At 39.9% G+C, this 72,089-nt stretch overlaps 3 protein-coding genes across 4 annotated transcripts in view; all 3 read left to right on the top strand.

Moving 5' to 3' along the window:
* The first annotated feature begins 35,662 nt into the window (after nt 1-35,662).
* Nucleotides 35,663-45,832, top strand: mcm8 (minichromosome maintenance 8 homologous recombination repair factor). The gene is made up of 21 exons (XM_058652079.1): nt 35,663-35,796; nt 36,377-36,676; nt 36,811-36,876; nt 36,978-37,060; nt 37,181-37,330; nt 37,937-38,034; nt 38,132-38,327; nt 38,476-38,561; nt 38,735-38,880; nt 39,966-40,040; nt 40,136-40,271; nt 40,968-40,998; nt 41,103-41,240; nt 41,361-41,421; nt 41,509-41,589; nt 41,777-41,972; nt 42,482-42,695; nt 43,171-43,380; nt 43,545-43,621; nt 44,031-44,220; nt 44,700-45,832. Exons 2-21 carry the CDS (start codon nt 36,385-36,387, stop codon nt 44,790-44,792), a joined length of 2,619 nt encoding a protein of 872 aa, XP_058508062.1. The 5' UTR covers nt 35,663-35,796; nt 36,377-36,384; the 3' UTR covers nt 44,793-45,832.
* A 35-nt stretch (nt 45,833-45,867) lies between these two features.
* crls1 (cardiolipin synthase 1) lies at nt 45,868-55,651 on the top strand. Its single transcript, XM_058652080.1, has 7 exons — nt 45,868-46,448; nt 47,897-48,034; nt 49,922-50,051; nt 50,472-50,557; nt 50,737-50,805; nt 52,238-52,329; nt 54,105-55,651. The coding sequence occupies exons 1-7, from the start codon at nt 46,011-46,013 to the stop codon at nt 54,196-54,198; spliced, it is 1,047 nt and encodes a 348-aa protein (XP_058508063.1). The 5' UTR covers nt 45,868-46,010; the 3' UTR covers nt 54,199-55,651.
* Nucleotides 55,652-67,339: 11,688 nt separating this feature from the next.
* Nucleotides 67,340-72,089, top strand: part of LOC131473980 (1-phosphatidylinositol 4,5-bisphosphate phosphodiesterase beta-1-like) — a 36,627-nt gene continuing 31,877 nt past the window's right edge. The window contains exon 1 of one of the 2 annotated variants that reach the window (XM_058651655.1): nt 67,340-67,801. In XM_058651655.1, the coding sequence (XP_058507638.1) occupies nt 67,703-67,801 (99 nt within the window). In that variant the 5' untranslated portion in view covers nt 67,340-67,702. The remainder of the gene's footprint in view (nt 67,802-72,089) is intronic. The other variant, XM_058651656.1, reaches the window with a different exon arrangement.

Here is a 72,089-nt window from a genome sequence, read left to right as displayed (position 1 = left end):
TGGCCAAACATAGCTTGTGAAAATTTTCACTGTCAGAAATTTAGGATGACCCTCTCAGTGTCTGTTTGTGTGTGTGTGTGTGTGTGTGTGTGTGTGTGTGCGCCTCCATCATCTACGTCTCCTGACCAGCCGATGAAAATCCAACATGAAATGTCGTGTCGCTGCGACACAGACACACAAAAACAATGGAGGGAAACTGAATGCTGGTATATGAGTAATTGAGATGTACAGTCATACTTAGGCCTGTCCACATATGATTGTATCACTGAAGATGACTGTTAATAGCAGGTCTGAACAGGTTCCAAGATGTAACTTAAGTTACCACCTGCTCGAGTCAGCTGTGAGCCTTCAGCTTAACCAGTAGGAAGAGGTTAAGACATTGTGATGGAAGTAGGTCAGTCAGACTGACAGGTGTCAGAGAGAGGGAGTGCACATGCTTGCTGGCCACCTGATTGAAAAATAAGTAGAGTAAAAAGGGAATGACTGAAGTTGGAGGAGAGTTGCAGGATTCAGTGGAAGTGGGTCGTGGATTGACAGGAGAAGTGGGGAGGGTGCGATGGGGAAGGGGCAAATAAATGAGAGAGGGGAGGTAAAGTGACAGGCAGAGGTTTTTATGTAGCTATAGGAAGGATATAAGTGGACTAGAGGGGTGACAGCAGTGAGGGAGGAGGGGAGATAGAAAGGTGACAGAAATACTTGGGTTGACAGGAGTGGATGAGGGTGTAAGAGGAGGGGAAATGACAGAGAGGGGCTGCAGGGGATGGAGCTGCAAGTGAGAAAGAGGGGAGGAAGCTTAAGGGGGAGGCAGAGAGAGAAAGAGTAGCAGGTGGGAGGATTACAGGAGGTCAGGAGAAAAGGTCACAGGAAAAGGTCAAGGCGAAGGGAAAGGGCAGAAAGACACTGTAAGCAATGACACCAAGAGTGATGGAGAGAAAAAGACAGAGTGGAAGGAAGGATGTTCCAGCTCCAGCTGTGACACCACTCACCTCCTGTGATCTCTGTTTCTCCCTCAGCCAGAAGGAGCGTTTGTGTGCAGGTGTGTGTGTGTGTGTGCATTTTATTATAAATCTTTTTTGACTCAGCTCTCGGGTTGTGTTCAGGATCATCAGAGAGGAAGAAAGGCCTCCCAAGATGTTTGCCCTATTGTAACGCTGGTGGTTTTCAGGCGCTGTCGAGCTCGGAGGCCTCTCCCAGGGTGATGGGCCTCCAAAGCAACCTTTCCACCAGGCTGCCTGTCAGTCAACGTTATCTCTTCCAACTGCCGCCACGAGCTAGACTCACAGAAACAGCAAGCTCCTTTTATGGTGTGAGCATGATGCCTATAAAAAGCATTTTCCTTCCTTTCTTTTCTTATCTCTGGAGCCTCACCAAAGCAAACGGGATTATTTCAACAGTTTCAGAAGAGGCGCCAAATAATAGACAGATCTCGCTGAGATGTGGCTCAAAAGGTATATACCCAGCGTGTTAAGATGTGACAGTGAAGGCTCAATATTTCAAGGTTGATATCAGCAGGTGTGGTAGTTAGTGAGATTTCTTGTTTCTGTTTTTGCCAGAGCTACAGTCATACATTAGTGAGGCTCTGCAACTGAAAATCAACAGTGCAGAGACACAAACACATCCATCCATTGTTGCATCTGTCAAAACTACAAGACTCATATAAAGAAATCAAATATCAGCACAGTTCTTGCAAATAAATTGGTTCAGAACTGTTATGGTTAAAGCAGTAGGGTGTAACTTGTAAAAAAAATATTATTATACTTCTTATACGATGTTTGGTCTTCATGAACAGAAATTGTGTAACATATTTGATTATTTTTCCGACTGAGGAAGCATTTGTGTGTGTACACTGACAAGGCAGGTGGGGGTGTGGCGGGTGCAAGAAGCATTTATCCAAGAGCACTACTGTTTGCAGTCATCTCACTTTACTAGCACAATGTTGCTGTTGCCTCCATCTGTTTGGACGAAAAGAATCACCTCCTGGGGTGCAGCGTCGCCCGGGCAACACGAGATCTAACACAGAGCAACACTCAATCAGCATCATGTGAGCTCATTTGACAATGACAGATGTTTGTTTATATCCAAAAGTTTCACACTGCAGATTTTGTTTTTGCAGTGTCCTTACAAGAATACCTGCATAGACCCGTGTGTGTGTGTGTGTGTGTGTTTAGTACATGACCTATTACATCCACAGCTGTCTCTGTGAGCAGAGAGCAAACCACTGAATACAAGTGATGTCAAAGGGCACTGAACATGGCAAGCGGCGCTGATTAAAGCTGACGTTGGAGAGATAAGCTTGATTATTTCTTCCACCTACTGCAGTTTGACAGCTGAACAAAAAACTGCTGGCTCATTATGAAACGCTGCCAAGACGGACAACTCTCCACCACTGATTTGTGTTTCATTAATTCCTCTCAGAGAAAAATTGATGGATTCCTATCTTTTCTTTTTCATTACAAATAATGAAATTCATCATTTGAACCTGAACTTTGGCTGTGGCCCAAATAGCTCCCTAATAAGGAAGGACACAATAAATAAGGGCTGGACACACTGATTTCCCTGGTCATTTCAGGAGGAATCATATTTGGTTTTGTCCTAAAAGAAATTTATATAAATATGCACATTTTGAAATGCCCTATGATAGAATATTATATTCCCACACAGTTGAACTGAATTCTCAAATTATGTTTTGAAATAAGTGCCTTTTCTCACAGATTATGCATGTTTTTGACATAGTTCACAGAACTTTGTGCCCGTTTGTGTGTTTGTAATCGCTGCTATGAGGACATGTGATGGTGATTTAATCTGATTTATAAAAGCAACACTCGACGTGTATTTATCGAAAAGTATGTTCCTCATGATTTAGTTGTGGGGGAGTGCAGTGTGTTGCAGACTGTGTTAAACTTTGATGGCAGATGTCGGGGTTCACATCCTGTTTGTTGCTTGTGTTTGGGTTAAACAAACAGTTTCTTTATGGTTATGTTCTCTTTGTGAGCAGCATAACTCAAACATGTCAGAAAGAAATGAACATTTACAGGGACAGAGGTTATGGCCCAAGCAAGAAAAATCAGAACTATGACCACAAACTATAAATATTGAACTTTGTCTTTGGGTCCAGAAAGTGAAGCCAATGTTGAAATTCCTGAGAACTGTATTCTCCCGAATGGCCTTGAGGAGGCGACACCACTGATTATGAAAATAAGCCAGGTTGTAAGGCGATGATTCAAACGTGATACGTGTATTAAAGTTAGTAACCATTTCCTGAGGAGTTAATGGCTTAATAACTAGTTTAAGAGCTTTTTTCCATACAGTGCAACATCAATTTTTAGCCTGTTACTATTCCCCAGCTCCACCCTCTCCAGCTCCAAATATTATAGTCTCTACAAAACCAAGATGGTGCTGGTGCAACAACAAAACTTCAGGCTTCAGAACGTTACTTCACAAACCAGTTGGTGATGTCATGATGAGCTGGAACTAGATATAGACCCGTCTTTATTGCCACAAACAAATATTCTAGTAATAACCCGAGTGATTGTTTTGTATGTTAGATAACTTATGAGACAGGGACAGTGGCTTCTTATTATGTTGGACTTCCAGTGATTTGGCCACCTCTCTATGTCCAGTTATTGACCATGAGAATTAACAGATATAATAACAAAACTTCTTAAAGCCAGACTCGAGTTGTGATACTGGAATTTCCCTTCAATAACCTGAAACAGAAGTCATAAAAAGGCTTAAAGTGCCTCTGCAGCAGAGGCCCTGAGGACAAGCAGGTAATGAAAAGGCTCTCCTCTTAAAACCTATTTTTTTTTGGTTATTTTTCTCCTCTGAAAGGGATTCAAATTCACAACATGAATTGTGAACCAGAACTTGAAGTGAAATCCTTGGATTTTTCATAAAGTGCTACACCATAGACTTTGAACCCACAGTGCAGAGAGCCCACCTGCTTCATTACTGTCAAATTAAATTAAGTATTCTCATAGAGGTGCAGGTATCACAGGCCCATGGGTGCCCACCCACTCCAAGAACTCAAACCCATGGCCAGATGCACGGGGTGAACCTAAACCTGTTGAACCAATGGTCTCCTCCACAGCTGAATGTGTTTTTTCTTTTTCTTTTTTTTAATAAAGCAGCCTTATATCACCACAGGTACCAGAGGCCCTCAGGTAAACAGCTAATGAAATCCCTCACTCCCTCCTGGACTAAATCATCCAAATAGCAACGGGTACCTCAGGCACAGAGGCAGACTGATGGCAAAGAACCAGGCAGAGACAGAGAGAGGGAGGGGGAGCAAAGAGGAAGGGTGGATTGGTGGAGGGAAAGAGTAAGATGGAGGCGAAATTGAAAGATACGGTAGAGAAACTGTGTGCGTGTGTGTGCGTGCGTGTGCATGCGGATGTGCGCGCAGGCGTGTTTTACATTATAATGTATACCTTAAACATCTCAAGGGCTATAAATCAATGCCTTACCAAAGCTGACTCCTGAGAAAGCAGCAGGTGTCTGCGACCGCTGCTAAGCCTTTAAGGTGAAATGGGTTTTCTTCCCCTTGATGTTGTAACTATTACAACTTGAGCCACTGACTGCTGATTCTACTTTGTGTTCTCACAAATGCAAAGGCCTGCTGGTATTAAAAAGGGAAATGTCACCTGGTATTGATCAGGCTCGATGAGTCGATATCTTAGATTGTTGACTTTTTCAGAGTTTCACTTTTTTTTCCCCAAATTGGGTCTGAAGACGTGTGACATGAACTAAAGCTGCAATGTGTAACTTTTGGTGACTTTTGTTTCTGCTGATGTTTGCTGTTTTGGTCTTCGTGAAAGAGAAACGATGGAACATTATTTGTAAGCTGCATTCTTCATGAGAAAATTGGCTCTGTCAGGCAATACCATGTGACATCCTGATCAGTCTTGTGTTCTGTTTCCTGTTTTATTTTGAAATGATTACCATTGCCTCTCGTTTCCGTGTCTGCTTCCTGTGATGTGTCCGTCCTCTGTGATTACCTGCCCTCCCCTGATGTGTTTCACCTGTTTATCATTATCCCTCCACCTAGCATCTGCATCTGTTACCAGTTCGTCTTGTCTGCCGACCAGTAATGTCCTTGCCCGTATTCAAGATCAGTTACTCGGAGTCTTTTGACCTCTTTTGTATTTTTGTATGTTTTGTAGCCTTGTGCTTTTCGGGAGCCTGTTTTGTTGAAGACCAGTAAAAGGTGTTTTTCAGTTTAAACAGAGACTGTTGTCGAGTTGTGCTTTTGAGTCCACATCCAGTGTTTGTTCAGCCTGATATACTATCAGACCTGACAGAGGAAGCATTGTGTACACACAAGGGCAGGCGGGGACAAAAACCTTGGGCTTTTTTGAGTCCTAGAAATTCACTTCTGAAACTTTTAGTGGGTGTGCTTTGCATTTTCAGTCATACTCCCAGTCAGTCAACACTACACTGTTTGCAGCCGTTTCATTCGTGCAATGTTACTGTTGCCTCTGTCTCTCTTGACATGAATAAAATCACCTCAATCTTCCTGTGTGCGGCGCATGAATGTCACCGGGTGACACAAGATCTAAACACTGCTATACTGAGACAGAGAGTGTGGTGTGGTGCTGACCCAGGCTAAATCGGCATTCATTCCTTCACCCCATGGAGTGGCTCCGTGTGTCTGTCTGTCTGTCTGTTTGTTTTTCCGCATTTGCCAACATGACCAACAGAGGCCGACAGAGGGTGAAGTCTGCCATCTCTGATTGCCTTGTTTGATTATAGTTTGAATCTCATGGACGTTTGTTTATATTTAAAACTTACACACCTCACTTTTAACAATATACTGTTGAACCATATTTACTATCGATTATTACAGCATATATGTTTAGTGTTAAACATTACCATATGACTGCCTAAGCGTTGTGTTGGGTTTTTTTTGCATTTGAGTTTAAATATTCAAGGAAGACATATTGGTGGACATGTGTAAGTCCAACTTATTACCACATTGAAACATCCCAGCAATTCTTTTCAGCTGTTGTCAGTAGCTATGTTTACAAAATTGAAAGATGCGATTGTGGTGTGTGTACAAATGCTAAGTGTACAGTCAGAAATAACTATTTTGATTTTGGCCAGTGTTGTCTAATTCTCTGGATGTAGAAGAATAATTTTTCTCTGCGTCTGTGACTTTTGTGTCTGTACACTATTCTCTTTTTGGAATGAAAGTACAGCAGTAACAAAACGGAAATACGTAACATTTACATGGATCAAATATGTGATAGCAGAACCATTTATGATCAATTTGAGTCCAAATGACGGTGACATTCGGAATGAAATTTGTTTACGGACTGGCTTCATCAGATCAGAGTTTTTGGATTAGCAATGTTTACATGACATATTTGTATTCCCATCAGTCTTTTATTCCAAATAAAGGTGTCCATGGAAACATAGCTACTGACATTATCTTGCGGCTAACTCCACGTCCATTGCTGTTATTAGTATTCCGTTGCCTCTTCATTGCATCACCTCCCTGGTGAAGTAGACTTTCTTCAATGACAAACAGCCTAAAGTCTTGAGCAAAGATTAGTTCAGGCCCCATATTGAATAAAGAATCGAAACATTTCTCCTCGTTTTAACAGTCGGAGCCCTGAAATTGAGAGTCCCATGTTCCTGAGTATTTGAATATAGTGCTATTCAACACATATTTTAATGATAGAATTTCACTGACTGCAGATTTTTAACACAATTTTCTCAGAGTACTCCGGTTTCCTCCCCCAGTTCCCCTGTGACCCTCATGTGGAGGAGAAAGTGCTTGACAAAGAGTGAGTAATGTCACCAACAACAAAGTTGTCCTGCCATGGTGCCCAGAGGATTAATGCTAATATGGCCTTAAGTGATGAATCTTTTGTTTTTTTGTTCCTCAGTGGGTGCAACATGTTTACAACAGATGTCAGTTTAGTGACTGTGGTTTCCCTCTGCTGCTGAGAGACTCAAGTTCATAGTTCAATGGTTAAAGAATTAGTGAGGCCGAAAAAAAAACATGCTGGCAAGACTTTGAGTTCATGAAGCTAAACCTTGGAAATAATCCACAACACTTGACTGGTGAGGATTTATTTAATTTCTTTTTGCATAACAAATAATTGTCCCTGGTCTTGACCTTTTGTGCAAATATGTTAATTATGATTTTGTACTGCTGCTTATAGGTCAACTATAACAAAGTCCAAAAACTGGTAACTCATAAGCAACAAATACACACAATTGCACTTGATAGAAACACATGTCATTTTACTGAATCTCAGAAAATGTGGTTGAAATGTGTGATGCAGTTGAAAGGAGACGTACGGTAACTTCAGTCTCACATCAGTAGCTTTAAAACTCAGTATTTACTGTTTTTTGTTACTCAGGTAACAAAAGCATTTATTGGCCCACAAAGACATTTTGATTACTGACCCATAACATAAGAACCTTTCTATCAGAGAACAGAAGAAAAACAGGCAAGACCTTGGATTGTGGGAGCACAGCGTTGGCTGCAAACCAAGAATGACGGCTTGACTTTATGTCACGTTTTATTACATACTGTGTCTACTTTGTTGATCAGAGTGGCCGCCTCCTCAAAGTCTTTCAGCTCTTGACCAGGCCGGCACAACTTTATCCACTTGACTTTTATTTCAGTGCAAACAGATAATATCTGCAAGTATAAATCCACCAGTAAAGAGGAGAGAGCAAAAACCTTCAGTGGCCTTGTGGGCAGGATGCAGACAAAGACAGGAAATTGTCTTCTTGCTTCAGGAGTGCATTACTGATGCAGACTCTGAACTGTAAATACAAAACAAGGTTCGAAGAGATTAAGAAAACTTTTCAACTTCAGGAACTTTTTTTTGCAGCAAAATAATATTTTCTGAAAGATTCTCTTTCCGTGTTTGTGGGGGTTTTAGCCACAACTAAAAAAGGCTCAAATTACCTAATAACTGGTCACAGATGGACATGTTTTTTTTTTTCTTGATTCACTTTCTGTAGGTCACGTGAATGATTTTACTTTCTTTTTGACTAATCAGCTAATTGATGATGCAAATGCAGCTAGGAATATAAATCAAATGATCTGAGAGAGAACTAGAATGCCACACCTCCTCTACATTGCAACAAATAGCTGTAAAATGTGGGACATGTTGTACTATATTGTATTGTACTGTCAATACAGTAGAATGGTGTAAACATTGAGTAACAAACTCTCAGTAGAGACCCAGAGGCAGACTCAGACAGGATGAAATGGACAAAAAAAACAAGTCTTGTCTATAGGCAAAAATCACAGGTCGGTATACAGAAAAATCATCACAAATAACAAGAGCTACAGCATTAAATGGTCACATAATCAGAGTCAGAAATGGTAAAATGGACATTACACTAGAAAAAGACACAAGGGAAAATGCTGGAACGCTAATACAACTGATTAGATAGGGGATTATACATACTAAAAAGGGTTGAGATAACAAGCAACAGGTGCAAACAATAAGAAAAATTAGAAATCAGGATCTTGGAGGGAACAGCCAAGGGGGATGTGGACCACTGGCCGAAGACGACAACCACAATCAGCGTCAATTTAGGACGCGGCCTAGCCCACACCATCAGCCTATGATCCAAATCACCGAGCAAGGAAGATCCAGCGCCTCAGGGAAGAGCTCAAGGCACCCAAGAGGCAGCGTAAGAAGGCAGGTTATGTGGCGAAGGGAGGTCCATCAGACCTTCATGCAATCCTGAGGAAACTGCATTCAACTGCAGTCTGAATGACACAGATTCTATCAAGACAACCAGTGCCAAACTTGTTGCATCACCAAGTCTGCCTTGATACCAGACATCATCCTGTTCTCCAATGCTACATGACAGACGATCCTTCTGGAGCTGACAGTGCCCCGGGGAGGAGAGGATGTAGGAGGTGCAGGACAGAAAGACAGCTAAATAGCAGGAGCTGGTGGAGGACTGCCAAAGGAATGGGTGGAGGTCCAAGTGTATGCCAGTGGAGGTGTGCTGTCAGGGGTTTGTAAGCCATTCCCTCAGAAAGGCCTACAAAACCCATGGGCATCATGGGTCACAGCAGGAGGAGAGCCATCAGGACCAATGTGGCTAAAAAGGGAGGACAAGTGGGGGCCGTAGTAAGCCACTTGGACACAGACCAGGGCTTGGTCAACCATGGTCAGGTCACCTGGCAGAGGACTGAAACATCCAGTGAAGTCAATATCAACAGATTGATGCCTTTGAGCAAAAAACACAATATTAACATTAAGCATATATGGTAAAATATGTTATTTTTCCTATTTCAGTTAGTTCAAACTTGAGTCTGCCCATAACTCATCTGAGCAAAGTCCCATCAAGTCCCATCACCTCATTTAGCACACAGTATATCCAAGATAGAAGAAAGAATAACGAGAGGAATTGAAGAACTGAAGACAAATCACCATGATTGTGATCCTGCCAGCACCGGAGTAGATGGAACATTGTACCACCTGCTGCTTTTCTCCTCGCATTCAAACACACCATCATCAGTCATGCTCCTGTGGATTACTCAACAAAGTAACTGTGATCTGACTGAAATGAGCATTACACCCATTTTATGTATTGAATTTGCATTATATTCACTGTTGTTATGGAAATGACCTAAATGCATGTTGAAAACACGCTAATGTTTTCAGATAACGTTAGCGCACATAGTCCTTTTTATCTGCTTGGGCTCTCAAGTGTGGTGCATGTACCATGAAAATCAGAAATATTGTTCTGCTGTATATACCAGGGTATGTGATCGGAGTGGAGCGCCTCATCTCTTGCTCCATCGCCATCTAATTTTGCTAAACCAGTGTCTGAAGTATATATGAGGAAGAGGAGGATGATGAGTGGCAATAAATCTGCCTCCTGTGAAAAGTTTGTTGCTGACTGTGCTCGGCCTATTTACACCACTGTATTTTAATGTTGGTTGTAATGGTGTGACTTTGAGAGCTCAATATTTTCTCTTATTTCTGGCACTAAAATTGTTTGAGAACCGCTGTGCTAAGGGATAAACTTGTTATCTCATTGAAGTATCACTTTAGTTGTTTTTTAAAACCACATGACCAGATTTATTTAAGTGAATAAATAAACTAAGTAAGTTAGGTTGGTCATTACATTTTGCAACATTTGTTGTGAAATTATTTCCATCACAGACTAAAGGCTTTATTTTGCCATTTTTTGTGGGGCTGATGTTTTATGTATAATTTGCTCTTCCTTTTCCTCAAAATTAAGTTGAAATGACGATTACCTCATTTATTTCTGTTATTGCAGTTGCTTCATTGGTATTAACTGAGAGGGGATCAATGGTCAGGCAGGGGAAGGTGGTGTCCAAGAAGACAGAAGCTGGTCCAGAAAGAGCCAACAACTAACCTCATGGACTTCAGTCCATCACACAACTCCACACAGGATCTGACTTTCACAAAAGAAAAGCACAAACTTCAGATGTTCGTGCCTCAGTTTAATCAAGTTATCTTTATAAATATATTAGCAGAAACACAAGAGGCTGTGAATGGGTATGTAAGAAGTGTAATAGCACATAGATGTGCTGTGTGAATGGGTGTTAATGGCAGCCTTTCATGGTATGTAAGACCTAATCAAGCACTCTTCTAGTTTCAGTCGCAGGATGCCTGGGTTTTATTCAACAGTCAGGAGCAGGTGAACCGTGGCTGTTTAAAGTTACCACAGCACATTTAATATACTGTAGCTGAACTCTGGTATGTGTTCTGAGAGAAGAATGGTCACAGAGAAGTCAGAGGTGTCACCCAGTTTATTCCAATAGCTGCTGACAGCTGCCTTGCTTTGTTTCCACACCATGGCCAATCATTTAAGGCATGCAGATTCTGACCTCACTTGCTCAGTGTGTGGTTTTGTTCCTCTGTCAGTTTAACAGGCATTTCAGTTTGTGTACACAGAGAGAAAACTTTTTTTTCCTAAACATGGTCAGCTTCATGTTTATTTTTATTTTGATACATCAGTTTGATGATTATATTCAAGATTAGATCCGGACAGCGCCCCTCTACAGCCTAGCTCTTTAAAGACAATTGTTTTGTTTTTGCGGCACGTTCACCATATTCGTTTCAGTCTCACAGCTCTCAGCAGGCAGTTGTTTTCAGCAGCGAGCTCTGATAAACTCACTGTACACTGTGTTCATCCAAAATAAAACTATATTTGATGCAGCTGTGCGTTTGTGGGCTTGTTGTCTGTCTACTGCCTTATAGCATAGTGTGGAATTCCCCTCCAGAGGAATTCTGCAACACTGCCAGCGTCTCTACATGACGTATGCCTGTGTTCTCCCGTCCCACCTCCACTCACCCACTACACAGCTGCAATAAGCCTTTTTTATCAATATTGAGATCAAGTTTATTTATCAAGATTATTGACCAATTTAAGTGACAAACCAGTGGCAAGTATTCACCGCTCCTCTCTCTATCGCTTTTCTTATATATATATATATATATATATATATATATATATATATATATATATATATATATATATATATATATATATATATATATATATGTATATATATATGATATATTTTTGTTTCTATGGTCCTTTGGTAAATAATATGTCTTTTAGTGTAATGTCACTCATCCAGACTGCTTACCTGGAGCTGCATGGTGCAGGAACACCAGCAGTTATTGTTATTGACACGTGCAGGCACGTAGTCATGCAGCGGTTTAAGGTGCAGTGTTTGATTTGCTATGTGCTCTTTTGGTGGAGCGTGTATTTTCAGTAGTGGGCGATCATTTAATCTTAAGCCTAAATCGTCGTCATTGTCGAAAAACATTTCATGGGCACTTCTTGGCACTTTTCAGCAAACGTCCAAATGCAGCTGTCTCGCTTTCACTAGTGCCATGTAGCTGCAGTGCTTCCATCTTTCCTCCGTCAGTCACGTAAAACGCACTCATTCCTTTTTGCAGAACAAAACACCAGAGAGATACAGTACATGTGGAGCTGATCGGCCGGATCTGCATTGTGTGAACTCATTTGACAGTGGTCTGAATGAAGCAGACGTTAATTTATATTTAAATGTTACGCACTGCAGCTTTAAATAAATCAATGAATTAAAATATACCTAAGCAGTCAGAAAGCATCTGTACAGTAGCAGCTTGTACCGCAGGACTACAACACCTCATTAAGTACCTTATAAAGCAAAAGTAGTGATTTCACAGTAACATAATAGTAATAATCTGTCTAACATCCCACAAGTGTCTCTTACAACGCGTCAGGTGGCTTTGAATCACTTTGAAAATTAACCGTGACTAACACAGGAGAAGCTATGCGTGATTAACATGTTTCCTTCTCTTGTTGAAGGTGTATACATCTGACAATTCAGTCAGATGTGCTGCACCTTGAATTCTCTCAGGTCCAGGTGACATCATCGAGAGTGAGACAGCATAGAAAAGCACGCGGCAGCAAACAAACCTCCTTTCATGGCTATTTTAGCCAAGCAGTCAAAACAACACAGCAGCTACATTGCAGCCATCCCCTGCAGTAGATTCTTCTCAGCGTCGATCTACATCATTTGACAAATATCCAAAATGCAAACTGCGAAAACAGAGCCAGATTTGCTCTTTACCAGGCCAAAACAAGTAGTGTGTGGAAAAAAAAAGGCAGAAACTTGGCTTCCGGGGACAAAAAAAAACACTGCTTTGGTCAAAAACTTTGCCTGGAGTGAGGAAGGCAGAAAGCTTTGCGAAAGCTTTGCAAAAGCTGTCCTGCAGCGCTGTTTTCCAAATGCCAGCTAGTAATGGTGCCACCTGTTTAAAGCTGTGATTTCAGCATCCATAAACAGAGCACTCTGCTCCAGTCAGAGCCTTGATCCACAGGAAACCACAAGCTTATAGTGAACAAGACCGACTGCAATGGTTGGGCCTTAAAACGCAGCAGAAAACATGTTGCACTCCTCCTGGTCTCCTAGTTGTTTGTGTCCTACCATTGTATTTTTCTTTAATTGTACCCTGCACTTGCTTGTGCACAGCTGGTTGGTTAAAGGTTAAGGAGTTACCATGTCACCTTGCCAGGAGGAGTTCAGACGGCTGAGGGGAGAGAGCTGTTACATCTTTATACCCATCACCCTCCTTCTCTTGAAAACCTGTGATGTGATTTTAAATTAAGCTCTGCTATCTCTCTTCTCTTGACACGTTAAACTACTGTCACAGAAGTTACTGCATCTTCTATTCTCCTCCTGCTCTGATCTATTTTTAGAATTTTTACCTGCCGTTACTTTCTCTCCACTTTCATCTGCTCTCTCCTCCTCCATTACCTCCTTCACTTGTGCCTATTTTCTCAGCAGGATGTCTACTTGCAAATAAAGCATGGCAGTGTTAATTGTAATTCAATGTCTATTGTTGCCAGCACTGTGGGTGAGGAGTGGGGTAAAGGGGGGGAAAACAAAAAAGAGGAAAGGAGACGAGGTAGGGTGGTAGATATGCAGGAGAGGAGAGGAGTGATGAAGGAGAAAGGACTCTGACAAGCACCAAAAACAGACTACACCCTGCTGTCAGCAAGGATGTCCAGACTGTCTTTGCCCCTGACATTTCCCCCTTGTCTCAGCACAATCTCAGGCCTCCTGCTGAACAACAGTTCATCCTCCTCATCATACACATGCACACATTCCCACACATTCCAACAACAGTGCAAGGAGAGCTACACACCTGGGGTGAACCCATTGAAACATCCAAAACCTCTCAGTTCAGATCAAGATGTGCCATCATCTGCTTTAAAACGACACCAGCGTTTGTTGTTTTCTGTATAGATTTGATGTGCACAGCACATATAGATTTTTTTAAAGATATATACACTGTTTTATTACATGATCTAACGTGTCAAATACAGGTGAAAACAAATCCAACACATCAGAAATCCACCTTAACTGTTAAATCAGTCGTTTCTGCCTCTAATGAAAGCAGGAGATTGCATCAACATCCTCTCCATAAATAACCAACCACAGTGTTCAAACACACCGATGTTTACAACAGTACATCAGACACAGTGTTTGTTCTTGACCTGGTCTCGAACTATGCTTTGCTGCTTATCGAACGTCTCACTCACTTTGCCACATGCCACCACTCTCTTCCCTCTACTGACACAAGTTCACATCAGTTGATATGCATGTCTGTAGACATATAAATAAGTAATGTAGGTTTTGGTTCAGAAACCTGAGCTCACACTTGTCTGTGGTCTGCAGAAACATACAATGGCAATGTGATCCTGGCGCCTGGGTTTCATGGTGGTCCATGGCTGAAGTCTCTGCAACACGAGAGGGAGTTCACCTTGAATTGAGGTTGGTTTGTCAAATGCTTTTGCAAAGGAAAAGAAGAATGCACTCGTGAGGATTGCACGGTTTGTATTTCTGGATATGAATAGAAATCTTCTGTTGTTAAATCGCCGAAAAAAACGTATTTATGTGACATTAACCGGTTACATTACCAGACATTACCAGTGTGTGAAAGGTAGGATCATGTTCTAACTCGGTATATATAAAAAAATGTATGTAAATCGCATAATTCTATCACCCTTCCTCAGGAATCTCCCAATACAGCATACAGTAAGTGTGGAGCCCTGAAGTTAAATGCAGCCAGGAATCATGTGACAGCGCCTTAAATGTTGGTTTTGTAAGCAGGTCAGCAATGCTGACCATTGCTCTTCTGTTGCAATCAAGGAAAGCGTTCGCTGGTTGTGGCATCAGCTGGTGTTATCAGGAGCAAAATGTTCCCACCACATGCAGAGCCCTGCTGAGTAATGGCTGCTACCCAGACAGTACCCACCCCCACACACCCACCCACCCCGACAACCACCACGAAGTCCCCTTAAGATTAATGTGGATGTAAACTGCACCCGATGAGAGAATATAGGGGAAAAAGAAACAGTGTGCAGACAACTACTGGCTTTTCTACAAGCATAACACAAGTCCTAGATAATAAACAAAGTAAAGGCAAAGAAAGGATTAGTCTTTACATCTCTTGGTCTGTTTTGTGTTCAATGAAACACAAAGACGTAAACCTGTATGAGCTGGATGACCCGGCGAGTCCGGCTTACAACTGGTGAGAGAAGAAAAAAAAACGTCAGAAAATAACAGATCATACAACCTGAAGCTGGAGGAAACGTTGGCACAGTGCAGCCAACAGGGAGAGAAAAGACCAAACTCACACAAACCACTGTGTCAACAAAAAATAAACAACACATTTTGTTTCAAAATAAAAAAAGAAAAATCAATGGAGCAGGGGAAGCTGGACTGAGGACGCGGGGGAAAACAGCTCTTTCCTTTCAGAGTCACTGCGGAGCAGAGACCAAAACATGTGTGTTAGTGACTTTCTCAATACTCAAGGATCTTTACAGTTTAAAAAAAAAAAAAAAATGTGAATCTGTGGAAAATCTTCCTGCAAGGCATCAACATCACTGTATTACTCAAGTGGAAAACACAGAGAAACTGTGACTGAACACATAAGACGCTCACAGATTCATTGATAAAACAAAACCAAATCTCAACACTACTCTGACTAATCCTATAGCATACTGTTCACAAAAGGAATGATTATTTGTCATTGTGTTTTTTTAGTGACTAATAATGATTCTTAATAATACAATCCACAAAAAATCTTCCATTATTTGGCATCAAACTGGTCTCAAATTGTGCTCCGTAGCTTCGTGGACGTTTTCACATAACACGCCATCTGTTATCCCTCCACCAACGTTGCTTTAAGAACTATATTTTTATCATCATTTTGACATCTCGGAGAATTATGTTCCTTAAGAAACATTTTTCAAGAATGGGGGTTGCACAGTAAGACTATTCTGATTCCAATTCCAGTTTTTCTGTGCAGAATCTACATGCTGTCACCGTGCTTCCAAAAGTTTGCACTTCTGTCTGTCCTGTGAGACAGATCTCTCACCTGAGACTCTGTCGGCGGTTCTTGGTTTTTTTCATGCTGGGAGGTTTTTTCATAGTTTGTCCTTAAAACAGAGGATGTCGCACAAGAACAAATTGTGATTGGTCTAATAGAATTTATTTAATTAGGTCAATCACAAATTGAAACAATGCAGTTAGCATTGTCATAAAAGCTGCAATTTAATTCCTCTCTGTTCAGCTGTTGTCAAATTCAAAAAATATATTAGAAACAGTTCATATTTTTTTATTCTCATCCTTGCAGTAGAATACAAAGAGGTCACTGTTTTGATGGCGGCATGCACTCAATGCTCCATTACATTTTAAATCTATAACACAGTGAATAATGAACTGAACCTTGACTGGAGGAAAATGTACATCACAAATCAAATTGCAATTGTAATATCTGTCCAAAAAATAGTAGCTTCCCCATGACGCTTAAATGATAAATGGTATAAATCAGATTTTTTTATACTTTTGGGAGTGAGGGAACCAGCATCCATCTCCCCCCAAAGTTGTCCAAACTAATAGGTTTGCAGTGTCCTCGGCTACACAAAATTAACTGCAGTCACAGCTATGTTTAAAACAGAATTGAGATGTGGTTCCATGCTTTAGGATGCAAGCATTGCATTTTTCACAGCTAACTTGTGCTTCAGTCATGAAAGCATCCAGAAGTCTATACTGGATATTTTCTCGCCTGTTTTCCTGCTAAATAAGACATAATATTATTGTTTATTGTTAATAATTCCTCCCAACCTATAGGTTGTGGACACCTAGTAGTCCCCAGACTCCACTTTGAGAACCACTGCAATGGATGGATAGAGAAAGAAAAAACAACTCTTTACATGTTATAGCCCTTAAATGAGCCGGGATTGGATTATCATTATGTTAAATGAAATATTTGTTTTATTTTGTTTTGTTATGTTGTTATTCATAAAGTTTGCTCATAATTGATTGTTCAGTTCATGATGCGCAACATCACAAATGAGAGTATTGGTTGGAAAACGTGTTCCTTTCTCCTTAAGGCAACAGATTAAAATTGATTAAATCCACAGAGAAAAAGAAAGAGTGGAGATAAAAAGAAGAACAAGGTAAAACATGCTGTGAGAAAGAGGTAAGTAGAGAAAGAAGGGAACATTGATGAGCAGTGATAAGTGAGGAAATGGAGAAAAGAGAATGGATGTCGGAAAGATAGAAAAGGATAAGGTTAACAGATTCAAAGGCAGGGCGAGAAAGAGAAAGTTAAGGGCTAGAGAGAGTGATTAGAAAACAAAGGAGGGCCGTTCCAGGCCCGGCTGCGCGGGTATGCAGTTTGTTAAATAGCTTTCTAATGGAACTGGTAAAGCAGTGAAGCCTGTGACACTGTTAGCCGGCACACCACAGAGAGTAAAAGAAAGAGAGAGAGAACAATGGAGAGGTCAACTGCAAGAAAGAAAAAGGACAATAGAGGCAGGTCAATCATGAGTAATAAAAAAGAAAGAATCTGATAGAATAAAAGAGGAGGAGGAAATTACTCAAATGTAGATTTCATTGAGTATAACATGGAGTCATTCTGCCCTCAAGAGGTGATGAATGTAACTGTAGCTCTGCTGCAGCTGAGAAACAGTGTACATGCCCTATGCACATACTGCATCACTATCAAGACAAAGATCTGTATCATATAGAATAGTTTACTTTCCTGAATGGTTTGGAAGCCTGTACCCAAAATGTGGACACCCAGACAGGGGAATAATTAAGCTTCATTCAGTTCAGGCTTTGTGGACGGCATGGCACTGGCACCTCATAAGATGAGGTGAGAAGGCGTACAGGAGAATATTTGAAAAAAGTAAAAGGTCAGCCATGTGTGAGCACTCTAAATAAGCAGAACAACCTGGCACCAAGTGGAGGAAAAACCAGAGAGAGAGCTGCTGATGATGAGATGATAATATGCAAGTGTGCAGCCAAGGAGCCTCCAGCCAGTACCAGCCACACCTAGCCTCAGGAGAAGATCAGCACAGCAAATGGGAGGGGGAAAATTGAAATGTACAAAAATACAACAGATGGTTGGTGCCCTTTACCTGTCTTATTGATTTTTTTCATGGTAGAAGTCTCTCAATATATTCAAATCCAAAATGAAGGTTGTTAATGAGCTGGGACACACACACACACACATGTGAAAGCTGGGTTGGATCTGGGAGATGGTGGAAGCTTGAGGCACACAGCAGAAGGGTTATATAACAAAGAGACAGGGAGAGTCTCCATCCAGGGAGGATGAAGACTCAACGATGGTTGGAGCCTCACTGTAAGACAGCAGAGAGCTGACTGGCCTGCTCCATCTGCCCATTAGATTGGGGGTACTATCCCAAGGTTAAGCCGCACATTGCACCCAATGCCTCACAGAATGAAACAGTATCATAGGGGATACCAGGAAACCTGAAGACACAAGAAGATCAGCAGTTTCCAGAGCAGATGTCAGTTTAGGCAGAGGCACAAAGTGGACATTCTTGGAAAAATGGTCAACTATGTTCATAATAACTGTGTTACTATTGGAAGGTGAGGTCTGATGACAAAATCCACTACTATGCGAGACCATGGATGGCTGAAGATTGGTAGAGGGTGCAATAGATTAGCAGGGGGGGAAATGAGAGGATTTTTCATGGGCACAGATAGAAGAGGCAGCCACACAAACTCCAGGTTAATGTTGCAAGATCCAGGGTGATAAAAGAGGGTGGAATTGAATCGGCCTAGGATGAGGGAGCAACAAGCCGGGCGTGAGTTTAACCTTTTAGCAGTTTGCAGATATGACAGGTTTTTATGATGTGTTTAGACCACAAATTTAGCTCTGAGCCCGTTAACCCCCCCAGAGTGGATTAACACAGGAGCACTGTATTTTAACTGCTAAATGCTGAATCTACTTCTGGAGCTTGTTCTCCAGAAGGCATTGGAGAACAAGCCTCACGTGTTGGATGTGCTCCTCCATGTTTCTGGAAAAAATGTCATCCAGATGAACACAAAACATTTGAGCATGTCTCTGTCAACATCATAAACAAATGACTGGAAGACAGTGGGCATGTTTGTGAGTCCAAATGTCTTTACCAGATACTCTACCCCATTGATGCAAATAACATTAGCAATCCAGAGGTCCAGCTTGGAGAAGACTATGGCCTGGGCCTACGGTTAGAACAAGGCGTCAGTGAGTGGGGGGTATTTATTCTTAATGGTAATGTCATTCTGTGGTATAGTCAATGCATGGGTGAACATTACTGTCTTTCTTTGTCACAAAGAAGAAGCCTGTGCTGAGAGGAGAGGAGGAATGTCTGATAAGGCCAGCAGCCAAGGAGTTGCTGATTTACTTCTCTGTGTCCTGCCTCTCGGGATGAGACGGATTGTAAAGTCTACTCGAGAGGAGGTTAGCACGAGGAAGTAGAGCAGTCATATGGTCTGTGAGGAGGCAGAGAGTGAGTGAGTCTTGACTAAATCAGGGGGCTCAGGTAGTGAACTAAAAGGTTAGTTTGGTAAGGCTGAATGTAAACACTGAGAATAGCAGAACATGCTCCAGCTAACTATAGCCGTATCATATTAGCCATGGGAAACTAAACCTACAGTTGAGGTGGGAGTAGGGAAATACTGAATGTGTTCAGAATGATAAGAGTCAGAGGAATAGTCGATGAGTTACAACTGCTGTGTTGTCCATCACAAGCATTTGCTGTTTTTGGTGAGTCGATTCATTTAAGCAGTATCAACTAAACCACCATCGATGAAGTCTGCACCACAATCAATTAAGGTCTCAAGGGGAAAAGGATTGTGGGACCAAACAAGGGAAGAGGGAACATTGAGCCATTGTGCAGGACTGGTGGGAAATGTTGTTTGGCTCACCAGGACACTTTCCATCACTGACAAGCCCCGCCCCCTCCTTTAGGCATTGTGGGGCACTGGGCCAGTTAATGTCCAGCTTGTCCACAATAAATACAAAGGCCCTGTTTCACTTGCCGTTGGCGATCGGCTGGGTCCGTCCTAGCTGCACTGGCTCCTCCAGAGCAGCAGATGGTGCTCCAGGAGTCAGAAGTGAGGACAGAGACAGACTCAGGCTCAGGGGATGGAGGTGAGGGAAGACACTGGTTAGGAGGTGGAGAGGCTGTTCCCCAATGTTTCTTTCCCTTGTGCCGTTCTCTAATTATGTTATCAATACAAGAAGCAAACCTGAATCTGGTTCATCCCACGTATCAAAGTCATCCTTTAATTCATCACTTAACCCATGTTGGCTCATTCCACCCACTCTCTGGGGTAAGAAATCTACAGATTGAGAACACTGACACAAATACAGTAAACGCTTAGGTGACTTCTGGTGTAACGCACCTCTGACTTAAAAAGGATAAGAATTAAGCACAGGAGATCTAGACCCCTATAAACTAGTACCCCTTTACCGGTTCATTAGGTAAGCTCTTCTAAATCTATCATTAGGATTAGGAGTAAGGTTGTTGATGAAACACTAGTGAACACTGAAGAAGAAATTGGCTACATGCCCCTAACTCGCCAGAGTAATGCTGAGGAGGGTAAATGAATGGCTCATGGGAGGGAGAGGGCACTGTGGCCTGAACAGTGGAGAGCACATGGTCGTTACTCACAGGTGTAGATGAGGCAGAGGGGAAGGCATCTGGTCAAGAAATGAGTTGATTTAACTGTGAGGAGATTTGTTTTACACTGGCTGTAAGTCCATTAAGGGAATCCATAGCTAAGACTGAGCTGAGAGTGCGTATTGGAGAGTGTCTGGGTCCGTTGGGTCCATCTTTTGTCCACATTGTACTGTGGAGGCATGTGGTCTGCAAACAAATGCACAGATGAGGTTAGAAAGACTTCAGGAAAATATAACACCAGAAATCAATATTAGTTTTTGCATCCATGTGTTACCACTCTGAATACGCTGGATGATCTGGCACCAGGTGGAGGATAAACCAGACTCTATAAGCTGTTGACAATGAGATGATGAGATGCAGGTGTGTAGGAGCATCTAGCATCGACAGTCATCCAGTCTCAGCAGAAGATCAGTTCAGCAATAGGGAGGGAAGAGCAAAGTGGGAAAAAAAAAAACCATCAGAAATGCACATAATCACAGAAGGCCTATATCATAACATCATAATCAGAACAAATCAATTCCATTTGCTTAACAACAATTTATCACAACATACATTATCTCAGGGCAGTTAACATTGTCAGGCAAATAACTTACAATATCACAGAGGAAGGAAAAACACTATGCAGTTCACACACTAAGCAGGAATTTGACATTAGTGGAGAAAAATAAACACCCTTTTTCAAGAATAAATCTCTGAGATGTGACTCAGAGATGTGCAGCCATCTGCCTCAGCCAGATGGGGTGAATTCATCCAGATCTGCACTAAATTCAACCTAATATTAGTACAATATATGTGCCTGATTTAATATCTGATTAATCTCCATGATGTCTGCATTATTTCTTGAGAAATGTATTAAACAGTTGAAAGATGCAAAGTTAAAGACAATGAAGAAAAACACTCCTATCCTTCCTCATTATAGGATCCACTCCTGACATTAATGTGTTTTTCCTCAGCCCTAACTTTTCTGTAAAAAAACAAAACATTTTTTTTTGTTTAGTAGTTTTCACATAACTAATGCCAACAGATGTCCAAATTTCAACATTGGAGGAGGTATCACAGTTGTAGATATTTTATTAAAATGATATGTCACATCAGTAAAGTGTTCCTGGAGGTAAGATTGCCTTGAGCTGTTCTAGTTTCACAGATGATCACAGATGTAGCCAGACCTTGGGTGCCACAGAACATGCCACAGGGATACACACAGAATGAACGAGCATAATTACTGTCACACGTTACCATTTTCTCCGTGGCACCGAGGGATAAACATTCTTCACTGTGTGAGCTGTCAATCACGCTGACGGCTACAAAACTGCATACACAGTTTCTGACAGTTTTTATGATGCACACTCTGAAGTAAATAGTGAAACAGAGTTAATAGATTTGCTGTGTCCAAACAGTTTGTTTTGTTAAAATAAAACCATGTGTCACTATTGACAAAGAAGATGTCACTCATGCAAAGTAGTTTTACCTGCTTCAAGGGACTTTAGGTGGATTGACTTTAATCCTAACCCAATGCAAATAATTAGGGGAATGTGTCATTTCAGCCTTTCAGTTAAATGAAAATAAAAGCAAGATCATATTTTTCTAACCCCAAACTCCTTCTGTAGCAATGTCCAGTGTTTTAGCTTCAAAGGTCATTGTTTTTCAAATAATTTTTGCAAATTTATCATTGAATTTAACATTTGAAAGACAGGTTAACACATGAGTTAAATTGAACTTGCTGCAGATGATAATATCAAATATAACCCTTTAACGTCTAAGCCTCAAGTCAGTCCGTCTGGACTTTTTGGCTTATTTTAACCATAAAGGGCCAAAAGGTGTCCTGTGAGTAAGTGCTTTTGCCCATTTTTCCAGAATACCTTTTAATATCTGGCAGTTATTTATAATTTACCGCATGTTAAAACAGTGTATTACCAATTTAAAATGTAAAGTTTTATTGAGGAAAAAACATTTTAGTTGTGAATGAAGATTTTGTGTTAAATTTGAAATTTGAACAGTTATAAAACAAATGTTTTCTCTCAATGTCCAAAAAATGGAAAACTTATGTACAGGTGTTTTTCCAACTCTCTCCTCTCTGGTGACAAAGACGCTGACTCCCCAGCTTCCTGCAACAGCGTGAGTGAAATTACCGTAATGACCGCATGTTGGCTTTAGCGTGCAACTTCTGATCTTTCAGAAACCGTTGGAATGTTTCCGATAGCACAAACCGTCGTGAAATTACAGAAATGCAAAGCCCTTGCACAAACGTGTCGTCTGCGATACATTCGGTGTTAAAGGCATGAAGACATTAAGGATTTAAAAACAGTCATCAATTGCCTTTTTTCAAGTTAAACAGTTAAACTCTGCATGCAACATAATCACACAACCCACCATACAGAACAGCCAGGCCTCTGGGCCCCTCAAAGCCACAGGTTGAGGAGTGTTTCACAGACTTCTCAGTTCTAAGACTCTGGAACAATCTTTCCAATGCATTTGTGGAAGTTTTTTTTAAAACCCATTTTCATTCCCACCTCTGAAATGCATTGCAATATTTTTAAAATTGTAGTGTGTAAGCAAATATCCAGTATTTTCCATTTTTATTGTCACATGAATTCATGAAGCCTTTCAGCTCCACACGACCTTGTTTTTCAGAATACATTTATTTTGTTCATTTTTGGAGGAACTGCTATCGAAGTTAATTTGACCTTTATCTTTCTGAATATTCTACAGGTGGGTGGATGATTTCAAAGTAGATTTAAAATTTGTCAAGTGTCCCTGAACACAACACTCCAGCTATAACTAATGGCTTCCTTGTGCTGCCTTAAACATTCATACATACATAAGCCTTTGCTCTTTCAGCTCCGAAGGGTGAACTTTGATTTCAGTCTAAAAATGCTCCTGACAAAATAACACATCACGGCATCAAAACACTATAAAGAAAGTCTATTTGGTGATTTTTCCCGACCCCCCCCATTTTCCGTTCCCCTCTGTTCCAGATCAATTGGTCTCTTTGAAGACGGATCGTAAGAAGAAAACTGAGCGGCTCAATCCATCATTTTGTCTGCCTCAGGCCCTGCATCATAAACAATACAATATCTGAAAGTGCGTGTAGAAGCCTGGCGCAGTTCAAAGCTATAACCACAAACAAACAGAATGGAACCATGCCAGTTATTTCAGTATTACTGTTATACCCATTTCTTTTGCTTCACACCACTTAGGATCACACTGAAGAGGTGTTTATGTATATCGGACGCTCTTAATGCAGAACAAGAAGAGACTTAGTCAGCATACATGATTCACCACGCTGCCGAAACTGGATGCTGTGCCTTTCCATCACAGGAGGAACGAGCAAAGTCTGCAGAACACAACTGGGAGAGAAGAAGCGTGGAGGATTACAGCCTCACACATTTTAAAGCTGCGGTGTTGAGGAGAAGAATCCAAATCAAGAGACTTCTGATGTTTCTAGGGCTTTAAAATGCAGATAAAGTTTATTTTCTGCATTTTTGTGACATTATTTTGAAGAATCATATTCGGTGTGATAATCAGTATTTTCCAATCTCAAAAATCCTCCACTCAATCTGCACTTCAAGTTGTTGCTGTTAGAAAAAAACAAAAACAGTTCACTGGTCAAAGCAGTAACAATAGATAATTTTGCATTGGCAAAATAATTCACATTTGATGCTGGAGTGAGTATTTTAGGAGCACAACAGTGTGTAATGTCGGGACATGTCACCCAGTGCAGCGGTGTGACTCATTCTCATGGTTTTAACAACCCACCATTTCTGAAACGCTATTTCAAAGCCTCAATCTTAGTGTTTTGGCCAGCACCATCTTTGTTTTTTTAAAACCAGAAGTAACCATATTTGGAAGAGCAGGGGTCTAACTGAGAACACTTCACCACTTCACTTCACTTACACCTGCAGCTGCAGCCATGCACCTTGTTTCTATGCCCAAAACTCACTTTTATCTCCCCTTTGACTTTGAGTGTCACGATAATTTACAAAATGGACATCAAGCTGAATTAAAGTTCTGAACCTAAGATTGAGGCTATAAACTCCTCAGCAAAATGTTTAACGACACTATAACACAAGTGAGAGGTAGGTTTATTTTCTCATTGACTTTCATACACATTGATTCCTCAGTTAAACCAGAGGAGTTGCCCCCAATAGTAATTTCAAATACTTCTTTCTTTTCGTTCCTCCATGATCTATTGATGTCTAATGTTAAAAAAAATTTGATTATTGGCAAATATTGTTAAAGTCATCACGACAGGGATGTCAGCGCTCTAGTAGCTTCAGCATATTTGTGTATGACGATGCTGACTCACTGGGAGTCCATCACTGACTCCCGTCCAGTAAAGCGTTGTGCCGCCCCAATCCGACAAACCAATCAGATGCTCCCACTCCTGATGAATCTGGGTTCATCCGGTCTCTGCCTCCTCAGGCTGGTCCCTCCGTCCTCCGTGTATTGGTTCAGACATACACAGTGGAAATGTCCTTGTCATCATCTTGGAGGAAGGAAAATTTCCAACTTTAAACATTATTCGCTCAGAATTCAGACTCTCAACAAACAACCGTCTACAAAAAAAACTGCACAACAGATGTACTTGTTGCATCACTGTCCCTCCACTGCTCCGGATAAAGGCTGGGGATCTGTGCCTGTTCATCGGCTCATTAACCAGCATCTATCCTGCTCTATTAGCTGTAATGAAAAAGGTCCCTGAAGGTGGCAGTTCTGCTACACTTAAGTCCCAGAGACTTAAAGGCAACTATTTTTCCCACTGCTGACTCCCCGGCCTGGTTAGTGCACACAGTGTTTTTCAATGGATGCAGGGGTTACTTGTATCACAGACAGTCACCAAGTGTAATAGCGCCGGTCCTTACTATTCCACTTCAGACAAAAATAGCTCTTGTTTTCTGTCACCAGGCAAGAAAAATAACCTGCTGCTTTTAAGGCCCAGGACAGAGAAATCAGCTCCTCATCCAAAAACAAAAAAAAAACATTCCACTCACAGTGGGTTTACATTCAGCCGTATGGCTGCATAGTTTCCAGAGGCAGAAAGAGTTTGCAGATGGCGTTTGTTTTAAAAATGTCTTTCATCGCCAAAGTGCAGGAGCTGACAGTTTCAGACAACAAAAAACAAACAAACGAGAAAAAAAAAAAAAAGATGAGACGGCTTTTCAGAAGCGACAAACACAAATACACAGACCCTCACTCATACTGACGCAGAAGCATCTCCATGGAAACACAAGCAAGAGTATAACCTGTCTTCTGTCACTCACACACTCACAGTGCAAGCCAGGACTGATGATGATGATGATGCTGATGATTTATTTATGTTTTCCCTTTCCAGTGCAGCACAGTACAGTTTGGAAGGGTTTACCTTCATCTGGATTGCTTTTCTTCTGTGGGCTGTGTGAGCCGGATGATAAGAGCTGCATCAGCCTCGTAATTACCACATCATACCAGCACGACTCACTGCAGCCCATCAACAAATCCACCCTCATAAGAAGAGCATGATAAAGTTAACAAAGGATAACAATGAAACACAATCGTCACTAAAATAAACTACAAATGGCCTTTGATCCTCTCTCTCTGTCGAACGACAGGGTGTATGTAAAGATGGTGTGTTTTTTGTCTTTCCTTACACTGTCTCAAGGAAGCGAGACACTACAGACTGTAGTATCTGAAACACTGTGCTGAGTACCCAAACTGGGAGCGACCAAAACTGTACCTCTCATTGGAAACAGGGCTTTATTTTATGTTGGCAGATGATGGTGGTGATGGTGATGGTGTTTTAACACACGGTTAGCCCTAAGTCTAACCACTGTTTGCTGCAAAGAGGTCTTTATCAGTTTCTTTTAAGCATGGATGAAGAGAAACCGCCAACAATAGCAGTTGCCAGTTTACCTCTGAAGGTTACAGAAGTTGTGTTTATCAGTGTTTTCTGTCATCCAGGGTTTGGAAAAGACATTTGTCAGTTTCATCTGAAGGCTCACATTTGTCCTGTTTTTTAGAGGCTCTATTCATTTTTTTCTTTCCTATTTGTTTTATTTTTAGCGTAACGTAATCATGACAAAAGCATTTTGCCCCTGCCCTATTATTTCTATTGGTGAATTGTGAATCGCTGATGTTTGTATGACTACCGTTGCAGCACGTCTGGGATGTGTTTCTTGTCTGTTGTTTGCACCTTGGATCATGTGGCAAAATGTTTCCATCAGACAGATTTCTGTGGCATTTTCGGAAAGGATGGAGTAGAGAGAGACAGGAAAGACAGTGAGAGCGTTAGTGAAAGACATTCAGTAAATGGTCCACTCAGGAGTAACATTGGTGACCAGTTGCTGAAGGCTTTTTACTGCAAATACCCAAATATTGGCAGAAATTTTTAACATCCTTGTGTCTGTGAGTCTTCTTTGGAGGCACCGGGAACCTCTGGTTTCCTTGGTAACGGTTGTGTCAAGTGATGAGAAGCATCTGCAGGTTCCTTTCTTTGAGAGACTTGTTATTAGAGACACTTGTCATATAATATCTCTGGTATTGAACAAATCAAATTTCTGTTCCACCAGGAAGCTGGTGTTAAAGCTGCAACTCAGGTGTTGTGGGTGGAATACATAGCCACAATTTTGTTTTTATTTCTAAAAAGCAACAGCAGCGCATCTTCAGAGAGAAGCTCTCTGAAGATTTTTATTAAAACATTGATTCTCTTCTGCATCAAAGCAAACTTTTAAACCAACTGTGGAGACTAACGCTTTGAAAAGGCTGAGGCAGAGAGTTCTTTTTTAATGTTAATTCAATTCTAAATTCTATGACCAGAATTTAAAACAGTTTTATGAACAGTATCTTCACTTTTATATACATTTCTTGTGATGTGTATTTTCAGTTTCATTGCCACTTTCCGTCATATCAATCCTCCGTTATTCAGGCACGTAGTAGACAAATCAAGATTAATTTCTTTACTTTCTTGCTGAGAAGTAAGTAATTTATTCCAGTAAGTGAAAATTGCCTGAGCTCAATAACCCACTGCACCAAACAGGAGGAACTCATTTATTTTTGTCAGAGTTTCTGTTTCATCATTATTTCAATGTGCCCATGTTGAGCATTTTCATATCAGCGTGTGGATTAAGTAACACTCTGCTTAGTGTCAATCACCCGACACCCACACAAGGAAATGAAAAGAAATAATCCCTCAAAACTGTAGCTACAGACTCTGTCACGCTCTCACAGTATAAGCTCAGAGCGAGTGAGAGTGAGAGAGAGAGAGAGTACGACATGTGACAGTCTTGCCTTCTTCTCTATCCAGTTTATTTCCATCCTTGCATTCAGTTTTCCTCTTTTTACTTACCCAACTATTAAACAGTAACCACAGAAACTTTTTAAATTCAAACACCAAAAAGGTGATGGTGTCAGCTGGGATTGGCATCAGCAGTCCTGACCCTCATGTGGAGGATAGAGTGGTTGGATGACAGTTACCAAGAACCAGCCTGACACCAAAACACGGTTGCCAGAAGGGACGCAACAGAAAATCTGTTCATATCTGTTTAAAGCTGCAGTATATAACTTTTGATGTTATATGTACATTAATATTAATGCCCATTTATACTCTATGCAAGAGACAGATGGACGGAGCCGTTTGTCTATACATTCTGTCCGTCATTGTGCATGTCACTGGAGACTTTGGGATGACGGACGAAACAGAGCAATTGTGGGGAGCAGTATAGAGTCAATAGTCCAATGAGTCTGCCAGAGCTACTAATGGACACAGCATGTTTAAATTGAGGGCCTAGCTGTCGTTGTGGCAGACATGGAAATATTGCAAGTGCCGTTTATCATCAATCTCCCTCATCTGCAACACCAATGAGTAATATTTCACCGTTAATGGGGACGACTTACAGTACATTCAGTGATCTTGTTATCCACTGTGTTTCTGTCTACTTCAGATCAAGCACCAATAAAATAACATCTTCACTGGTCACCAGGGCAGTGAGAGGGATGACCTTTACAGAAGTTAAACAGATGAAAACAGATGAGTATAAATGCATGCTTCATGGACAGAAACGCGCAACATTATGAGTGTGTTGTGTCCTTCTTTCCATGTGTGCGTGTGTGAGTGTGTGAGGACGTATAAAACACAGGGAGCGTTGACATTTGACTGTTCCTCACCTTTTGACACCCCTTAGGGCTTGTTGAGGGTTAAGACTTGCTTTTAGGGTTAGGGGTAGAATTGGGTTAAGGTTAGGGTTTGACATTTAGTTGTCATAGTTAAGGTTTGAGTAAACGTGTGTTAATGATGAGACTGTGATGAAGGAGGGTGAAAGGAAAATGCTAAATAATGGAGGCAAGACAACTTGACAGAATTTCCTTTTTTTGTCTCTCACAGAAGAACTGAGCGAGCGAGAGAGAGAGGGGAGAGGGGAGAGGTGGGGCAGGGGCCACACAGGTCATTGATTGCTCTATTTCAGTGCTCAGAGTGAAAAGGCGAGATGACGGTGCTTCTCTGTCTTTAAACACAGACATTGAGGAGGAGGTGGAGGCACTGATGAGTAATTTTGTGCTCAAATTGCACAGAGATGGAGGAAAAGAAATAAAAAACAAACTAGCTTGATCCTTGACATTCTCGCCAGAGTGAAGGTTTCAGTTTCTGACTTTCACTGCTGGAGTCGCCGTGCATATGTTACTCTCAGATAACAGCTGAAATGCCTCCATCTGTAATTGTAGTCTGGTGGCCTGCAGACTAGATGGAAATGTCAGCAGGGCTCGGCAAATTGCCTCAACAGCTTTTTCCAAATTGTGTGTATGGGTTGTCATTTTTACATCTGTGTGTGTGTGTGTTTTTGTTGCTACTTTGGGAACTTTTTTTTAGTGCAGACATCACGGTCAGAAATTAGCAGGGATTTTGGGCAAAATGCCCTTGAGATATCTGAAATTTGCAAGGTGCTTTTTAATGCCCCTATAAAATAGACAGTTAACTTTTGCAAAGCCAGCTCTGCATCTGTAGCGCACACAACTCCAACTCCTTACTCCTACGCGCAACCTCAGCGTTGTTTGCCAGAGCAGCAAGCAAAGCTACACCATACTGGCTATTCGCAGAGCACAGAGCAGTTAAGATATAAAATATGGAAACTCATACTGAATGTATGGCCCAGATGCACCAGTCAACTTTACTGAAACAGTCACTGAAGCTGGCCCTCCCTCGGGAAGCTGTCAAACACTTTACTGTGCAGCTATTGACAGTATGGGACTAATAAAACATTTAATTTTCTTCATTGTTGTGGTAGTGCAGTTGGCATTCAAGTGGCATTAAAATGTCAATAAATATTATATATTATAGATTGATTTATGATTGAAAAAAATATGGTATTACACAACATTTGATAATATCCAGAATCTTCCAAAACATATTTCACAGGGGGCAAAAAAAATATCATGTCTGAGGCTTTGGTTAAAGTTACGGTTAAGGGCCTTTGGTGAGGTTGTCTAAATGAATGGAACTCACTAAAAATACTGTGTATGTGTGTGTGTGTGTGTGCGTGTGTGAGCCAACATTATTTTCATTTATTTCTATTGTATTTCAGTTGCCTTCAGCATCACCGATTACTTTGGTAAAATGTTACGGCCTCTGATAGGCAAATCAGAATAGGCTTGATAGGAGACCGAACAAATACGCCACAAGTTGAAACTAACTAGCAAAATTATGTCATCATTCAAGAACAAAGTGAACGAATGAAAAGAGTTGGAGATCCTGGTAAAAAGTAACAATAGGTGGGTAGCATCTGGACCAGCCCAGCAAGGGGTCATCGGAACCAGCGCGTCCCCAGAACTTAAACAAAAATAAATCTCCCACCAACTTATGTACTATATTAAGAATTGTGAAATCGGTGCCATCACTAATTGTTTAAATCAATAACTAAACAATCATGGGGGACTCGCGCTCACTACCCAGCCTCGTCTTACGGTTTCACTCTCCCTGCAAAGGTCGCACAGCTTACTTTTAAGACCACCCAACTCCTCCAGGATGACGCCATCTCCTTCTCCCCTCACAGTGCAGGGATGTAATCATTGGAATGAAGCACAGATTAGAGAGGAGAGGCGGAGAGGAGAGGAGGCGGAGAGAGACAGCAGCCACACGCAACACCCCACACAAGAGGGTAAATAACGGAAAAACAAAGTTATTCACACACACACAAAAACAATCAACAGCACGACAACATGTCAGCCAGGACATTGTCCATATCCTTGACATGCCTGACTTCAATGTTGAAGGCTTGTAAAAAGAGTGCCCATCTCATAAGTCTCTGGTTTGGTGTTCAGCGTCTGTTGAATAAATACCAAAAGATTGTGGTCTGTATAAACAACAGGGGGGGGGGGGGGGGGGGGGGGGGGCACCAACAGAGCTGACATGAACTTCAAAATGTGTCAAGACCAGGATCAAGGCAAGAGCTTCTTTTTCAATAGTAGAATATACCCATTGCTGGCCATTAAATGTCTTACAAAAAGAACAAAAGAAATTGGGCGGTCAATTCCAGCTCTCGCCCCCACATCACTAGTGTCAGCTGAAATTTTGAGCAGCCGAGCAAAAACAGACACCGCAAGAACTGGGGTAGTGTTCAGCAACACTTTAATGGACTCAAATGCATGTTGACAATTCAGAGACCATTAGAAATTACTTTTTGGACTTAGCAAGTCTGTGAGCGGGGCCACAACAGCAGGAATATGTTACGGTATCCCTCAGACAAATCAGAAAGGTTTTTACAATCACTCCTATAATATCCTGCCATCCCCAAGAAACAACACAGCTCTCATCTCAAAGTTGGAGCAGGAAACGAGAGAATGGCCTCCACTTTGGATTATCCACGCTTAACTTGCCAAATGGCACGTGTAAACGCAGAAACTTCCTTTGTCCAAGGAGTAAGCGGCACTTGGCAATAGCCCTTTATTTTCTTAATCGATTAATCTGTCGATTAGTTTCTCGATTCCTCGATTAATCGTTCAGTCTATAAAATATCAGAAAACCTTAAAAAATGTTGATCAGTGTTCGTCAAATCTGGAAATGATGAAGTTCTCAAATGTCTTTTGTTTTGTCAACAAACCAAAAACCAAACAACGTTTACTGATTTCTTTGTCATCCAGAGCAAAGAAATGAAGAAAATATTCACATTTAAGAAGCCTAAACAATCGGAAATCTTGTTTTAATCATGAAAAAAGCTTCAAACCGATGAATTGATTATCAAAATAGTTGTCGATTAATTTAGTAATCGATTAATTAATTGCTTCAGCTCTAATAATTAGCACTGCCGACTGTCTACACAATCCCCAACTCGAGGTAACAATTAACGAGTAACGTTCAGGTTTAGTGACATACAATGTAGACAAATGTAAAAAAACAACAACAAAAAAACAACCGCAGTAGAAAAAACAGAGACATCCTCATCATGAATGGTTGAAACGGCAGTCGCCCCAGAGTGTTCAGCACTGGACAGCGCCACATCAAACTGAGTGTCATTCATTTCAGCACTGGACAGCGCCATAACAGCCACCTCATCAGGAGCATCATCATTTTTATCAAACCAACGCTTCATTTTTCTTGGCCAGTTCACAAGCACAATGTACTATGAAATGGAAGTTGCATGTGTAATCAAACAGATTTTGTTGTTTTCTTTTTCTTTTCTTGATTCTTTTGTTGATTTTTCTTCAAGGAGTTTAAGAGGTCCATGCACAGTGAGCGCAAACACCTACTCTGCAGGACTGTTGGATGTTCACGAGTTGCAAGAAGAATGTGAACACAAAACAGAGTCTGAAGAAAGCTCCCGGACTCTCTGGATGGTACGCACTGGAATAGCAGTGAGCGACATTAATACAATTCTAACCCTGGTCTGTCTGTATAAGGTAGGCAGGTCGAAATGAGTAAGAAAATATTTGTCATGCTTTGTGGTTTATAGATGTATTGTGTTGAACTGTACACGGTGCACAATTATGATATTGAAAGTGTTTTGGGGGCAAATTTTGGGGCGACTTCAAAGCCTTTCAGCAATGTTGGGACTATTTTAGGGGCTATTTGAGTCAAAAGCTCACCATACACTGAGCTGACTTTAAAGAAATCCACAAAGTAAAAATACAAGAAAATACAAATAAACTCCTTAATTCCAGTAGTTTATAATAGATAATATAATTACTTAATATAGTATTTGTAATTTGTTACTTTCACCCCTGGTTTCAGATCCAGTGTGACCACTGTCAACGATGGTACCACAGCTACTGTGTTGGCCAACTGGGTGAGGAGAAATCATACACTTTGAGTCTGGTTCTGTCAGAGAGTTCTTCCACTGATGCACATTGTGAATTGTTGGGTTTCTCTGCTCTTGTTGTCTATGTACAGTGCCTTGAGATAATGTATGTTGTGAACCGGCACTATACATATGAAATTGAATTGAATTGAATTGAATTGAATCAATACCAGGGTGTTCTCCTAAGTCAAGTCAAGTCAATTTTATTTATATAGCCCAACATCACAAACAACTGTAACTTTGCCATAAATTGACCGATCTGCTCGAAAGTGACTGAAAACTAAGTCAAGGGCATAGCACCAAACTTGACCCAACAGGAAGTCAGCCAATTTGAATTTAGCCGCCGTTTTGCCACGAAGCAGGAAGTGGTCTCTATAATGTTACCATACATTGACCAATCTGCACAAAAGATACGTGAGACAGAACACTCGGTCAGAAAACATCAGCACGTGCAAACTAAGTCAAGGGCATAGCAGGGTGGCAGTTGCGAGGGCCCCTAAAGTTTATTACATTTTTGTAATTTAGTTCTCAGTGTTCAAATTCCAGTCCGTCGCCAAGGCTGAATGAAATCAGAGGTTCCAGTGCTCCACGTTTAAGTTTGACCTTCTCTCACACGTATACTTCATTTTTATATTGAATGCTTATAGCTCCTGTCAGAATCTGATGATGAGGTCAAACTCAGAGTGTCTCTTTAGGCGTCTGAGCACTTAATAAACAAGTGAGGATACACAGGCCAATCTGCATGTAGGTGTTAAGTTGAGTTATGGCCATCACAGGAACAGACGCAGGACATGAACAGGGGAACACACATGAATCCACTCCAGCATGAAATTGAATAATGGTATGGAAGTGATGTATAGCTTATACCAAATTATTTAAGAATTTCTATGATTTATTTGTCCTTTTTATGACTGTTATTTTCCACACCTGTTGCCATAACTTTTTTTATTACACAAAAAACAAGTACAAAATAAAGCTTTGCTTATGTTGCACCCAGCTGTGACTGACACTTCCACACTGATGTACTGCTGGTGCCTGCAAACAGAACCAGCGGGACATCTGGAACACAACAAAACTGAATATCTGGTGTAAATCATTACCCTCCTCTCAGTCAGTTGGGGGTTTTATACGGAGGCAAAAAAAAGAAACAAACACATTCATGGTCACTTTGTGGATCAGTGCTGTGGCACAGTGGAACTCCAGAGGAGAAACTGATTGAATCATTGAGAGGAGGCGTCTGTAAAAACAGCTCAGGAAGAGAAGCAGAGCGGTTGTAACAGAGGAGGACTGCTGGGAAAATAACTCTGTACACTCCCTGACACACACACACACACACACAAACAAATCGTTGACATGCTCGTCCTGTCAAAACCCGGCAGCAATGATTCATCCTCTACTTAACTTTGGGCATATATTAATCTCCTCTTGTTTGCTAACCCACCTTGAGTTGACACAGAGTCGGTGAGATACTTGCTGTCGAATGATCAAGTGGAGCTGAACGCCTCGCTGCGTCTCCTCTCATCGTGCGGCCTGTACATCCATCTCTCTGTGCGGTGATTATGGCGGCTTCTCGCACTTGAGTTCCTACAGCTCTCTCCACACTGCTGCTCCAGTTATCATCACAAAGATGGAATCAGTGAGAGTGTGAAGAAATGACTCAGAACACACTTTTCATTTCTCAGTGTTATGACGATAATGATTGGGCAGAATGGCAGTCATATTTCTTTATTTCTCACTCTATCTTTATATCTTAGTCTGCTGAGAACTGTTGACCTTACCAACATCCTGCTCCACTATCTATCTTCCTTTGTGTGTGGGGGCGTGTGTGTCTGTCCGTGTGTGTGTGTGATGCATTGGGGTTAAGAAGTCAGAGCCATTTTTCTTCATTTGCATAACAAACCTGTGCTTCGAAATGCAAAATGCATGCTCTGAGTGGTTTGCCCTTTTTTGGGCTGTTGTAGAAACACAGCAGTGCAAGATGGCATCCCTTGGAAACGCTTATAGTACGGATATAATACACTTAAACATAGACAGTAATATTTTCGTAGTATATTCAATTTCTGCCAATAAAACCTTCCAAATGGTTCCTCCTGGACCTTGAATAACCCATAAATTATAACAGGATCATCATATCATTGATTCTATCTATCTATCTATCTATCTATACATCCTGGCTCTTTTGTGTGTCTTTCAAGCTGTTTTGCATGACTCTGTTGTCCCTTTTTTGTCTCTTTGTGTTTTATTTCATTCATCCATTCATTCATTCATTCATTCATTCATTCATTCATTCATGTGTGTAAGAATACAGTGTCCCTAATCTCCTGGCCTGTCTGAGCATCAGAGCTCTTATCTGTACTTCTTCATTCTCTATTGTGCCAGTACATCAAATGTCCACAAGGTGGCAGCAGACGACTGTGTATAATGACTGAAATCAGCCTTCACGTGTCAAAGATTTATTTGCCACATACTCTCATAATTTCAGTATGTAAAAGTGTGTAGTTAAAATAGTACTGTGCAATGATTTAGTTAAAAAGAGTTTAGGAAAAAAATATACATATATACATGTGAATACAGCCACAGCGCACGGGCAAGTGTGATGAAGGTCATATATAATACATGCATAATATTATATATTATATCAAAAATTTATTTAATACAATTTATTTAAACGTTATTATTGTTACATTAAAAGTGTTGAACCAGAAAAAAACACAGGAGAATATGAACTAATGTGACTTTTATTGTAACTTTTATTTATTCATTTATGTATTTGCTCCTAGGCTAACAAGCTCCCATCAGTGCATGTGTAGTAGCGATGGTGACCACTGGGTGTCGGTAAATTGCCTAACGGTACAATGTGCTGCAAGTAAAAGCAGAAGAAGAAGCTTCGTCGCTAGTGGAGGGAACTTTTGACAGTGTGGCTGATGTAAACATCTGTGCCTTCAGTTTGTGCGACAGCTTTTCAAGTTTACTTATCAAACGTTTGTTTATCGTAAATTGACGGACTATTAAACTTCGGACGACGCAGGTTTGTACGCCGCCATTCATCTTGTAAGCTTTAACTTGAACAGTGTCGTGATATCGCTTCGATAGCTGGTTAGCTTAACTTATTCAGTTTAAATAGCATGTTAATATTTTACAGAAATAAACCTCTTCTTATGTAATTACTTTCATGCCGAAATAATTTAATACACTTCACATTGAGTCAATGCATTGCGGAAATTAGTTTAACTTGGTCAGGCCGTGTTTTCTAATAAATATGGTATTTAATTCCTGTTTCAACAATTGTGGAAAATGAGTGAAGCTGTGCATTTTACTTTGGCAGGAAGTGCATCTGAATGAGCAGTTACACTAATGAAAGTGAGCGAATGAAAACATGTACATGAACTGAATGAATAAAACATGTTGACTGACTGTTTATGTATGCTTGAGCCTGTTCCTGATGAGAGAAATTACTGTCCGACACCTAATACAGTGAGTAACAGGTAGTTTTTCGAGGTGAATGATAGAATAACTGCAACTAGTGAAAAACTAAGATAAAGGGTACTTTGCTGTTGTTGGTCACTTTCACTTCTTCTTACCTTTATGATCTTGCTTGCTTTGTCTAGGGGAAACTATGAGTGGAGAGGAATCCAGGAGAGGCTCATGGAGGGGTGGAAGTGGAGGATGGAGAGGCAGAGGAGGAGGAGGAAGTGGCAGTGGTGGATGGAGAGGAGGAGGCGGTAGTGGAGGATGGAGAGGAGGAGGAAGTGGAGGATGGAGAGGAGGAGGTAGAGGAGGATGGAGAGGAGGAGGTAATGGAGGATGGAGAGGAGGAGGAGGGGGTAGTGGTTGGAGAGGAGGCTCAGGAGGAGGAAGAGGTTCAGTTGGAGGAGGAGGATTGAACAATACCTCCGGCACTCAAAGAGGTATGTTCCATTTATGTATTATATACATTTGCTATTGTTGGGACAGAAAAGAAAAGTGTGAAGGGGGAAAAGTCTATTAAAATGATAAAATAAAAATGTCCTTTTCTCTCTGTATCTCTCTCACTCTCTTTCAGCTCTGTGTCAAACTACTCTCGATGCATTGTGTCCATACAAAGGATGGGCACTGTACTTCACTGAAGGTACACGTGTTGCTCTGTTTAACATGATGATACAGGTTGTTTGTAATGGCTGTGATGATTTAGCTGCTGTTGTGTCCTAATGTTTCTGTTTTTATCCACAGGCTTCATAGAGAGCTCACCTAGTGTGGAGAAGATAAAAGTCTTTGCAAAATATTTCACTTCCAAGATTCACCTGTATGACAAGGTCAGTCGGTCTGTCTGTTTCTCAGTTTCTCTAACTTTCAGTTTAATAAGTCAACTTTTTATTACTTTTCATATTTGCTAAATTTCACATGTCAGTTAAAAGAGTATTTTTTGTGTACAGGATGAGATTGAGCGTCACGGGAGTGTTTTGGTGGATTATGCAGACTTGATCAGAGACAAGATTGTGCATAAAGCCCTTCCTGACCTAATGACAGAGCTGAAGGAACAGCCAGAGTTGATACTTAACTGTTTGGGATTGGCTATTCACCAGGTAAACACACGCACACAGAATTACTGAAATGTTTTTTTTATTATTTTGTGCAATTCAGATCGTATACATACTGTTTATTGGTTGTTTCACACTCAGCAGGCATTTGCTAAAATATAATTAATTGTAAAAAAAAAAAGCACATACATGTAATAAACAACAGACAAAAAACAATCAATACACACAGCAACACAATGTAAAAAGCACAGCAAAACTACAAAATCAGAGGAATACGCTGCAAACACCTTGGTTTCAATACAGGCCCAAAAACCCAATCAGGTAACAATGTAATACAAATAAAAGCAAATTACATTTAGTTCAATTAAGGTTTTGTTCCCAAGGCCTCAGCAAACTTTAACCATGTATCAATATATTTTAAGTAAATAATAAAAATAATAACATTTGAAATTGATTAATATTCAGTGAATTCACATTCTCTGCTTTGAAAATGAAAAACATTCTGAACAAAATGATCAACTTGATAATGTTAGTAACTGTCGCTCTCGCATTTTCATTATATTGTATGTTCCTTTAACTTCTCTTCAAAAGGCATGAATTACATGAGAGAATGATACTTAAAGTTTGTGTGTGTGTGTCTGCGTGTGTCAGGTGTTGACTGTAGATTTGGAGAAACAGGCTGCTGAGTTGCAAGGGGAAGAGCTTCCTGTCGCTTCACCAATCATCAACATCCCTCATATTAGTGCTAGGTAATGCACACAGTGATGCAAAAATGCATTGTGTGACACCTCTTCAACTGTAGACTTTGAGTGTGTGATGATTATTGTCTGTGTTTATTATCCACAGGCTGTACAACTATGAACCGCTGACTCCATTGCGGACATTGCGTGCCAGTGTGTTTGGACGACTGGTGTGTGTGAAGGGAACGGTGGTCAGAGTGAGCAATATCAGACCTCTTTGTACCAGGATGGCTTTCAGATGCCAGAGCTCACACACAATGTCTCTGCCACTGCAGCATGGGAAATACGCTACACCTACCAAAGTATGCACTTGTTTCTATTATTATGATTCCACAATTCATTTTGTAGCCATACAGTCTCCTCTCAGACTACTATGTATATGATTATAATTTTATTTATTTATTTATTTATTTTAGCATTTCATTATTCATAAAATGTTTTATTGTGTAGTGTATCCAGCCGGACTGTCGCAGTCATTCCTTCATCCCCTGCCGCAGTTCTCCTCTTACACACACGGTCGATTTGCAGATTATCAAGTAAGTACATCATGTGCACATTTTTTAAGTGAACAACTAGCAGTGGAAACACTATGGTGGGATTTGGCACAAAGGTACATTGTGTGTTTGTCTTTTCTCAGGATATATTCTGATATGCAAAAGCACATTTACCATCCCCAGTCACCATATGGTGTTTGTTTTTTTTCCTACAGGGTTCAGGAGTTGATGGGCGGAGAGCAAAGAGAGACTGGACGAATCCCACGCACCGTCGAGTGTCAACTGACCTCCGACCTCTGTGACAGCTGCGTCCCTGGAGACACAGTTACTGTAACAGGAATAGTCAGAGTCACCAATGATGGTAAGCAAACTTTAGTGCATTACCTTTTGAATAAAAACAGACTACATTCCATTACATTTAAACTATTGTTAAAGGAATTCACACATTGCTGACCGAGTCTATTAGCTCCACATACAGTAACTCTCTGTGTGTTTATCAATAATGAGGTGGTTAGATCTCATGTCACCTGGCAACATTCCCGTGTTGCACACAGGAAGGCGACAGCAACATTGCGCTATTGTCGTGAGACAGCTACAAACAGGTTTTCATTTGAGTGAAAACACAGATAAGCACAGATCATACTTACCGTGTTGCATATCTGTTGAGAGCCGCTTCATGTGTGTCCCCTGACCTCAGACCTCTGTGACAGCTGTCTCACATAGTCTCCACAGTATTCCTGTCACAGACACTCTGACAGGAATAGTCAGATTCACCAATTATGGTAAACAAACAAATCTTTAGTGCGTACAAGACCACAGTTCTGTTCAGACTTAAATGAGGGTCAGCTTTAGTCTGGTGTTCCACGCATGCATACTCGATTTCATATTCCACTCCAACTGTGGCGATTGTTGTGTTATTTGAGTGCTGACTTGTATATGTGTGGGTACCGGCATATAACCTCCAGCAAGTTTCAATGGTTACCATCTGCTTTGTGGTGTCTTTTTCAATCAAACTGAAGGTTTATCCGCACACACACAGATCAACGTAAAAATGGGCAGATGACGGAATTTGTGTCATGTGGACACACACATGCAGAAAGCATGATCCAGACCTTCATCCCACTCGCCCGTGCGCTGTGGCTGTATTCACAAAATCAAAGGGCAGAGCATACAAATAATGTTACATCATTTCTGTTCACGAAGACCAAAAAAGCAGAATAATGATATCAACTACTACAAAATATCCACAAGTTATACACTGTAGCTTTAAAGTACACATACTTTATGGAGGTTTAAGTTGGAGTAAGATTCTGTTACATTATTTGTAGTTAGTGATGTATAAAATCTATAAACGATGGGCAGTATAATCAATTTATATTTTGGTGTGAACACTCACAGTGACCACAAACATGGCATATACATAAAAATCATACTTTTTGAATGCAGGTAGTTCCCGCAGGAATAAGGATCAGTGCATGTTCCTACTCTACCTTGAAGCAACTTCAGTCAGTAATTCTAAAGGTACTGTATTCTTGTTTTGGGCTTCATTTATGCAGAGCAGCTAATCCTGATACAGCATTAAGAGCAACAAGGTGTTATTTCTTCATTCTGCGTAGGTCAGCAGTCCAAATCAAGCCAGGGATCGAGAGGGTCAGATGAAGTTCATGCTGCGGGGGAGGAGTTCACCCTGAAGGAGCTGTATGCCATCCAGGAGATTCAGTCACAACCTCACTTGTTGAGGCTTATAGTGCAGTAAGATATTTATTACATACAGCCTTACTAACTGATAAAGAGTTAATGAATTTATGTAGATTTGACCTAAACCAGTGTTACCCAAACGTTTTATGTAAGACCCACTATTTGAGGATGAAACCTATTACAGTACAATTCTGAATATTAATTGTGATCTGAATATTTTTTATTTATTTAAGCTACAGTGCATTACCTGGTGTTTTTTGTTTTTTGATGTTATTATTCTGCCTCTGTTTAGTGTCAACAGAAACATGTAATGTTTGTACAGTATGGTGTGTCCTTCCTCTCCACACGGGCTCAGTCAAGGAATACTGTCAGACCTGGCAAAGGGAGCATTTGTGTGCATACAGCAGCAAAGCAGGAGCGGGCGGGGGTTAGAAGTGTCTGAAAAGCCATGTTTTTTAAAAGTCGACTTTTCTCCTGAAACTTTTTGTGGCTGTTTTTTTTGTTTACAGTGTTTTTTGTTTACAGTCATGTTACATCCTGAGAGATGAAAGATGATGAAACCCGAAAGAAGTGCTGCATATAGCTGCACTGTCTGAGTGAGTGAATGGTTGTAAATGGGTGAACTGCAAAAACTACAGTGTTAAGCAGCTTTCAGTGGTCATCAAGACTGAGGGACAATTTACTCACCAAAACCATAGTCAGGGCCATAATAAGAAATCATCATCAAACACTCTGATGTTCCTCTTTCAGCTCTTTGTGTCCTGTCATCTATGGTCATCTGGTGAGTTGTTTCACTTCAAAGCACCTTAGACAAAATGAAAAACACCTTAACAACAGGAATTTCTCTCCAATTACATGAATATGTCCTGTGTTGTGTGTTTGTAGCTGGTTAAAGCTGCGCTTGCATTGACTTTGTTTGGAGGCCGACAGAAACACACAGATAAGAATAGTGTTCCAGTCAGAGGAGACCCACACATCTTGATGGTGGGAGACCCTGGACTGGGAAAGAGTCAGATGTTACAGGTAACACAAGGTGGACACAAAGCAACAATTTTAATAGCCTCTTAGAAACTGTTTCCGTGTGATAAAATAAACACTTAAAATTGATATATGCACTTTGTGTTTGTGTTTTCCTCTGTGTAGGCAGTCTGTAATGTGGCTCCCAGAGGAATATACGTATGTGGCAACAGTACCAGCACCTCAGGTAAATTGTCTGCACTACTCTCAGCATTGCATTTTATATATTTTTTTGCTTACGAGAAATGTCAGTGTTTTACTTTATTTCTTTCAGGTTTAACAGTGACTTTATCCCGAGATGCAGGAACAGGGGATTATGCTCTGGAGGCTGGAGCTTTGGTGCTGGCTGACCAAGGTACTGTATGTCAAAGAGTGCAAACATTGGTTTGAAAGTGTATTGTTCCCGTCTGTGTTGATACTTTCCTCTCAGTGTTTTCTTTCAACTCCAGTACTTAAAATACTGTAAATCTTTCCCTGCCTTGTTGTTTTCTTCTGCGGGCCTCATTGTCATTTATTCTCATTCTTCTGTTTGTTCTCTTTAGGCTTGTGCTGCATTGATGAGTTTGATAAGTTGGGCAACCAGCAACAGGCTCTTTTGGAAGCCATGGAGCAGCAGTCAGTGAGTCTGGCAAAGGCTGGAATAGTTTCCTCGCTACCTGCCAGAACGTCAGTTGTAGCTGCGGCGAATCCTGTAGGAGGACATTACAACAGAAGCAAGACTGTGTGTGAAAATCTGAAGTAAGTTAGTTCAGCAGCTGCTTGGTAAATTAAGTACTTGGTAAATGCAGTCTGAATGTCAGGCACATTATTCTAACTATCCAATGTAGACTAACTACAAGCTAGCAAGACTTTCAAGTAATTTTATAAGCTCCTATAGAAGCCACAAATCAATGATTTCAATGATTTTTCTCTTAAGAAAAAAAGTGTTTTTAATCCAGTGACAATAAGAACTACTACATTAACTACAATTCTCAGTTACCAAAGAGCTGCCATGATTTCCCTTTATAACATGCTTTAAACCCTATATACATACACAACATAACCTACAATATATTTCAACACAGTATAACATGTGGTTTATGGGATTGCTTTTTGAATAATTACGCACTTAGGCCACGGTAGTTTTTGTTCTAAATGTAATGTTGGGATTCTTCAGCAGGTCAGCTTAGTTTTTGGCAGTCACTGATGTGTTCTATTCCCATACATCTGTATAAATTCAACTTACAGTTGGTTAACCTTCTCTTTAGAATGGGCTCAGCTCTCCTCTCTCGCTTTGACGTCGTCTTCCTTCTCCTGGACATCCCGGATGAGTCGCATGACCGACGCCTGTCAGAGCACGTCATGGCAAATAGGGTAGGAAAAGGCCGAACCAGCAGTGCCATAGTCGCCAGGACTGACAATCAGCTGGACACCTCCATCCTGCTGGAACACTCAGACTTGCCGCTGTCTGAGCGTTTGCAGGTGAGAAAAGATCATATGAGTAGAAGTTGTTTCAGTCCAAAAATCCTTTGTTTTTATGCTTTAACAATTAGTGCTCATGCAGTACAGATCTGTGACGAAGACGCACCCTTGGTAAATTGCCGTGGGAATAATACACAACTCCTTATATGGACATCCTGTGGGTGTGTGTTTATACGTCACATCTTTAGACTTTAAAAAAATTATTTTTCAGTCTTCTTGAGTCAAAGTTATGATTGTGCAGAAGTCACAAAATAGATTTTTATTCATAAAAACAAGCCAAGCCCACTTTGAACTGTGTTGTGTTTCCAAATCTGATTTTAAAACATTTTGAGTACTTTTTGCTCAGGTGTGTTTATATAGTTGTGAATATATAGTTTGCACATTTGTGCAAAAAAGGATAAAATACACTTTATGTTGCACATTCTTATAGCCTCTGTATACATTAGTGCTCTAAGAGTTAAATGTGATTTTCCAGGTTCCTGCAGGTGAAACTGTAGATGCCATTCCGGCCTGCTTGTTAAGGAAGTACATCAGCTACGCTCGTCAGTACGTCCGTCCTGTGCTCGCTCCTGACGCAGCACAAATACTACAGGACTTCTACCTGTCACTCAGAGCTCAGGCTCACTCTGCTGATGCCACGCCCATCACCACACGACAACTGGAGTCCTTAATTAGATTAACTGAGGTAAGATGTCTATCATCCAACACTCTGTGTGATAGGCACTTAGTTAAGACTGAATCACAATCTGCTCTTTCTGTACTTCTGTCTTGTACTTCAAGGCAAACAAATCTTATTTTTCTAACTGGTGTCCCAGCACTTACTGTATTTGGTTGATTGTTTTTGTGTAGGCGAGAGCCAGATTGGACCTCAGAGAAACAGCTACCAAGAGTGATGCTGAGGATGTGGTGGAGATCATGAAACACAGGTGTGATAATGCCGAAATCCTTGCTACTAGGTCCATGAAATACCCACCACAGTTCCATTAAGCTCAAGATGATTTCCTCAAACAACTTGATTTGTAAGATAAACCCTCCAAAATATGAAGACATTCTTGTTTTTCATCACATAATATGACAAAAAGCAGTAAATCCTTTCATCTAAGAAGCAGGAATGAGGAGGCTACTTGGCATGTTTACTTGATGAAATGGCTTGGATAATCTCCAATTGTTGATTTCAAATTATTCTTATGTTGAAGTTACACACTGCAACTTTTTGTTGTTTGTAGTCCTTGTTTTCCATCTAGTAAGACTTTTGTGTTACTTGTGCAGCTCTGGCTTTGTACGAACTGACAGATGTGAACTGTTTCTCTATGGGATTATTTTATTTTGTGTCAGTCTGGCTGATACATATTCAGATGGTCTGGGCAATCTGGACTTTGAACGTTCTCAGCTTGGCTCGGGCATGAGTCAGCGTGGCGCAGCAAAACGACTGATCAACGCACTGCACGCACAAGCACAGAGGACCGGTCAGAAGCAGTTTGACCTGCAGACGCTTCGATCTATGGCCAACAGACTGAACATCAAGGTGAGAGAAAAGTATACAGATGCACTGAAATACACATGACACAAAGTTTAAAAAACCTCCTCAAATATCAAGATGTCATTTTCTCTCTCCCTAAAAATGGCTCTTTTGAATCAGAAGGAGTAATGGAAGTAAGGAGAAGAGGAGTAAAGTTTTCCCTCCCTCATTATAACTGATGACCTCCTCAAGTCTTGTTAGAACCAAGTGAAATACATTAAAATAAATCTAGAATTATAGGTTTTATGTTGATTTGAGGAATATAAGATCATCATAGTGTGTGGAATATGGTTGACTGAGTTCTCACCTGCATAAATTCAATGATATGTCTGCTGATTTTAAACTATGTAAAAATAGTAATTTGGAATGAATGGAATATTGGAAGGATAAATAATCTACATGTGTGCTTTAAGTATGAGTGTAGGTTACTCCACCTATCCTGAAATTACTATAAACTCAATCCTGAATCACCTCTGCCTATTTAGGTGATGGATTTTGAAGCTCTGGTGAGTTCTCTGAATGAACAGGGTTTCCTACTGAAGAAAGGAGCCAAGCTGTACCAGCTGCAGACAGTTTGATCCCCTACAATCAGAACAGATCGCATCGGCTCCTAACTTCAGACCTCATTACAAGGTCGGTGTTTGGGATTATTAAAATCTCTGTGTAGATTATGAAGAATCTATTATCTAGATCACTTCAGTTAAAAAAGTATAGTCTACTAGTCCACCTTTTGAGGAGACAAATGTTCTCTTTGCAGCACCTGGCAGCAAACCCTTGAAGTGACTAACACAAACAAAAAAAACTTCAGAATAAACACATGTATGATTGATCATACTTTTGATTCAGGTCTGATGACATTAGACATTAATGGCAATACTCAAGACACTACTTTTAATATAAAATTATATATTAGTATTATTATTATATTAAAAGATACATGTGAAAACATCTCATATCATTACTTGCACTGTTATTTTATCAGTACATAGCAAACCGTTTCAAACAAGACCTGGACCTGAATTAGTTTTTCTTATATTTTCAAACTGATGATGCCTTGAACACCTTAGTCGATGTGTGAGTATTATACTTTGTCATGTTGAGAGACATATGTTTTCCACAGTGCTATAGAATTGTATTGGATGTTAAGATTTCTGATCAACAGTAACCTAAACTTGGCTACCTGTGATGTCGACCTGTTTTTAGGTCCATATGTAGTTTTTAGTTACTGACTTTTGAGTCGTTTTGAATTGCTCAAGTTATAGTATATAGTATTGATCTCCGAGTCTGCACACTGTTCATTTTCCTCTCTCAAATATGCTGTATCTGCTATTTTTTTCTGTATGGTATTCACTTTATTGTTCATACATGTATTTATAATAAATGTATATGTAGGTATTTATATTACTGAAAACCTAAAGAGTTAATGGTTTTAACCTCAGGGAAAATAACTTTAACATTTTACTTGAGTGAGTTGCTGTTGGAGAACATATTAATAGATTTTCGTTCTCTGTACAACCTAATAATTACCGGTTTTGTTACTACATCCTTCATATCAAAGATATAAAACCTTCCTCTGTCTTTCGTTTCCTTTGATGAAATGGAGTTGTATTTTCAAAATAAAAGCCTGGTGAAGCAAAGCCTCGTTGGCGATTTTACGTCGTCGTGCACCGTTCCTCTTTACGACAACATGGAAGTCTTCTGAGTTGAGAGCAGAGTTCAGCCGGGAACCTCTCCGCTCGGACAGTCACGCGGCTTCACTTAATCATGAAGTCGGCGACTCGGTAACGGAGGTATCGATGATGATGATGATGACGATGTGTCTTCAGAGGTTTGTTGGTGTTCGCTGTGTGGTGTCCGCGCGCTGTGCGCGTGTGTGGCGGCTCGAGTCAGCGTCATGGCGGCACAGACACACACCTGTCACCGAGTGTCTGAGGTTCAAACGGTCACAGGTAAACGGCTCGTGGCTCTTGAAACTCAAAGGGACGAACAGTCGTGTCGCGTGCTGGAGTGGGGTCCTCCAGCGGGGGAAACCGACTGTGTGGCATGAGCCAGGAACTGCGGCTTTGTACCGGGGAAATCACCAGAGGTCGGCGGTCAGTCTGCGGTCTATACTGTCCACCAATGCTCGTGGTCTTTGCAGCGGAAAGAAGGAGACACCGGACAGCTCTCCGGAAGCAGACCGGCCTGCAGCCGGTGCAGTACGAGGACACGGACTGTTCAAATTTAAAGAGCTGGTGAGTCTGGAATTGTGTCTGTCATTCTCCTCTAGGAACGTGTCATGTGGGAACATTTAGTAAGGGAAAAAAAGTAACATGACAAGACGTTATAACAGTGGTGTGCACGTCAGGTGCAGTGGCACAAGTGAATAGTGTATGTATATAGATATACTGCTGTTGAGCAGATGTTTGGTAACCTTTATCACGACCTTTCTACATTATAGCCCAAATTTTAATTTTGGGCATGGACAACATTAAAAAAAAAAAAATAAATAAATGAATGAATATGTCTTTTAAAAGGGGCTTTACCTGGTCATAGGCAAAATAGCTGGTACCACCTGGGGTTTATCCGTGCATGTGTTGAAGTCTGGACATGTATACAGTTACCTGTATGTTTGTTCAAATGTATAATTTTAGATATTTAGATAATCTCAATGACATGCCTCCTACTCACTACTCATTATTTCAGATATCCAAAACTTCAATCTATCAAAAGACATATCAATATGGGGTTTGTAATTCAATTAGATTTGAATATATCCTCAATGGATACAGGCAACTAAATGAAACTGTTGTAATAATATAATAATATAAATAATACTATTATTTATATTACTATATTAGTATTATCATACGATCTGTAACTCCAACTCAGCTTCACATCCTCTGGAATTGTGACTAATCATACTGAAATTTGAGTGATGCATGAATGGAAAAAATGGAGAATATGACCGAGGTAGAACAATGTATAAAAGAATAATTTTGACCACAGAGAATTATAAATTTTTCTTGATACATAACCAGTATGTTGAACATCATGCCACAATATTTTAAAGTGTGCAGTGCACTAGAATAAACAAATATACGCACAGCATGAACAGAAGAAGAAGCCTAATCTTGTAAGATGCTCTGCTACAGAACTGACTCATATTAATGTAGCTGTTGAGAACAGATCTGTCCTAAAAAGTCTAACATTTACACTTACTAAAATTTAATGGTCTAGCAGTACTTAATGATACATTTTATTTACTTAAAATCAGTATTTTGTATATACACAGATCATCCACAACAATAAAAATCATGTGGTTCAGTGCAGCAGTGCAGAGGATTTGTTGTTACATACTTCGTCCACTGGAGGGCTCTGTCATATTGTGTATTTTTTTCACTTGTAAAATGTGTATTACATCTAACAAATTACTTTTTGTAACTTAAAATATAAAAATTATTCCCAGAGTGAAAGAAAATAACGTGTCTCCTCATACTATCAGTGAAATCTTTGAACAATAATAATAACATATTATACAATGTATTTCACTGATTTGATACCAAATATTATTGGAATTGGAAAAGGCTGAGTTGTGTACTTCTGTGAGTTATCTCATTTATTAATATGTTATTAACTTGCTGTTAATCTACAAAAACTTGCTGTTAATCTACAAATTAATGTGTGTGTTTGTTTTCTGCAGTATGAGAACCCCTGGACCATCCCCAACCTGCTGTGTGTGTGTCGTATTATGCTCGCTCCACTGCTGGGTCACCTGATCATCCAGCAGCACTTTCACCTCAGCCTGGCTCTGTTCACACTCGCTGGAGCCACTGACCTGGTAATCTATTTACAGCCTAGAGCTACATACCTGTACACAGGTGGACAGTGCAGGCACTAATTTTAGCTTACTGTTGAAACTATTGTTATTCTTTTGGATTTTTTTAAATGTATTTAATGTTCTTTAAAAAAAAGAAAGCTCTAAACTCGTAATATCATAATAGCAATGGCAGTTGCTGGTCTCTGTAACAGGGAAGCTAATTTCAGGCCCAGTTTCATAAATTCTGCAAACGAACAAGTAGAACAAGTAAACGCGATAATTATGTAAAACTGAATTGCTGTGATAGTGTTTTTATTTACAGTGTATATGTACAAACAAAAATGGGCAATATCTCCAAGCAAATAACACACAACAACCAGCTATTTGTCTATAGACTTCCCTCTCAAAATCCACACAGGACTGAGGCAGAAAACCTCCAGTGTCGTGTATGTTTCTGCAACGCTGTCAATAAAAAAAACAGTTTTCACCTTTCAGACAGTTCCTCCAATTGTCATGCAGAATTGATTCTGCATGACATTGAACATTGACTCCGAGAGAAGCTGAGCTTCCATGAAAGTGACGTTTTTACCCCATTTGTGTAATCACAGCGCTGCAGTGAAAAAAAACCTATTCCGTGCTGTTCCATAGAGAACAACTGAAGCTTAGCTTCCAGTGGTTTAAATGCGGAGGCTGCTACAGGAATATGAAAATCACATAAGACGATCCGTCATCCGTGATAAACGGCTGATTCTGAACAAACTAGTGACGCATTCTAGCGCTCGTTTAGTATTAAAATGTAAATAGAACACACAGTACATGATTTGATGATATTTCAGAGGAAGCTGATCTTCCCTTACTGTTGTAGAACAATCGCCACTGCCACAAAGTGTTTTGGTACCAAATCATCCATCCATCTTCTTCCTCTCTATCCTCCACACATTAAATTGACCATAGGCATGTGTGTGTGAGAGGATGTTACTAAATCATAATAGACATTTTACAGAGCTTGACCCCATCAGTACAATATTACACAAACATGCACTTTTACAGTCTAAAAAGTGGTGGCTCATTTTGAATTACTGTAATATCTGGCTTGACATAGACCACCTAAAAAAGGATGCTAAGGAAATATGTTAACGATGCAAATGAATAGATTTGTGGACCATGGATGTGTACTATGAATTCATCATTGTATATGAGGGTTATTGTGTATTTTGTTGTCGTTGTGTATCAAGTGAAGGGATGAAATGGTTTGGCTTAAGACATTATGGAATGACAACATTTATGTCTCTGAAATGCTGATTTATTTTGATGTATTACCTCAAAAACTGAGCCAATGTGTCCAAATTTGTTTTGAAAACTTATTTTTTAGTTACAATGTCAAGATGTTTGCTCATAGATTATTAGGCCCAAACTATCACGTATAACTGTGCCTGAGTAAACACAATGAAAGGCTGTTGGTTCTGAAATGATTTATGTTCGTACTGTGACTGTGAACCTGCCATGCATCATTTTTGTCATAAAATGAAAAAGTATTTTTTGATATGTCTGTTTGAAAGTAAGCAGCAATGGAGTTGGCTCGTTATAATGTGTAATTGAAAATGAACGTCTGCGTTTAACATAGATTTTCATTGCACTGACTCATATCTAATCAGTTATCTTATCTAAATAGTATCATAGCCCATGTATCTAGATTTGTATTGTCGTCTTCTAAGAGTGACATGACTCCACTACTGATGAGGATGACCTCTAACTTTCAGTAAACACCCAGTGTTAGGCAAATACAATGTTCAGATGGAGTATTTCAGTACACTCATCAAATGTCTTCTTTGTTTCTTTCTTTTTAATTGAAAAGCAACTTTTGGAATGTCTTCATCTCTCCCCGTCTCTGTCTCTCTTTCATCTTAGTTGGACGGTTACATTGCCAGAACGTGGCCAACTCAGAAGTCAGCACTGGGCAGTGCTCTTGACCCACTGGCTGACAAAATCCTTGTCAGTATTTTATACATCAGTCTCACCTACGCTGGACTTATACCAGGTATTGCATACTCTGTTGTGTGTGTCATATTTGTCGCGGGACAATTGTCCTTAGTAAAATTTGATTAAAATTGCATAATCTGAATTTCGTATTATGAAGTTAAGGATAATATTGATGTTTGTGTGTGGGTGTTTTAGCAAAATTGCATTGATGACATTGTAGCAAAAGTACAAAGAAACAACATGGAAGTGAATCATCATTAGTTAATAATTAAATGCATTAGTCTGCGGGCAAGTCTGACTCACCATCATATCCCTCTTACAGTTCTCCTGTGTGGATGTTTTATGAATGTTGGCGTTTAATAGTTAAACCCCTGTATTTCACTGGACATTTAATTCTAAATTTCCCCCATCCTTTTGCATTCCTTGACAGTTCTATTAATGATAACACATATAAAATGATTGTTTTCCTCTGTTTCAGCTCCACTGACAGCTCTAGTGATTTTTAGGGACATTGGTTTGATAGCGGCTGTCTTCTGGATACGATACAAGACCGTCCCTCCTCCGGTGAGACACGTCACGTTGCACTCCAAACACCATGACACATTTCCATGTTTATTAAATTGAATTTGAAGAAGTTGATGTTTTCTTTTTGTTTGCTTGTTTTTCTTTACATGAATTCCCAAACGTAACAAGTGATATTAGTCTGTGTTAATGTCTTATTAAACTTGCTTTTTTTCCTGCAGGTGACACTTGGTAAATTTTTTAACCCCTGCTACACCACAGCACAGCTCAAGCCCACGCTTTTCAGCAAGGTGAGACGCATACACTTACACATAATGAACCACCCACTCAATACAGTGTGGACTGAGCATTTTGTACAGCATTACAGCTGTAAAGTGGAGATTAGGCAGCACTAAAGCCTTACACTGTTAATACCAGTCACCAATCACTAGCTGATGATCTGGCACACATTATGGGGTTATTGTCATTATGATGAGGACTTCATTAATTTGGATTATTATTATTATTGTGATTATTTACTGTTAGTTTCTCCTTCTACATTATCTATTTTATTTTATACAGAAACAATAGGAACTCTCAATAAAGTAAACTAATATCAATGTCTCACACGTACCCGTGCACCATCATACATGCATATGTATAGATAATCATCCATAATATTAATCAACAAATACAGGTTTTTTGTTTGCGGGCAAAGAACAAATCAGGTAGCGCAAAGAACAAGTGTATTTTCAAACAATAAAATACACATTTTTTAAATGAATAAATCGATATTTTATTTGCGTCTGAAAAAGTGTTGTTTGAAAATATTGACACAAATCTAATTCCATACAAATGTCATCATAATGTCATATATATGATTGAATTATTGTAAAGGGATAACTGCTGCAAATATAAATATTGACACACATCGTCTTATAAGCACTGAAATCCAAAAGAAATTTGACCCTTTTTACATTTTCAACCTCAGCTAGTTGTATTATTGAAAGTCCCCAGTGCTCTGGGCATGAATTTAGAGCTGCAACTAACGATTATTTTCATAATCGATTAATCTGTCGATTATTTTCTCGATTAATCATTTGGTCCATAAAATATCAGAAAACCTTAAAAAAAAGTTGATGTTCTCAAATGTCTTGTTTTATCCACAAACCAAAATGATTCACTTTCAATCATTTCTTTGTTATCCAGAGCAAAGAAATGACGAAAATATTCACATTTAAGAAGCTTAAACAATCATAAATCTTGTTTTAATCATGAAAAAAGCTTCAAACCGATTAATAGATTATCAAAATAGTTGTCGATTAATTTAGTAATCGATTAATAATCGATTAATTGTTTCAGCTCTACATGAATTTATTATGTGTCCACAAAAACAGTAGTATTTTTAACAATCTGCTGATCAAATGCTAATGTTTTAATGGTGTTTCCATGGACAATGCGTGAACTCATTTAAAAATGGTTTGAATGTAACAATCTAATATATTTAAGCCTTAAGTACTGCGTCTGTAATGTACAACCAATATTATTTGTATAACTTAATGTATTTATTTTTGTTTGTATTTAGCCACAATGTGTCCTGTTACTCGTGCAATGAGTATTTCGAAATAAAATACTGATGTTATTTAAGATGCCATTAGACTGAATGTGGCACAAGGTTTTTTTGACATCACAACGTTTTTATTGTGACCAACAGATTCTGTTTTTTTTTTATGTTTTCTTCAGATGAACACAGCCGTCCAGCTTTTATTAGTCGCAGCCTCTCTCGCTGCTCCAGTCTTCCAGTATACCGACAGTGTAGCGCTGCAGTGCCTATGGTAAGCCACAGTTTTATAACATACACACAGTCACTTGACCTTAATATATAGAATGTCCTTTACTTTGCTTATGATGTTGTGTGTGATTTTTTTTAATTATTATTATTGTTATTAATGTGCAGAGCATTTTGAGTCCAAATGGTTTAATCTCAGTCAAGCACATAAATGCTGTTTGTTCCAGGAGAGCATTGAGGTTAAGAGCACTGACTCATTTGGGTCTACAGCTCTCAGTGAGCTGAAGCACAAAGCAGACTCAGGACAAACATTTGACGGTGTCACGGTAACCTACATTTTCATACAAAGGTACTTGAGCAGACTGTTGAACTGACTGCCATGTCTGACAGGTCGCACATTTAGACTCAATTTTCAGCCTCCCCTGCCAACGAGAATTAGTCTGTCATGATTCATTTAGTGGTACTTGTGCAACAAAACTGCACAACAGTCAGTGTTGGCTGTAACTGGAAAAATAAAGACAATGTCCTCAGGTTTGAGGAAATTTGTGTTATTTTTTGTTTCATTATTGACTTGTAGACACTGACATGTAGCCATTTTCAGACACAATCTCAGGATGATGTGTGGAGTTTGCACTTAACATTTGGGAGATTGTTTGGGTGAGATGCGTTCACTACAGCAGGAGAACCTTATCACATGCTTCATGAAAAATTCATGTTGTGGGCTGTTGGTAAATCAGGGTTCCCATGAGTCCTTTTTAAAGGCCCTTGAAGGTATTTGAAATTGCCCTATATAGACATGGGTCATTGAAAGTGCTTGAATTTTAGTTAATTGAAGTTAAGTTGATTTGGGTAAATGTCTCCCACTACCAACTTGTGTTTGTTATGACGCCCTCCTACTGTTTCATACGCACTGCATTGCTTGATGTACATAGACTAGGCCAATTGGTTGCACTGGTTTTACTTGGGGGTGAATACATACTGTGTGCACTCAACACTTTTCAGAGTTATATTTGTAAATCCTTTTGAGAACCATGTAATTTTTTCCCCCCACTTCGAAATCTGTGGTTGTAACGTGACAAAATGTGGGGAAGTTCAAGTGGGTTTAAACCTATGCTAGGCACTGTATGTGTTCACATACCAGCCCAATAATGCCCAAGCTTCGGTGCATGTCTGAAAGCAGCTTATCTAATTCCATATGCAGAATATAATTTACTTCTTGTCAATGTGTAAGAATTATACCCCATTCCTAGTAGGCAGAAAGTCAGTTTAAGATGAGGGTTTTTACCAGTGGGAGTGTGCTCAATCAGCATTCACCTCCAACACGAATGACCCTGCAATGCACATTCATCTTCCATAACTATTAGTTATTACTATTACTATTCATATTTGTAGCAAACCTTACTTTTTAACAACTTGGGACTTCTCAATTTTTTATTTCATCAGTCTGATCAATTGAAGGAGAGACTGAAAAAAAGATATAGAATACTAACCGCTGCGACATTGTCACTGAGCTCCCTGGGATTATTTTTGTTGTCGTTCTCCCAAGCATGTCAAGGAAGTATGGTGGCCTTTGCATACCAAAAAGGTATGAAAGGCTTTCCTTTCTCTGCATAGTAATCTTTAGTTTAAAAACACAAAACATATGCTTTGTTTTTGCAAACATTTGTTTAAAATGTGTAAAATTACATTTTAGAACACTACACCACACACTTATAGTTTCCAACGCAATGTTTCTTGTAATAATTTACCCATGAAAGTTTGTTTGGATTTAAAATGCACTGCAACAAGTCTTTGTTTGAATAACAATATGTCGTGTTGCAGGTATGTGACGGCGGTGACGACAACAGCATCAGGCTACAGTTACTGGCACTACGGCCGCAAGACTGTGCGGGAGCTGAACACCAGGTCACGGTGACAACCACACAAACACACGCAGGACACGCACACACACAGGAGAAACAGCGAAAAGACGTCGCACAGACACTGAGCAGCTGTGGTAAATGTCGTACAGACGGTTGGGACGTTTTTTCTGGTGCGTTGATGGTATATGTCACCGTGGCAATGACGCACGTGGGCCAACCAAGGTCGTGCAGATGTTTTACCTCAACACACAACCGCAGCTCTGCCACCGAGCAGCTGTGGTCAAGAGATGCACGCATAGATAAACTCACACACACGTATCAAAATATGTGTCTAGTCATTTCGCAACACCTTCTATTTTTTCTTAGTTTTTTTAACCATGAGGTTATGACGTCATCCTTATCCATGTCACATGATTGTCGGTTTTGTAAAGCAATGATTTATGATTAAAAAAAAAAAGAAGAAAGAAAATCTCCTCCTGGGTTTTTTTAATGCGTGAGACCATTTTAGCTGCTGTTTTTTCTGTTATATTATAGATATTTAGGTAAATGTCTCCTGCAGCCGATGAGCCCTTGTTTGTTACGACAACGATGTCAAGTCGTAATTACTAGCACTGTTGTGGGCACTGTACGCCGTCTCCCTCCACTGTTGACGAGTAATGTAAGCAGGAGAGAGAGCAAATTACGTGATGCCTGGGAAATGCAAATTCCAAGATCTCTGGCTCACCAAAGAAAATTACAAGGACTGACTTGCCCAACATCCCAAGGACAAGCACTTGGCCAGATGCAGAGCGTGCTGCAAATCAACAAAAGTGGACGCCATAGGCAAAGCGGCTCTTACCAGTTGCCCTCCCATCTTAAGCTGTGTCGGCACATTCAGTCCTTGAATTTGAGGCAATTGGTCCTAGAAGGTCCTTGAAAGGTCCTTGAATTTGATGTCAACAATGATGTGTGACCCTGTACAGATGATGATGTGTTTGTCATCAGCACAAATGTGTGTTCGATCAAAAGTGGAAATAGTCGTTAGCTCATGCCTCGTTATTGATTAAACTGTTACTGCTAAATGTTTTGTATAATTGTCAGGAAATGCAGTGGTCAGAAATGTCAACCTCAGGTCTCCACCACGATGTGACACTACTTCACTCAAACTCAAGACACTCAGGATAATGTAAGGATGCTGCTCCTTGACAAATGTGCACAGTCACTGTTTATTTGCACACAACTTTAACACAAACACCCTTACACTCACACATCATAGATATGACAAACACATTTGTTCACACACCAGTTTGCAAATGAGGAAACACTTTAATTGACCTTACTCTGAATAAGAACTTTTAATCATCTCCTTTGCTAACAAATTCACTAATTGATTGTCTTTTATATTCCTGTTCATGTCCCACATCTGCATTTTGTCCAGCGCTGTAAGAACTCCTGCTGCACTTTACAGTATGAATAAGTTGTATGTATACATGTGTATATGATGCAACTAAAACTGAAATGAGCTAACACAGGTTTAAGGTCAGAGTCTTATTCACATTACTGTTAGTATTGGATTATTGCTGTCTTTGTAAAGAGTGTAAACCTTAATGCAGGGGCCTCAAACTCAAAATGACCTGGGGGCCAGTGAACTTCTAGTCTGGTCAGTAAGGAAAAAACGGTTTAGTGATTAGAAATGAAAATGATATCTCGATAATCCATCATGATGTTGCAATTACAAATACTTAGGATGACATCGCACACCGTTTCAAAGTAAAAGTGTTTGTTTTGATATATAGTTCACAACAAAAAAAAAACTATTTATGATGCTAAATAAATCTGTAAATAACAAAAATAAAACGGAATTAAAACATTAAATCAAAATATACATCGAGACAATTGTAATTAAAACACTAGACAGGCTTATATATAATTAAAAGTTGAGTGTAATCATTTCAAAATATGTCTTTAAAAGGCCGCAGGACATTGACTGGTGGGCCGCATGTGACCCCCGGGCTGCGAGTTTGAGACCCCTGCCTTAATGTAATACCTACAGTATTTCATTGCTTTCTAAAAAAAAAAAAGATTACAGATAATTGATTGATTGTGTCAAAAGACGGTAAAACAATTGTCAATTTCCTGTGAAAGCAGTCATTTATAAAGGTTTCACGACTTACAAGTGATCAACATATTCAGGTTAAAATGCAATAGCAAATGTTCAATGTTGATAGAAAACATTCATTAAAAAATGACAACGAAGTCAGAGACTTTCATTCATTCATTAGTTAAGTAGTGGTAAGGGATTTTAGAGAGAAGAACACAGTGGTCGTGTGAGTTCAAGTTCAAGGGTTAGGGACTCGGAGGTCTCTCAGTAGGCGAGGGTCAGCGATTTGGCCCGTCATGAGCAGAGGTTGATGACGTCGAATGACGTCTATGGCTTGTCCTTTTCTGAAAATCACATGAGGTGATGGAGCCAATCCCAGTCAATTACGAGCCAATCCCCGTAATTGTTATTCATTCTTGAAATACAACTGTTCTTGGTCTCTGTCTTCTCTCCTTTCCATTCTTCTTTTCACCCACTTCTACTTCCCTTCTGCCTCCTTTCTCTCCTCTTTTCAGTTTTTTTTTCTTTCTCTCCACTGTTGCTAAGTGCTTGCTCATTGAGTTCCTATTGGCTTTGTTTGTTATGAGTTGGCTCTAACTCAACCTTCTTGGTTGGTTGAAGACCAGCATTCTGGATCATTTGCAGCAGTTTCACTGTAGGCCAGAAAAGCAGTTGAGGCAGGAGGTGACCGTCACCTGTACCAAGAGTTGGTGTGTTAGAACTCCTGGCTACTACAGACTCCGCTCTTGTAAAGCTCCACAAATACGGTAAAATTAGCTGTGGAACTTTTTCACCTCCTGTGTGCTTTTCCCAGTACATGGCCTTGTGTGGGATGTCTGCTCATTATATCTTCACTGAATCATTTTGAAAAAAAAAATACCCACCACCAACTTGTTCAGTCTATATTGAGAAAGAGGAATTGGAAGTTTACAATTTGAAAGTGCTGGATGCAAACTTTGGGTCAGGGTCTTCAGAGTTTAAAGCTTGATAAATATCTAATTGCCTTTTTTCTGAAGTTATGTTGGAAACCTTAACAATGACATAAGATGTCAATCTTAAAGGTCATCTCTATCACAAGACTCTATGTCCCTCCTCAGCAGACTCTCTTCAGGGTTGCCAGATCCTTTCCATTAGACAGAAACAATGATTCACACACACAAGCATCTATCTTTAAATTCCTCTCTGCTTTCAGCCACGTACTCTTTTCAAACCCTTCTCCTCTGCAGACGCTATTGATTTCAAGACAAATCGATAGACCTTTAAAATGGCTTATCTTAATGCACAATAAAATGAAACATGCTTTGGTGTTAAATCGTGTAACGTTTGACTGATCAGAGACAAACTGAGACACCCACAGTAAGAATTTAGCAGGGAAATAGTGATTACTTGTTTAAAATTGATTGGCACTGATTATCTGCAAAGTATCGGCAGTGTCAGAGAGAGTCAAAGTTGTCTCAGTGCACGTCATTGATTTATTGAAATGCTTAAGACTGCAGAGACGTTTGAAAGAAATCCACTTAAGATATGTTTGCAGAAACAGAACTTTTATTATGTTTTTAAAGTCTGTATTTTAGTATGCTACTGTTGCATATATATTGTATTTAAAGCTGTAGATCTCGAGAAGACTAACCCTTTTTTTTTTTTTGCTGCAACCAAACGGTGAAAGTAATGCTGATACAAATGATTTGGAGATGGCGGTGAGAGAGAGCGGCTAAATGGGCCTTCACACTTCACAGCGCCGCTCTCCAAACCCACAGACAGGTTGAATCACACTAACAAGGACAAACTTCTTCCCTTTTTTTTTTTATCTGTTTGCGTATGACAGCTGGGCTCTCAGGCAGTAGACAGTAGCTCACTGTCTGAGGCCTGCATTCAGTCAGAAGCCTCCTGACTCCCAGCATAGTGAAGGGAGAGACTGTTTGCTGTGTGTCGTATTTTACTCATCAGACTATAAAATTCATCTGATGTTGAGGATACATAATCTCAATCCAGTGCCAAAACACACCCTTACACAGCTGTACATGGTCGTTCAGTTCATGAGGTGATGTTTTTCATGCACTTTAAAATGTTAAATTTAAAGCCGCAGCGAGTAACATTTGGTGATTTTAGATGTTGTTGATGTTATTATTGTGCCTCTGTTTGGTCTTCACGAAGAGAAACGATGTGACGTCGTTCATACGCTGTGTCCATTGTCTGAAAATGGAATCTGTCAAGCAAAACTATCAGACCTGACAGAGGGAGCGTTTGAGTGTATACAGCGGCAGCACAGGGTTTATCCAAACTGCCGAATGACTGGGTTTCTGAGCAATAGATTTCCTCCTCTGAAACTTTTCATGGGCACTTTTTGTGTTTTAACGCGATTAAACAATTTAACGCAAGTTTATTTTCTTTTTTTTATTTATTTTTTTCCTTCTTTTTTTGTTCTGCTCATTTGCCCTTTTAATCGTTCAGATAAATGTCTTTACCCTCCACACACGTGAGTAGTACATGTAGTAGTAATAATAATAATAATAATAATAATAATATAATTTGTAAAAGTGACTAAAATCAGTTTGTTTTTGCAAGTTTATTTTCTTCTGGTGTACACTGATCTCTGACACTGGCCTGCAGTCGGTCAGACAGGAGAGACTGAGATAGTGGCTTAAGATGGAGAGAGGTGAGGGATTGTTAGGCGCAAGGTTTCATTTTAAGAAGCTGAGCGAGCGTTTTATGCAATATGACAACTACCTGGCTGTCACGGCACAGTTTATTGACAATGACTGGAAGTTGTGGTCCTTCGCCTTGACTGTCAAAAAAACACATGCAGGACTAATTGCTGAGACCTGCGCAGAGGAATTCCTCGACATCGCCAACAAGAGGAAAGTAAGTGGCAAACTAACCACTCAGCAATAGTGTCCGTAATATGCTGGCAGCTGCCCAGCAACTTCCATTTGGACACCTACTCTGTGTGGCTGACTGTGCTTTCGTTCTCTTGTTCTCTCTCTCTCTGAGTTTCTAAGGAGATTCTCAGGTGGATTTTTGTGGTTGTGATGTTAACACATGTTCTTGTTGCATACAGGATGGCAGTCATCCACGCTGAGCCTTTATTTTAAGATGACCCTGGTTGGCACTTTACCGAGCAAAGAACTATGTTTGGTAAATCCCGAAGACATCCGACTCTGCGTTACCACGAGATCTTAGAAACGCATGGATTTCACCCAGCCAATCAGCAGAGATCCAGCTGTGCCACATCATGAAATCTGACCAATCAATGGAGGCTTAAGATCTTAAGATCCGGAAAGGCAAAAAGTACGATACATACATGCATTTACATACATACGTCTTCTCCTGCATATGCAATAATATCTCAAAAACTAATGATGGAAAGTTGATGAAATCAGTCCGGTGTTTTGGAGCAGGGAAACATGTCAAACATGCAGGACACGGGTCCCCGAGGACCAGGATTGGGAAACACTGATCTAAAATAATGTTCCATTCACTTTATTTGTATTTATATTCTTATATGTGCTGGTTTTGGATTTTTCTTTTACCACAGACGGGCAAGGACCTTCATGAACCTTGATTTTCTACGGGAAAATTTTGAAAAATGTATCAAAAGGAAAAAAGTTTTCTTTCCTCGTTCTTTCGTTCTATCCTCCGATAAAACTCCAGGGTTGAGAATGTTAGTGCCCTGTGAAGGGTGAAGTCCAACTCCAACTAGTGCTATTGTAGTAGCTACAAAAATGAAGGCATCCATCAATAAAGTTGTCACACACACCCTTCTTGCAGCATGTGACCGGACAATTCAAAGTTTTGACGGGTGGGGGTGGTATGGATCAATTACAATTTATTAAAGTTGTAATTTCCAGCATGTCCAGGCTTATACACACACACTAACGGTCATTTCATGGTTGTGTCTCTACAGTGTAGGTACAGGTTCTGTACATTGAGGACTTCTACGTGAGTTTTGGGATTTTAGGGATTCTGCGTTTCCCAAACTTTTTTTATGGGGACCCACTTTTTCAAACTGAAAAAAAAAGTTGCGACACAATATTACACAATAGCACAGATCTTTAGCACAATTCAGTCACGACCTTCCAAAGTGACTGTTAATCTGTGCTCATCAGTGAATTTATCATGGCAGAGGCCACTGAATGTAAAGTGTCTCAGGAGGAGACGGCAGCAGTGAATATAGCTTGTTATGTGATGCCCCGGATGTTGTGTTTTTTTATCCTGGTGTCTCAGCATCTCATTCCAGAACATGGGAGTCTTTGCCTTTATTTAGCATTCCATGGTCATCCGTCTAGTATTTGTTGAGATCACAGACCGAAGTGGTCGACTAACCCAACCACGCTGCTAGTATGTATGGCAAGAGATCGTCTGTCTACTATACAGTACAGTGATGCTTTTTGGAGCTCTTGCAGCCCAGATACTGTGGATATCCTTACAAACACTTTCTCTTCAGAAGAAAGTCGTGAGCCAGCCCTTTGAACAGTTTGCAGTAGATCACAGGGAAGGCAGAGGGCTTTTTTGGGAGGAAAACTGCAATTAAAAGACGACTTTGGAAAGGCTCTGATCAGAGCTGGAAGGGAAAGGAAGCTGCTGCCACAACATCCGGCTGCACTTGACATTACAACAAGGAAACGTGGGCATTTCCCAGTCGTGGCGCAGCTCTGTGGAATTACTGCCTGGTAAAAATGTGAGCGCAGGCGAGGCAGGGTGTGACTGAACACATCGTAGGCACAGAGGCTCGACGAGCTGACAGAGGTTCTGAGCCAAACTTCACTTTCAACTTGACTGGTTATGAAACCCGCTGAGTCAGAGTACTTATAGCAGGCCTACACACAGCAGCAGCAGCAGCCGCAGCAGCAATACAAATCCATATGGGCACACACATACGCACGCATACGCACACACATACATGCACAGTAACGTCTTTTCTGGTCCTAAAATAGCTCTCAGCCTCCCACTCTCCCTTATATAAGCTCCCAGCACAGTGATCTATTGGTGAAGACAAGGGTGTGTGAGAGAGTGTGTTGGTGCATGTGCCTGTTTATGTGCGTGCACTTCTGTCAGTGTGTGGGCAGCAGGGCTGTCTTAAGTTGTGTGTGTGTGTGTGTGTGTGTGTGTTCATATGCACGTTGTTTCTGCAGGAAAATGCGGTGAACACCAGTTTAAAATAAAAAAGAACAGCCTCTTGAAGGGAAACTCTAGTTTTTGTCATTATCATTGTAATCATGCAATGTGCAATAATATCCCGGTGCAATATAGATGCTTATAATTGTGCTACATCTGCATTTACCTTCAGTATATATTAAGTTATATACAGTTCACCTATTTAAGTTAAATAACCTTTTCTATAATATGGTTTATTTACTGTATATAGGTACTTATTTATTCAATTCTTGGGTATTTGACACAGGTAAATAATTTATTGTCTCTTTTTATTTTTTTTCTTAGTATATTGTATCTTAGTTAGTTAGTGTAGGCTGTGAATATGTTGTTTCTGTTCTTGGTTAGAGTAGCTGTAACAAAAGCAATTTCCCCCCCAATAAAGTTTATTCAATATAGTCAATAAAATTAATCAATTAATTAATTGATTAGTTAAGTCAATAAATAAAGATAATCAATAAAGTATTTCTGATTCTGATTTTTTAAATTTTTGACTTTGTGATTTCATTTATTTGGTTTGTAAACAGCTACATTAATTATTGCAGGACTAGAAATCAAGGATAAGAATAAAATTGCATTTTTGCAACATGTCAAAAATAATCTTTACGTTCACCTCTTTATTTTTGGTTTTTAAGTAAGGATCGAAGAATTTATCACTTTTTTTTATTTTAACAAAACATTTTATTTGTATATTTATAGTATTTATAAATATTATCTGCAATCTGTAGTTTAGCCTGTCATTATTCCTCACATGTAAGACCTTACCTAACTGTCTGTGAGCCATGGTAACCACAAAATTGAGTGGGGACAAAAAGAAAATCCCAGAGGAAATCACTTAGAGAAGATCTTCCATTTATACAATTATTGTAAATTACAATGGGTAAAACTTTGAAAACATCTTTATTGTTGCTGTTGTGATGCTCAGTCTCATTCATTCATGTAGAAAGACAGAATCTCTGGCCCAAACCTGCAATAAACAGTCAGCACTGCAGGAAGATCATGAACTGGAGCCATCAGACCAAACTTCCCACTCCTGCTGTGGGAGCTCCTTAGTGCCTCTGCCTCATCTCACTGAGCCATAAAACACAGGCCTCTTTTTGTGCTGACAGAACACTTCAATCCTTCCCCAATGTTTACTGAGGCAAAGCTCCTGCTGGGGTTATTATCCTGTCCTAAAAGTGTTATCTACATCGTGGGCAGCGCTCACACCGTTTTTGTTCTTTGTCTCTGTTTTATTTGTAAGGCCTCTTTTACACTGAGGCCACGTCGACACAGAAACGGCAAAAACAACCAAAACTATCTTTTTCCCTTTTCTTGCTGTTTTCAAAAGTGTCCCCGTAAAAACGGCATCGACTCAGGAAATATCTCTGTCCACACTGAGGAAGATGTCGTAAACATTAGATATAATAACAGAGACAGATTGAACCGAGCCAGAGGGATGAAAGGGAAATATTGTCTTTGTAACAAAGCAACAAATAAACCTAAATACTTTACGAGAGTGCACAATTCTGCTGCACGACAGAATGACAGCAGAAGAGAGAGCTGGGAATATGACGTCATCATTGTTTTCCTTTAGTATCGTATTCTCTGTCTACACAGAGACGTAAAGCCGGCATTTTGAGATTTTCAGGTTCCGTGTGGACGGTCCCTAAAAAAAATGTGAACCCTGATTCATCCAAGAAAAAAACAACTAACACCATCCCCACCTGTTTTGTGTTTGTGTTCTGTGGGGGTTTTTTCACCCATGCAAATAAAAAGTCAGTGGAAGAAGAAAACAACAACACAATGGAGCTCAGTTACTACATTACATTTACTTTATTTATGACTGGAGGGTCCAGTAATTTTCCTCCGAATGTATGATTTGTTGTTTTCAATATCACACAATGAGCCATTTATAGATAAATAGATAGATTCTTTATCCCATCACCAAATATTCACATATTTACAGTATTGTATGCAATGTTCTTAATGTTCTCCGTACAACACAAGAATATTGGTGTCTTTCCTCCTGGTACCAGGTAATGTTTTTAGTACCTGCTCTGCCGAGTTGAGGCAACACTATGCGGGACTCCACCAGGCTGTGTGGTGTCATCACAGGTAGAGTCATGACCAAACGTGCGACACAAGAATCAAGCCGAACAATGCCAAACTGTAGATTTGTTAAAAAAAAGACTTAACAATCCTAAAAACGTGGGTTAATCTCCAACAATTACCAGGGAAATGTCTAAAATCTCAGTATTTAACAGAGGAGTCTGATGTATTTAGAGACAGCACTGATGAAAGCGGCGAGACTGTGCTGGTCACGGAGGAAGTACTGAACTAATCTTTTTAATTAACTGATTGTAATGATTCAGTTACACAGAAAACAATTGCTTTCAAGTCACTAGTGACTTCTTTGTGTGTGTAAAATGAAGTCACGGCTGTTTCATGCAGCCGTGCAGTGATGACTTCGGGGAGGTATAGTAATGGAAGCACAACCAAATCATGTAGAGGCGAGGAGAGTCGACCTGGGACCATGCAGATAGATCATATTTACAGTATTTTAGACAATGTTCTTAATGTTCTCAGTACAACACAAGCGCGACCATTCCCATGACCGTCCTGGGTTAAACTGCCGTTCTTATCCTTATATTTATTTAAATTTGTATTTTTTATATTCATCAGGAGTCTTTTTTATGGCCGTGTTTTTTTGTTGAATGAGCACCTAACACAGTTTGAGTTGATACCTGACGACATTACATTCATTCTTTAAGAAGGTTTAAGAGGCTAATAAAATGAAGAACAGTAGGATAAAATAAAATAAACATATTGAGCCCTGTACAAGGTTGTTAAAAAGTAAGCTCGACTAAAAACATTCATGGCTAAGGGCTTGAGGATAAATGTGTATTACTGCTAAAAATAAAGGCCGTGAAGAAGAAATGTGTGTTTTCAACCAGGTTATAATTCCCACTGATGCCAACTGAAGCATTCCCACTATGATTTATGATTTAATGATAGTTTATAAAAATGCTCACTCATGCATCTTTTTTTTAAAAAAAACAAAAAATTGAAATAGACATGATGTTAATTGTGAATCCATGGCGGTTTATAGTTTTCTGACTGTCAGTATCAGGTATGAACTCAGAGAACTCAGCAGCGTGAGTCTCTGCGCACGTCTTTTATGCTCTGAAGTGTGAGTGTGTAGGAGGCTGCAGCCTGATCTGGTGGAATAAGTGGAAAGTGAATTGAATATGTGATGCATTACATTTGTGTGTAGGGCAGCGTGAAGGTCATGCGGTCATACCGCAGCGCTGGCAGAGTGCCGACTGCTCTTGTCTTGAAAAGTGTAAATGTTTTCCGTGCTTGCAGGTATAAAAAAAAAAAGCAAGATTGTATTAATGAGGTCAAGAGTTGTGTGGGGGGTTTTATTATGTTTAATTTAACAAAGAAACCAATGACACAGATGCTTTAATTGATCAAAGACAGAAGAAAAATTGTCTATTTTTGCTGTTTGTGCCTCTGGAATGTGAAAATATACCAATATTTATTTTTTATTTTTTTTTAATGCAAAAATTACAGTTTTGACCATGGTACAAATTTTTTTCTTACAATTTTTTAACCATGGTTTTAAATACCTGTAAAAATGTGTATATCTTTAAATTTGAGACATGCAAGATGGGCAAAACAAGAAATCTTAAAGGTTCAGTGTGTACGTCACCTCACCCTTCCACTCTAAGGCCCCCTTTACCCTTTACACCTGGCATTAAAATGCATTTTCTGTGATCAGATAACGTTTCACCACATGCATTTACACCTGGTATTAACATGCGTCTCCGGTGTCCACATCAAGATCTGATCAAGGTCATCTCCCCCCCCTTACGTCACCTCCTTCTCTTCTTCTGCAATGACTTCCAGCAGCAGACTACAATGTCACATCCTGTGTGTCACCTTATCATCAACAACAACAACAACAACAACAACAAAAACAACATTAGCTGCACGTGAAGTCACTGTATTGTATGGACAGGGGGAAAAACAGAGTAGACTGTGCAGTTTTGTGGCAGCTTTCACGTTAGCTGTGCTCAGAGCCACTAACTCATACTTTCTGCTCATACTTGGAGACACATCGGAGACTTGCATTTACACTTCTGTTCAACAGTGTGTCTCCGATCACCGATCACAATGTACCCCTGCACTTAAAAGTGGTCAGGCAAAATCTGATCAATCAGGTGATTGTACCCTTTAATTAAAATGAAGTATTGTCATTTTATCTTTGTCACCTTCATCTCACACACTGGACCTTTAATTCATCAAATTTACTGAAATTGCAGTGACATTTTTACATAAAAAGAAAAAGAAAAGGAGTTTTAATCAAACTAAAGTAAGATGGAGTTCATCACTTAAACGCCTGCATCCACTCAGTGAGGTGAGTACAACAAAGTACAAATACTGTGTTACTGTACTTAAGTACAAAATCTGTACTTTACTTTATTTATATTTCTAGTAACTTTTACTTTTCGACTACATTTCCTTTAACTATCTTTGTTACTCGTTACTATCAAATAAAATCAGAAGAAGAGTTGGTATTATGGTCTGTATATATAGAGTCTTAATGAGCTGCTTTTACACTACAGTTTTCACCCATTCATGCTCTGCAACATGGGGTTAAGTGTCTTGCTCAAGGACACATATAACCTTACAGTTTAATACTTTTACTTCTAAAAGTACATTTTATGTCAGAAAGTACAGTAAATGTCATATACTTCAAGACTTTTACTTAAGTAATACTATAAAAAAAGACTGCATTTCACAGTTTTCATCAAAACCACTTTCAACAAGACAAAAACAAAAGTTCCAGGAGGGAGAAAAACTGTGTGAATAATTATTATTTACATCCCTGCAAAGAGAAAACCATGTCACAAATGTTCAGAATCTGTGATGTTCATACATTTATAGATATTATTTTGTTGCTGCTCTGAACTATGACTGAACGTGCTTTGCCGCGATTAGAGAACATTGTGAGACACAACACGCAGAGGCAGATTTGACAGACATCCGCGGGGTCGTGTCCTTTAATGTCCTCGTCTGCATCATGAGCCTCTGCATAACTCCGCTGTGTTCTCATACTCACTGCAGGCTCCTCACGTACAGGACAAGACAGACACTGTTGGGTTCATCCTGTATGTCTGTCCTTGACTGCATTTGTGTTATTGTTCCAGTATATGATTATTCATGTTCCCACCCGTCCTCTGTCTATAGACGCTCCCTCTGTTTTAATCACTTATGCCAGTCTGAAACACATGCTTCACAAATGTCTGTGCACATACAATAGTTACAATAGTTACATGATAAAACACATCACATGCACAACACAGCAGCAAGGAAGCAACAAGTGTATTCACAGGGAAGAATGTGTCCCTGCATCTATTTGATGGATTTTATTGATTCAATTTTAAGAAGAAAGTTCTCTATTAGCCCTCCATAAGCTTCCAAAATTCAATGGAAAATGTGCAACTTCCTTTTAAACTGATTAGCAACAGATGACTGTCTATTAAGACAGAACAAGTCATGTCATGTTTGGCGTCTACTTACTTATGGCAATGTAATGTTTGTGCATCAGTGGCTAATTTGACCACAATCCTGGTTTGGCTTGATTTATCCTTCACTAAATTGCCCACTCCCTTTCCTTTTACTCCCACACTCACTTTTTTTTTTTCCTTTCTCTCGCTCTCTCTCCCTCTTCCCCTCCATCCTCTCTATCTCACCCACTCTCTTCTTTCTTCCTCTCTGTCTTCTTCCAGATGCACCATCTCTCTCTCTCTCTCTCTCTCTCTCTCTCTCTCATCCCTCCCCCATCTGTGGGAAGCTGCCATTGTGCGCATGTCACAGATGAGTCAATTTGTAGAGGCAGTGCACACGCGCGCACACACACACACACACACACACACACACACATACATATCCTGTCTCCCACGAAGGCATCTGCTTCAGTCTGTCTCTCTGTGAGATGCAGCACCAACTGAGGAGTGAGGGGGAGATGAGCAGAGGGAGGGAGGAGGAAGAGAAGTGGGAGGGATAAGGAAAGACTGGAGGAAGACATAGACAGAGAGAAAGAGGAGAGAAGAAGGAGTGAAATTGATAAGCATTGAGAGAAAGAAAGAGAACGAATGGTGCAGCAGCAGCAGCTGAGCATCTGTGTCTGACTTCTGTGGAGTTCGGACTCGGACATGACAGAGTTGCAGCATCCAAGTGTCTGAGCCTGAGCGTCTCCAGTTTGTGCATGTGAGAGAGTGTGTAGTTTTTGTGTGTGTGTGTGAGTGAGTGTGTGTGTGTGTGTGAGTGAAGCCATGGCGAGTGCCCAGCCAGGGGTCCATGCATTGAAACTCCAGCCTCCCTCTGTCTCCCAAACACTGAGGAACGGAAGTAACTTCATTAAATGGGATGAGGTAAGGACACTTCATGTCACTTCATTGTCAGAAAAAAACAAAACAATGTATTATTTATTTAGCATTATTTCATTCAATTTATTCTTCTTGTTGTTTGTGCTCATTGCTTTGCGTTGCACCATATTTTATTTTTTTTTGACAAGAAGAGAAAACGATTATCATCCCAATCGTCTGAATGAAGTCCAGCTGGACTGAATCGCTGTGAGAGATGAGGAGGAGGGAAATGTGCTATGTTGTCAGATGTGTTTACTATTCATCTGTTGATTGAGCTTTGGCAGGAAGTACCTGTGGATCAGACGCCAGCAGCACAGAGCACAGTGTGTGTGTGTGTGTGTGTGTGTGTGTGTGCGCGTGCATGTGTGTGTACTAAATCTTTATATTGCCACCTGTTGGTATGTAATGCATTCACCTGTATTTACAGTACTGTGTGTGTTTTCACTCATGTGTCACATTTGAAATGTACAGGTATGTGCGGAGTTGTGTGTGTGTGTGTGTGTGTGTGTGTGCGTGCGCGTGCCTGTACAGTGTATGTGTGTGTGTGTTGGTATGCTGAAGTACAGAGCCCTGACAATGAGAAAAACGTGCTGTCCGGTTACCATGGTAACTGGCATGGTTACCACCACACTAAACAGAGTGGACATTTCTTTGGTTGTGTGTGTGTGTGTGTGTGTGAGTCAATGCATTGAGCCATATAATATCATGAATCATACTTAGAGACAAAGCCCATCCAGGATACCGCTGATTAAGATCATGTGTGTTTGTTTTATGCATTTCTACAACATGTAGAGCACAGCACAGCTATGGAATACAGAATTGGTTGCCGTGCCAACAAGTGACAACCAGGGATCCAGTTAAACCATCCTTTCATTCTTCTGAATGTGGAGTTGCGATTGGTGGTGTTGTGGTCATGTGTTGATAAGTTGGTACACTTTTGATGTATGCCACAAATTGCATATTCAGTTCAATCAAAAAAAAATCCTATTATTAATAAGGGACATAAGGGACATAAACATGTCTCAGATGTAACAGGTGTAATTTCTCACCTGTAATGTATGGATTTTCTGCTGTGGTCAGCAACTGGTGGCCCGTCGTCCAAAACTGGTCCACCAGCATCAGTATTTGGTCCGGCAGATCATTTAAAATGGCTTTGCTTAACTTCACAAAAAACACAATTTCATCCAGAATTCAGAGCCTTTATTCTGAAAAAGATATAAACTGGTTCTAAGAGATTATGTTGCTTGCATTGACATTTAACTGACAAACGTTTAGTTTGAAAAATTAAACACAGCTGTTGTAATGGATTGCCAATTTCGGAGGGTAAATGTCTGTAAAATAACTCTTATTATGTTAAGAAGCAGTAATTGCTAACATTTAAATGATGCACTGTACACAAAGGGACAATATAGTTAATTAATAGCATTTTTTGACATTTGATTCTCCGCATCTCAAACATATTTGAGTCTTCGTAACAAGTTGTGGACAACGTAAAAACCCAAAACAAAAAAAAAAAAATGGACCTAGACCAAAACTCACCTGCCGACCCCTGCTCTAAAGGCATTAGTTATTCTAGGGTTATGGGTATGAAACAGTGAATAACCCAGAGGTATTGGGAGTCAGCATCAGAGCAATCAGAGATGGCAGACTTCACCCCATTCCCACAACAAGCCTCTGTCGCCCTCTGTTGGTCCTATTAGCAAATGCAAGCGTGGAAACACAAACAGACACACAGAGCCACTAATAACTATACTAAAACAAACAATTACTCGTAAAAAAAATGTTTATTACTTCATAAATGCTTCGGCATGTTCTGAGCTTTAATCAAGCTGACATTACATGATGTTACCCATACTCTGCCTCCGATTATCAGAGGCAGAGCTGTGGAGAGACGGGGCATGTTGACTGAAAATCAGTACGTCTAATCAGCATATTCTCCGCATCACACCATGAGTTGCACTTCTCCGATGAAATTGGCTCGGACAGTAAAATCTACGACCTTTTGAAACATAAAGCAGTGAAATGTGCAGACCTTCATAAGCGCTGACATCTGTACAAATACACATTTTTTTCAGGCTGTTTTTCCTACAGCATACAAGAGGCCTGTCAGTGTGAAACACCTAGTGTGTACCTGTTTTATAAAGACTGAAGATCTGTTTCTAATTTATAAATAAGCCCAAAGGAAACTGGAGAAACTTCAAAGCTGAATCACCAACTGAGCAATACAGTTAACCGAGTGAGCAATACAGTTAACCAACGAAGAAATACAGTTAACCAACTAAGAAATAAAGTTAACCAACTGATAAATACAGTTAACCAACTGAGAAATACAGTTAACCAAGTAAGAAATACAGTTAACCAAGTGAGCAATACAGTTAACCGAGTGAGCAATACAGTTAACCAACTAAGAAATAAAGTTAACCAACTGAGAAATACAGTTAACCAACTGAGAAACAGTTAACCAACTGAGAAATACAGTTAACCAAGTGAGCAATACAGTTAACTGAGTGAGCAATACAGTTAACCAAGTGAGCAATACAGTTAACTGAGTGAGCAATACAGTTAACCAACTGAGCAATACAGTTAACCAACTGAGAAATACTGTTAACCAACTGAGCAATACAGTTAACCAACTGAGAAATACTGTTAACCAACTGAGCAATACAGTTAACCAACTGAGAAATACAGTTAACCAACTGAGAAATACAGTTAACCAACTGAGAAATACAGTCAACCAACTGAGAAATACTGTTAACCAACTGAGAAATACAGTTAACCAACTGAGAAATACTGTTAACCAACTGAGCAATACAGTTAACCAACTGAGAAATACTGTTAACCAACTGAGAAATACAGTCAACCAACTGAGAAATACAGTCAACCAACTGAGAAATACTGTTAACCAACTGAGAAATACAGTTAACCAACTGAGCAATACAGTTAACCAACTGAGAAATACTGTTAACCAACTGAGAAATACAGTTAACCAACTGAGCAATACAGTTAACCAACTGAGAAATACAGTTAACCAACTGAGAAATACTGTTAACCAACTGAGCAATACAGTTAACCAACTGAGAAATACAGTTAACCAACTAAGCAATATACAGTTAACCAACTGAGAAATACAGTTAACCAACTGAGCAATACAGTTAACCAACTGAGCAATACAGTTAACAACTGAGAAATACAGTTAACCAACTGAGCAATACAGTTAACCAACTGAGAAATACTGTTAACCAACTGAGAAATACAGTTAACCAACTGAGCAATACAGTTAACCAACTGAGAAATACTGTTAACCAACTGAGAAATACTGTTAACCAACTGAGCAATACAGTTAACCAACTGAGCAATACTGTTAACCAACTGAGAAATACAGTTAACCAACTGAGAAATACAGTTAACCAACTGAGAAATACTGTTAACCAACTGAGAAATACAGTTAACCAACTGAGCAATACAGTTAACCAACTGAGAAATACTGTTAACCAACTGAGAAATACAGTTAACCAACTGAGAAATACAGTTTACCAACTGAGAAATACTGTTAACCAACTGAGCAATACAGTTAACCAACTGAGAAATACAGTTAACCAACTGAGAAATAGTGTTAACCAACTGAGCAATACAGTTAACCAACTGAGAAATACAGTTAACCAACTAAGCAATATACAGTTAACCAACTGAGAAATACAGTTAACCAACTGAGCAATACAGTTAACCAACTGAGCAATACAGTTAACAACTGAGAAATACAGTTAACCAACTGAGCAATACAGTTAACCAACTGAGAAATACTGTTAACCAACTGAGCAATACAGTTAACCAACTGAGCAATACTGTTAACCAACTGAGAAATACAGTTAACCAACTGAGAAATACAGTTAACCAACTGAGAAATACAGTCAACCAACTGAGAAATACTGTTAACCAACTGAGAAATACTGTTAACCAACTGAGAAATACAGTTAACCAACTGAGAAATACTGTTAACCAACTGAGCAATACAGTTAACCAACTGAGAAATACAGTTAACCAACTAAGCAATATACAGTTAACCAACTGAGAAATACAGTTAACCAACTGAGCAATACAGTTAACCAACTGAGCAATACAGTTAACAACTGAGAAATACAGTTAACCAACTGAGAAATACAGTTAACCAACTGAGCAATACAGTTAACCAACTGAGAAATACTGTTAACCAACTGAGAAATACAGTTAACCAACTGAGAAATACAGTTAACCAACTGAGAAATACTGTTCACCAACTGAGAAATACAGTTAACCC

This window comes from Solea solea, chromosome 15, assembly GCF_958295425.1.
Source record: "Solea solea chromosome 15, fSolSol10.1, whole genome shotgun sequence".
Classification (NCBI taxonomy): domain Eukaryota; kingdom Metazoa; phylum Chordata; class Actinopteri; order Pleuronectiformes; family Soleidae; genus Solea; species Solea solea.
The sequence above is the reverse complement of the archived record's forward strand: the minus strand, read 5'-3'. Positions and strand labels throughout refer to the sequence as shown.

What these genes read in the sequence shown, in the direction of transcription:
- mcm8 (XM_058652079.1), top strand. Translation starts at nt 36,385, where the DNA reads ATGAGTGGAGAGGAATCCAGGAGAGGCTCATGGAGGGGTGGAAGTGGA. An exon ending in CTGTCATCTATGGTCATCTG is followed by an intron (nt 40,999 to 41,102) that starts GTGAGTTGTTTC and finishes GTGTGTTTGTAG; the next exon opens with CTGGTTAAAGCTGCGCTTGC. An exon ending in CAACAGTACCAGCACCTCAG is followed by an intron (nt 41,422 to 41,508) that starts GTAAATTGTCTG and finishes TATTTCTTTCAG; the next exon opens with GTTTAACAGTGACTTTATCC.
- crls1 (XM_058652080.1), top strand. Translation starts at nt 46,011, where the DNA reads ATGATGATGATGATGACGATGTGTCTTCAGAGGTTTGTTGGTGTTCGC. An exon ending in TGTTCAAATTTAAAGAGCTG is followed by an intron (nt 46,449 to 47,896) that starts GTGAGTCTGGAA and finishes TGTTTTCTGCAG; the next exon opens with TATGAGAACCCCTGGACCAT. An exon ending in CTACGCTGGACTTATACCAG is followed by an intron (nt 50,052 to 50,471) that starts GTATTGCATACT and finishes CCTCTGTTTCAG; the next exon opens with CTCCACTGACAGCTCTAGTG.